Below are 72,089 nucleotides of genomic sequence, written 5' to 3' on the forward strand. Positions count from 1 at the left end.
CATTTTGTTATATTAGTCTTTTGTGTTGTGTTTATTATGTTTTAGGCTTTAGTTGTTAATTGTGAATGTTTATACTGACTATAACTTTGCAGATCTCTTTACCAAAACTTTTAGTCGTGCCCGATTTTTGTTTCTCGTTGAGTCATTGGGCATGATCTCCTTTGAGTAAATTTTATCTTTTAGGTTTTAAAATGGTAAATATTTTTCAAATATGTCACAATTTTAGAGGGAGAAAATGAGTTAACCTTAACTTACTAAAAAGATTTTAAATTTACTTTTAGTAAAACAAAATCAAGTCATTTGACTTAACAAAAAGATTTTAATTTTTTATATATAATATTAATTTCATTTTACTCTTATTTAAGAAAATCTTAAGAAAACTCTAAAAGCATTGTCCCGTTAAGAGGGAGCTCCTTCGTAGAGGGAGTCGGACATTTAAAATTTTCACTTAAGAACTTGATCCGACCATGTGGAAAGTGATAGTACATTGGTATATATTGATCCTAGCAAGTCAAAAGAATAGAACAAAAGGTTACAAAGTCATTCATTGATGTGTAGATAGGCATGACAAACAAGTAAGTGGTGGGTGATATAAACTTAAATTTCTGTCGTTGCTAGTGACTACACGTTTAAGAAGCGGTTGCATGATTCCATTTAAGTCATATCAATTTAATTACACATGTCATACTCAAGCCTCTCTTTACCTGATCACAGTGGTCTTATGAAATAAGTGTCAATTTTTAATCTTTATTTGAGTCAAGAAAAACCTCATAGAAAGGCAAGAAAAAGAAAAACAAAAGAGTCAAGAAAAGAAAAAGAAAAACAGAAAAACAAAAGAAAAATCAAGAAAAAGAGTCAGAAAAAGAGTCAGTCCTAGGAATGTTAACTTCTGCTTTATTTCTTCATTTATTTTCGACTCAAGCCTTGGACTTTCTACGTTTGTAGTCATACAAGATCTGATCGTTAAGGCCCTGAGTCTTCTGCTATGTTTTATTTTCTTTCTTTTGTTCAAGCCTTGGACTTTCTCTGCGCGATAATAAGGTATTATCCGACCTGATTGTTATTGCCTGAACTTCTGCTTTACTTTAATCTTTCTAGATCGAGTCAAGTGTACAAAGAGTCGTATGTACAAGGACAAAGTGTCTAGTGTGTTAATAATGTAACATCCGCTTTTCTGAGAATTATAAATAACAGAAAGTTCTATAATTAACTGTGTATCGTTAACTTAATTGAATGTGTTAATGTTTGGATAATAAATGGAATTAGAAGTGTGAGTGGGTTGTGGGGCTCATAGTCCCCTATATAAACCCAACCCCTCCTTCCTTTCACCACTTTCTTCCCTTCCACCACACACACACACACTCAAGAACACACACATTTTCTCTCAAGATCCGAATCCGAATCCGGGCTAAAGCAAGGAAGATCTTGGTGTTCGAGTATCTCAAACATCAAGAAAACGTCCAGATCTTCGGGGTTGTCTAGATCTGAACCGAACCCGGAGCAAAAAGGTAAGCTTCGGCCAAAGGGTTAAGTTTTATGGTTAGAATCGACATGCAAACCGATGTAATGATAGATCGAGGTTGTGAAATGTAAGCAAAACATGAACTTGGTGAGTTTTAGCCTCACGGGTGTATTATAGAACAAAAAATGGTGACGTCTGGACTATGAGAAACACGGGTATACAAAGTTGGTACAACCCAAAACCCATAAAAAAAGTAGAATCAGGTCCTAAGGAGGAAACAAGGAGAAAAATGGCTTTAAAATGGTAAAAACGATAAAAGGCAGAAATTTCGCATCGCACAGCCATGCGAAGCGAAATCAATAATTTCGCATCGCACAGCCCTGCGAAGCGAAATCAATATTTTCGCATCGCATTGTAACATCCCGAAATTTCTAAAGTAATATTTAATATATTATTTTGTCGGGTGAAATAAACGAGTTAGTGGAACGATAATAATAATAGCAAAATATGAAGACTTAGTAGGATAATTAGATGGGATTAGATATGGACCAAAAGGAAATATGGGCCTTCGGTCAATGGGCTTAAAGGGGTATAAATACCCCCTTAAACCCCAATCATTTCCATTCCATCCATTTATCCATCCTAATCTCTACACACTCAAAAACACACACATACTTCCTACACCATATACGGCCGCGAGCTAAGGAGCAATCCGAGACCAAACCGAGCCTATAACTTAATAGATCTTGAGCGTGAAAGCAAGATACAAGATTTTAGTTCATCACCAAGCTAACCGTAACCTTAAAAACACGTAAAGGTATGTCCTTTATCCTTAAAGTTTACGTTTTTATGAACGGTTATCCGTGAAACTCGAACCTAGCAAAGATCGGGTATAAACGAGTATTAAAGTAGCAAACTTGACGTTAAAACAAACCTAACGAACCTATAAACATGTACGGTTCGTTTAAAATAAACCTTAGATCTAGTATTGAACGTTTTTAGCTTAAAGGTCCCAACTTTATACTTTTCCGGGCCGAGTTTTACCTGGAATCGATCATGGGAATGTTCACGGGGTTGGTTAAAATCATATCAAGGGGTTACACGTTAAAATGAAGATGATCACGGGGGTTAAGGACGAACAGTAGCCGATGCTGGGCAACTTCGCCTGCGGCTAAGTTCGCCTGCAGCCAAGTTCGCCAAGATAACTTCGCCTTAACCCAATTTAAGTTCGCTTGCAGCCAAGTTTGCCTAGGTAACTTCGCCTGCAGTTGAGTTTGTCCGCAGATAAGTTCGCCATGCTAAGTTCGCTTAATATAATAAGTTCGCTTAATATATAAGTTCGCTTAATATGATAAGTTCGCTTAATATATATAAGTTCGCTTAATATAATAAGTTCGCTTAATATATAAGTTCGCTTAATATGACAAGTTCGCTTAATATATATAAGTTCGCTTTATATAATAAGTTCGCTTATGTCCAAGTTCGCTTATACCGGGATACATGGTGACTTGTATATGTAGACTTATATGTGTACACACGTGAGGGTATGCATTGTAAGGACTAAGAGAGATGAAACACATTAAAGTTAAGATAAAGAGGAAAACCATAAAAACGATAAGTAAAAGTAAGCTAATACTAGGCCACCAGATTAGATCAGGCGAGTATTGATACGTGTAACTTATACAGTCAGCCGAGCTCAGTTAAAGAAGGGATTTACAACTATCGGAGGAAGAAGCAGAGTTCAGGTGAGTTTCTAGCCCCATTCCTTGTTATGTTTTCGGGGCTGTGTGCATACTCGATGTGTTGTTAATACATTTATCCTAAGTGATAAGTGTATGCCATATGTGATATATGTGATGGATATGAATGATTGCTTGTCGGTACGCGAACGATCTTCGGATATTGCGCGTACTGTCAGGTTAAAAATAAAGGTACGAATATTATATATCGAAGATGTATGAACATTACAAATGAATACTTGTCGGGGCGTGAACGATCTTCGGATATTGCACGTATCGACAAGGGGTATGGTTGTTAAATGAATGATGTAAAGAACGCCTAGAGTGTTCTTATGCTATAATGTAATTATTGTATATGTGAAGTATGTGTATACAGGTACACGAATGGTATGAGAGTTCTACGTTCGACATAGTAAGTTAGGATGGCAAATCCCTCTAGCTTCTGTCGGACATAGACTCGGCTGGTGATGGCGTAGTTAAGGACTGCGGGCCTTATACGTAATGTAGATGATAGATGTAAACGTAGATAGGGACGGTGGGCCTTATACGTGTTACAGATAATAGACGACAACGTAGTTAAGGACTGCGGACCTTATACGTATTATAGATAGGCATCAGCATAGGAAATGACTGTGGACCTTATACGTGCTGTATTTGTATTGTGGTAGCATAGGGGAGGACTGCGGACTTCGTACGTGCTATGGTTTAGGTTGCAACATAGGGAAGGACTGTGGACCTTGTACGTGTTGTGGATGTAGGATGGTATAGGGAAGGACTGCAGACCTTGCACGTACCATAAATGGTGAACATAGGTAAGGACTGCGGACCTTTTACGTGTTCACGATCTTGAGTACAGGTATAGACGGCGGACTATGAACGTACTCTCGGTAGACTGAGGTTAGTGATTGTAGATATGTATGTATGTATGGTAGTAGGGTAACAGATTAAGTATGGATATGTATCTTCGGACATGTATGTATGTGTATGTATTGTATGGCATCCTATTAACTAGAACTCACTTAGCGTAGCTGACTTTTAGTATGCACGCAGGTGAGTAGAATGAGACAGCTAGCTTGAGCGGGCACATGGTGAGCGAATAGGAGACTGGCATCTGAAGACTCAAGATGTTTTAATGTAATTGACGTTTATTTTGAAAGACAAGAATGTTTAATTAAGGCAAGTTTTGGATTGCTGTAACGTTTCATGAAAGTTTTTATATTCCGCGAAAGTTTTAATGAACTCTGATTTGTAAGAACTGTGTTTATGAGTAAATCCAACGCTAAAGTAGGGCTACCGGGTTCGGGGCCTTACACGCACAGTCATGCGAAGCAAAATTTTTCCATGCGAAATTTCATGAAATTCATTTTCTGATGTATTTTTGTTAAAGAACTGTTACTGAAAATAAAATTTTTACAAGCTGACCTGGCAGCCCGACCCCAGCCAGGGGCTTTGCCCCTTGGACCCTGCTAGGGGCTGCCACCTTTAGACCCCGCTACCAGGGCGCTGCCCCCGGACCCCCATTAGTTGTGGGTTTCACTAACTTAGATGTAGGAAGTAGTAGTAATGGATAATTGACACATGTTATATGTTGTACAGTTAGCCGTGCGCAACTAAGGAAGGGCATTACCATTAACAGCGAGAGAAACCGACTCCAGGTGAGTTCTAGCCCCTATATCTGTTATGTTTCCGGGGCTGTGTGCATACTCCTATGTAGTAGATAATACCCTTACTTGATTGGTAAGTGTATGATACGTGTATGCTTGTGTATTGAATGTATTGTTACATAATGATTGTATGAACGGGTACGTATATATATTTATAACTAGAAGATATGTAAAGTATGCACGCATGATAAAGGTATGGTTATTCGAGACAGAATGGACCAGACCCTTATAATATCTGTGATGTTAGGGACCAGACCCTTATAATATCTGTGATGTTAGGAACCAGACCCTTATAATATCTGTGATATTTAAGATAGAATAGCTTATGGTATACCATAGGGTTTCATGAAAGAAAGTATGTAAGAACTTATGCATATATGTAAAGTATGTACGAAAGAAGTGATAGTAAATAAGGTATAAATACGTATCTCCGGACACATATGAGTATGATATGAATGTAATGTATGTTAATTGATTAACTAGAACTCACTCAGCATAGCTGCCTTTTAGTATGCACGCAGGTGAGTAGGATGAGACATGTTGCTTGAGGTGGGACATGTGGCAAATGGATGGAGACTGGCATCGAAGACGGAAGATTCACGTGTCGTTTATGTTATTGTTTAAGACTTAATGTATTTTGTTAAAACAAGTACTTATGTTATGTAAGAATGTTTAATATTAAGTATTCCGCGAAAAGTTTTTAATTAACTCTGATTTTAGAACTGTGTTTATGAGTAAATCTAACACCAAAGCAGGGTTACCGGGGACGGGACCTTACAAATAAAAATATTGTGATCAACTAAGAAAGGTTTAAGTCAAGTTGAGGTGATATGTTAACACAAAGTAAACCCGAGATATGATGGAATCAGTAACATGTATTATTAAGTGGGGACCACATAAGCACCGTGCCTAATTGAACTTCAAAATTATCACTTTGACATCAAAACACTTGTCAAGTTAAAAATGTGGACAATATCTACAGTCAATGATGAGTTTGTGTCACAATAACTTCAAAATGGAGACGTGATCTAAGGCTTTGCAAATCAATATGATTCCATGTCAAGATCGTTCTTTGTAAATTAAATAAAGAAAAGATCTATGTAAATTAATTTAATATTATCTTCATCTAAAGTTTTGTTCATTTTGTTTTGTTTTTGTTTTTTTAAAAATTTTAAGTACTTGTATAGTTAAATATTTTAATTTTAATTTTTATCTTTTTATTTTATTATATTTTATTTTTATTTTTAATTTTATTAGTATTTTATTTAATTTTATTTTACTTTTATGCTTATGCTTAAGAGATCGTTAGTGCAAAGATTAACAGTAACGGACCGACAAAAGAAAATTATAAAAATTAAACGAGTGTTTGGATTCGGTGAGTAAACGTTTTTCGGGTTTGAAAATGCAAATATTTTTAAAGATCAAGGATTGAGAGTGTATTTTCGGTGAATACTCGCGATGTTTTGACCTTATCGCGAGATAGGCTGACCCTATATAAATGGGAAAACTAAAATATCTTTCACTATTCACCAAACACTTTTACTTTTCACTCTCTCTCTTCTCTCTCATCTTCAAAACTTCAAATCATCAACGATCCGACCCTTCATTATCAAATATGCATTTGAATCCAGATCACGCTCCTTCGGTATAACAACATAAACATCTAATTTCATCCTTTCATCTGTGTTTTTGGGTTCTCTTGGATCAAGACGGCGTTTCTTATGAACCGTCGGTGCTAGATCTAAGACAGATCTCATGATCATAACATGTCCTTAGGACCTTAGATTTATGTTTATCATCATTATTTGTTAGTTTTAGACTTGATTTTGTACAGTTTGTAGTTATAGGGTTTGTTCATGGGTTCTAAGGTTCAATTGACCAAGTAAACCAAAGTGTTTCAGGTTCAAACTTTCCAGAAACCCAATTCGGGTCTTGGCGACACACGCGAAATGAACAAAAGATCAAAAAGGGCAAAGTGAAACTTTTTCGCATGAAAAGGGTTTTTCGCTTCGCTTGAGATCATGCGAAGCGAAACAAATCTGCTTCGCTTCGCTTGGGATCATGCAAAGCGAAACATATCTGTTTCGCTTCGCTTGGGCTCATGCGAAGCGAAATAAGTCCATGCGAAAAACTCTAACTTGGCATTTATTTTGGTTTTTCAGACTAATATCCACTGGACTATATTGAACTAATAAAATGTTTGAACTCACAGACCGTTTTGGACTAGAACCTTATATATATTAGACTTAGTAGATTATTAACTAACTTATAAAATCTAAAATGTGCATTTTAACTAAGTTAAGTACTATGTGAATGCTTAAGGCATATGTATATAACTTATCTTGTTTTGCTTTTATCTAATGATGATTCTCATAATCTTGTGGTATTAATTTCAGGGACATAATCAGTTTTGTGCTCTTGAGCTTCCAAAGTCTTGAAAGGATAAAGCGTTCACATCTATGGTCAAGAGACTTAAGCAAACACCCCTTGCACACGCTATATCTGCTGATCCAACTATTTACTACAAGTGGATCCTGGATTTCTGGGCTTTTGCTCATATAGCTGATGATTCTCTATCCTTCACTACTAAGGTTGCCGGGAAGGAGTTAACGATTACTGACGCAGACATTAGATGGGTGTTGAAGATTGCTGACGAGCCAAATTATACATATGAGAAGGGAGATAAGAAGAAGCTCGTTGATTTTGTTACTCAGATGGGATATGACACATAATGGAAGAGCCTTGAGAAGAAACATCTCCCACCATACTGGAGATTTCTATTCCACATAGTCACTCATTGCTTTGTGGATATTCGTGGAGGATTTGATAGCATGAGTGTGGACTGGGTCAGGATCATGTTTGCTTTAACGACTCGAGAGAAGTTCAATTACTCTCGAAGAATATTCCTGTGCATGTTGGGGAACATCAGGAGTGGAGCCACATGGCTTATGTACCCGAGATTCGTACAGATGCTCCTGGATGATTTGTTCCCAGATGTTCCAAGGCCGGGGTCAAAGAAAGCTAATGACAAGAAGTCACTTCCCGAGCCCTATCATGTGAATGAGATCAAGATTTCACTCTTTGGTGTGTTGCTGAGCACCAAAGGAAGGGGACATCAGTATGAAGGACCAAGGCCGGGTCCTAAGTTCGGTTTGTTTGAGGAGACTGAACTGCGGGTGATGAAGATGTTGAAAGTGAAGAGATTGAGGAGTTGGATGTTGAGATTGAGGCTGATTCTAGTGATGAGCCGGCCGAGGAGCGCACTAAAGCCAAGCATGATTTAAAAAGGAAGGATGCTGAGAAGGGCAAGTTTATTGAGCTAGAGAAGGAAGAGGAAGACCAGCCGCCCTTGAAGCGTCTGAGGAAACTTGGGGACTCCCAGAAGTCATCCAAGTTTCTTGTCAAGATTCCCTCACAAGACAAACCATCTGACCAACCCAAAATCACCAAAGAAGCCCTAGCCCAAGCCCTCAAAGCATTAGATGTAACAAAAATCCAAATCCCTACCTACAAGAAGCCAAAGACCATAAAGAAATCCAAATCCAAGAAAACCAAAACCTTACTCCACGACTCACCTGAATCCTCACCTAATCCCACTCCAACAGACCAACCAATATCAACCTTCCTACCCCAAATACCACCCTCACCACCTCAAACCGAACCCGAACCCTCCCAAATCACAACACCACCCACTCAACCATTCACCGAAACAACAACTTCCTCTATTTTCACATCATCCGTCTTCAGCTAACCAATCCAAACAACAAGCTTATGGAGCCAAACCGTTATTACTTCCCCAACCCAAACCATAACACCACTTGTGACACAACCAACACCACCCATCACTACAACTTCACCAATCCATACCCAACCCATCACCCTACCTTTGCAAACAACCTCACCACCCATATTGTCCTTCACATCACCATCCACTATCATTTCACCCAAACCCATTGCCCGAGGGAAATCGTCGACACCTCCAGTATACGCCGATCCTATCCTCGATAGGATCGTCGCACTGGAGGAATCCAACGCAAAAAGGGCGGAACGAGAGACAGGTCTTCTTCGTTTTATCAAGGATTTGAAAGTAAAGGAGGTTGCAGATGAGAATGAGAAGGCGGAGTTGAAGGAGAGGGTTCAGGTTCTTGAGGAAGTGAAAGCGGTGAGGCTTAATTGGAAAACCAAAGATTGTTGATTAACACGCTTCACACCAGAGTCCAGAATCAACAACTGCTACTGAACAACGAAGCATCTCAAAATGACAATCTACGAGCAGATCATTCCAGGCTTGCTGACAGACTGGCTACTCTTGAGAAAAGCCTTCCAAGTGCAAGTGCTCTCAAAACTAGTCTCAACAAGAAGATTGAGGATGCCTCTCGAAGATGGGATGTTGAAAATGAAGCTACAAACTCCAGAGTTACAAACTTAGAAAATCAGCTCGCTTCATCCACTTCCCTCGATACACTCAGAGCTGAAATGGAGGCTATTCAAGAAAAGGTGGTGGAACATGATCGTCTTAATGAGCTACAACTGAAGACAAACGAAGAGTTGGTGAGCAAATATCAGGCTGCCTCAGACCTTATGGGTATTCATGAAGATGACTTTCATGGTCTGGAGGATCGACTTGATAAAGTCTTCAAGAGTTGGAGAAGGTCGGGAGAGACTTCTCAGGCTGGCGGTTCGCAACCTACCGCAGATCCAAGTGTGGCCTTGCGAGGAGTTAGATTCGTGGCATCTGAAGGAGAGGCAACTGTTGGTCGTGTGGTACAACAGGGTGGCCAAGCTGCTAGTGGAGTCAGTACAAGCTTGGGTCCTAAACAAAAAGCACAACCTCAGGACCAAGCCGGTGATGATGGTGATGACGAAGAAGAGAATGAGGATGAGGATGATGATGATGATGATGATGAAGAAGATGATGACAATGATGACGTTTATGATAGCTATGATGAGGATGATGATGGTGATGATGATGGTGGGAATGGAGGAGATGGAGGAGCCAGATCAGTAGGAGGTGGAGGTGGAGTTAACACTCAATCACCTCCACACGCTCAATATGAAGTTCAAGACCCTGCTGATCACGACTCAGCCGGCAAAGTCAGGCAGCATGACACGGAGATTACTGATATGTATAAAGATTTATTTCCTGATGACTTTGCAGGTGTTATGGATGACTTTATTGAAGCAGGAAAGAACTTGGAGCAACTTATTGAACAAAATACAGAGGAAGGGGTTGAAGATGACTACATCAACTGCTCCCCTAATCCAGACACTCCTCATGCTCAAGTTCAAGCTCCAGAGACTCATGCTGCTGATCCCGTCTCCAATCAAACTGCCGACTTGACACAGGAACCACCAAAGAAGAAGAGGAAGAATCATATTGTGTCAAGTCGTGCATGCGCACGCAAGCTCATCTACCCTTACCACGACGATTCGCTGATTGTCTATGCGAAATATAATAAGGAGAACGCGTGTTGGGCTATCAGACGATATAGTGGTGATCTGATCTATCTCAACCACCGTGAGCTCAAGTCGTTACCAGAGCTTGACATTAATTATCTTCGAAAGGCTCTAGGCCATGGTGCAGTTGGGAGTACGTTAGAGAGTTGGATCCCGGACTATCTTCATCGTCAATCGAAAGTCGACTACAAAGATTTTGAGCCGAATAAGGGTCGGAAGTACAAGAACCCAAGGGAGATAGACCCAGCCACCGGAGAGCCGCGAACAATGTGGAGATACAGGGCAACAAAGAACTGTCATATCATCTACCATAGTGAACCATTTATTCCTAACATTCTCCGAGACTTCATTGGCTGGGATTTCGACAACACGACCGGGGAGGCCGTAATACGCTGCAAAGATCTGCCTGAGATTCGCGTATTTGACGAGCACGAGCTAATGGGGCTGCATATAGAAGATATCAAGAAGCTCTACAACTCTCCCCTGGGAACCGTCGAGGATATCGGTCGTCAGAACACAGACCGGATAGTTGAAGCCTTCAACAAGTTTGTTAAAAGAGTTGTTGAACTTCCACTACCCGAGGACGGCTAGCTGGATTACGACACCGACGGGTTCCAATACTAAATACTAGAGGGAGATTGTTAGTCCCATTTTGTTATATTAGTCTTTTGTATTGTGTTTATTATGTTTTAGGCTTTAGTTGTTAGTTATGAATGTTTAGGCCCAAGGGAAATAATATTGTAAAGCCCATTGGGCATTTAATGTAACTTACTTCTCATGCATGCTTCCCTATAAATAGGAAGCATGCCATGAGAGTAATGGTTGTTCATTGTAAATCAAAGGAAACCTTTTGCAAAATTCTCTAAACACACATATCTTTCTTTCTCTCTCTCTATCTCTAAAACCCGAAAATAACATCTCAAGATCCGAGACCGCTTAGGTGGCTTAGTGTGATTTCCGCTAACACTAAGCTCGGTTGATCCAAGATCATTGTTAGATCCACCCGTCTTGGGATCTACATATATCCACTTATCCCATGGTCTAATACATCCAATTATCCAAACACCATATTAATATATTTCAATTAGGTTTAGATACAATTATTGGTGTTGATCACATAAAAGGCTGCACACTTTGCGTTGTCATTTGGCACTCGTGGTGGCGTGATGTCAAGCCACAAACATGCATGATTCCCCCCTGATCTTAACTCTCAACCCCACAACTAATTAAAGAGTTAATTTGGTTAGTATAGTAAGTTTAGACATGTATACATAGTTTATTTTAATACCAAGTTTATTAACTAACTAAATATATTAAATTTTTATTTGGTTAAGACTAATGAAGTGTTGTACACAAATTACTGAAACAAGATGGGTACAACGTATATAGAAACAGCCAAAAGAGGGTATGCGTTAATTTGATAGATGATCTAGTTAAGAAATTTCTATGGGTCATGATATGTTGTAACACCCTTATTTCGTAGAAAAAGATAACCACATATTTCTATAGTGAACTATAATATATATAAACGAAAACACTAAAATCCTATGTGTCGCGATATGATCGCTCCCTCTTTTTATAGAAGCCACCAGATTGCTTAATTTTTAAATGGAGGTCTCTCATTGATTTAACCCAAATTCATGGGTATGGGTAAATAGCTCTTAAACGGGTTATAATATCTCATTAAATTAAAAATTAATCTTACAAATTATTTGATATGAAAATCCTATAAAATAGGGATACACTAAAATTTAATATCCAAAATTTAAAAAGAAAATGATATTATTTATAATTAATAAACAATTTTATAGTAAAAAACATAAGCGGCGGGTCATGGGTCACCAAATCTAGATAGCTTTTAAACGGGTTATAACATATCATTTATTTATGAAACTCTTTCATTATCAAACCCTAAATATATTATTAACTTTCTTACAATAAAAAAAATTAAAATCCAAAAAATAAATATTAAAAAACAAAAATGTAAAAAAACCATTCTCTCAAGCCATCAGATTGCTTTATTTGTAAATGAATGTTTCTCAAGCATTTAACCCGAATTCACGGGTAAAGGTCTCACCAAACCCAGATAACTCTAAAACGGGTTATAACATCTCATTATATTAAAAATTAATCTCATAAAATATTTGATATGAAAATCGTATAAAATAGGGATATACTAAAAATTAATATCCTATTTTATTTAAAAAAAAGATATTATTTATAATTAATAAACAATTTTATAATAAAGAAAATAAACGGGTAATGGGTATCACCAAACCCACATAGCTTTTAAACTGGATTATAAGATATCATTTATTTGTAAAACCATTTTATCATCAAACCTCAAGAATTAATTATTAACTTTTTTACAATAAATAAAATTAAAATCCAAATATACATATATAAAAAATAGAAACGAAAAATGTAAAACAACCCCCGTAATACGGGGGATAAAATCTAGTTATATATATTCGCCAATTAAATTTATACATGATGGCATTATATTTTCTAAAGTAAATTATGGTTTTCGTCCATGTGGTTTGTCCAAATATACAATTTTAGTCCAATAGTTTCAAATTTGTGACTTTCGTCCATGTGGTTTCATTCACTTACAATTAAACTCGTATTCACTAATCACATTAAGTCTGGTCGTTAAGCCCATCAGTCTCCTTCACATGAGGGACAATTTTTTCTTTTTTCTTTCCAAATAAACCCCAGTATTAATTCGCAAGCCCCCTTACGTGAGGGGATGAGGTGTATTTTGAGAAATACAAAAGGACAAAACTGCCCCTCACGTGAAGGACACTCTGATGGGTTTAACGGGATTAGTGAATTCGGGTTTAATTGCAAGTGAAACGAAACCACATGAACGAAAATCGCAAATTTGAAACTACTGGACTAAAACTGTAGATTTAGACAAAACATATGAATAAAAACCGCAGTTCACTCTACTTTCTATTTAAACCGTAGTTTGGGGTTTCCACCTGCGCTATGTGTACGTCTCGTGTCGCTGGAATGGGTTTTCACTTTTCACCATAGCTAGCTATGGCCTATGGGTACGTCTCTTGTATTGCCCACGCATCTATGTAACTTTATTGTATCACCAACCAGATTTAATATAATGATTGATCATCTCCAATATTTAATTGACAGCCATCTATAATCTTCATCATTAATGGGTTCGTTTGAATTACTTTAGTTTTCATTTATTGAAAAATGTATGTTTCAAGATACTGCTGTGTAAGCGTGGGTAAAGATTTTTAACCGCGTGACCCATGCTTTAAACAATTTAATTGAATCTACATGTTTTGCGCTTGTAACTCTTCACTAGTTAGGAGTTCTAAGGCAAATGACTAGGTTAATCCTTTTATAAGAATTCAAGTAAATATTATAAGATTTTGCCAAAATACAATATTATGTTTATTATTTAAATTGATCTTGTCACATACACACATATATATGTAATGGATTCATTGAGTTTATACTAGATTGTTGCCATGTTGGGATTCTGGGAAATCTTGTGGCAAGATCTTTTACAACTCGATTGAAATTGAAGGCTTGGACATTATTTTCATATGCCAGCCCATATATTCCCTATGTTTCTACATCTCAATGACAATTGACAAGTAAAAGTAATATATTTTTGATGTTTTGTATTTAATTAAAAATGGGGTTGTAGCGTAGCTTGTTGTCAGTTTACCTGTCATTTTATTTTGATCGTTTGACAAGCTATTATAATTCAAACTGAAAATGAAAAAAGAAACTGATTAGCTAGTTCTTTATTTTATATTATAGCGAAAATTAATCTATTATAGATTGGCAAAAAAAATATTTCAAAATCAAGGAACACATAATCCAATAAGCCATCAATTGCACGCCACAATTAGAGTATTCGACCTAGTAGAGTACTAGAGTTGACCCGGCTCTAAGATTTGTGGATTTTATATTAGAGACCAACATTGATTATGTTTACCCATGACCTAATGGTCTAGTGGTATGGTGTCCACCTTTTAAAGTGGAGGTGGTGGGTTCAAATCCTTGCAAGTGCAAGGTTAGAGGGATTTTAGGTGAAAAAATTTGTTGTTTCAAAAAAAACATTGATTATGTTTAAATGAAAATCAAAAAGGCGATTGTGTGGACCAATATATAAATAGGTGCATGCCCTCAACTGAAAACGAAAAGGGTTTCTTGGTCATGTTGCTCACTTAATTATAGGGAAGTATCTGTATTATGGAAGGGGATGCCTTCTCAAAGGTCGAGTCTAGATAATCTAAATCTAGTTACATCAAGTTGTCTTAGATTCATCACGCTATAGGTAAATCAAGCTCATTAGACGGTTTACTTAGATGATGATTCAGTCAAACTAATTAAGTAGCACATTTTTATTTGAAAAGTTAACTAGTTATGTTTTAAAATCAAATCATGTGATGATGAATTGTATGTGACAGTTAAGGGACCCGGATTTACGGCCGGGCTTCTCCATAATATAGCATGGCTGAATTTTCATGTTATATTATAGTTTTTAATCAGTCTATTAGATTATTAGTTTGTGTTTAGTAGTAAATCAAGTTCACCAAGCAACATGCTTAGATTGATGACCCAATAAATGCGCATAATAAAACATTAGATGGAACCCAAGTCACTCCCTAAATCAGCCATTTTCGAAACCAACTCGACTATGATGTAAGGGACAAATTGTGCACAAAAATATACAAAATCTGTAAATTGATATTTTTATAGATCTTGTATAGGTATAAAATGTTATAAACTAATAGTGTCTGGAATATCATGTATTATTAGTTAATTATACGAAGACATTATTTATGTACCCCAAGATGAAGCTACTTGTAAGTTTGCAACATTCAAAGTACCTATTCCGGGCCTCCTGGGTACGAGTCGTTTACTTTGACTTAAAAGCCCACCTACATTGAAGCCCATGACTTCAATTATATAATACATTTACCAACCAACCAAAAGAATTTTCTTTAATTTTTTATTAAAAGAAAAAAAAAACAATCAGAAATGTCTAAATTAATGTTATGATTTAAGAGAATATTAATCTAAAGATGTAGATTTGTTTAGCTTTGCGTTTGTTTGATTGTTAAAGAATTAATATCGAATATTTGTCATTTATTGATTTAAATATTTGTTAATTAATATAAGTTAAAATTTTGAGTTAAGTATCTGTAGGATTTATTAGTTTACGTAATATGTGTTATTGGTCTTCACTTGCAACAACCAAGATGCACATCCTCTTTAGCTTATATAAAAACGAAAAGCATCGGAACATTGAAAAATACTAAAATCGTGTCTAATCATATAACAGCTTTACAATAGTTTTAAACTTTCTTCGAACGATCCATCTTTTTAAAACACATTCTTAAATTTATTAAAATTCTTCTAGGAAAAGCCTTAACTTATATAAAGTTTATACAAATTTGGGATTGTATTAGAACTTCAAAAATGTTTTAAGTTCATTGAACATAACTCAGCTATTATATATAATGAAAACGATCAAAATTAATTCAATCGCGAGGTCACAAATTGGTCCTTTGTCAACTCATGCCCACAAACGTGTTTGTAAAAATAACCATGAACGAATACAAGCAATAAGAGCATTTGTGCCTGCAGCTTGGCTATGCAATGTGAATGGAGTACATACAACTCGAAAATAGTTAAAACCCACAAGGTTCAAGCTTGAACTCGATAATGAGGCTCGGCTCATTCATACCCCTAGTCCACGTCACATTGCTGTCTCCCCATCTCGAAAGACACCCATCGTGGATGCCATGAAATATAATAAAAATTTACATAAAGTTCATGAGCATTGTTGAAACTAAAATACGAAAGACTTAGGAGTTTGGTATGATGTGGGCTATGTGCATTATCGTATCAACTATCAAGGCGTTCTCAAAAGAAAAGAACATTTTGATTTTGAGGTCCTACAATTCTTTTTAAGTAAGTCAAAGTTAATATTTTTAACCCAATATCTATATCCAAACAATTAAACCTTAGATATGTCTTTTAAGTAAGTCAAAGTTAATATTTTTAACTCAAGAGGCATAATGGCGACGTTAGGGCGGGATGAGCTACACCTAAAGTGACAAGCAAAAATCGTGACAACAAGTAGGGTTATCAGCAAACCAATTTCTTGTATGACGACGTAAGAAAAACCGAAACAGCCTAGCTTATACATGTTGTGAATCATAAATCGGAATTTTCTTTTAGGGTCTTTTTTCATATGTTTTAAAGAAATAAAATAAATGGATAATCAACAAAATAAGTGAAGAGACGTGGATCGACTCACTGGTAGACGATCTACTTTCCTCGGGTGTGATTATGCTATTCCACCGATGGTTTTCTTGGATCTGGGTTCTTCCACCTACAAAATGAACAGCACCGTCAACTTACCCCTCAGAAAGGGACAGAGGGGTCCTCTTTGGGGTAACCCTCCGGTGTGAGAATAAGTATTTGTAGGAGAAGATAATAATATGAGAGTAAGGAAATCTGGAGAGTATTGCTTAATGTAGCTGAATACTGTGTGATTGAGTGTGTTACTGGATAACTGAGTGTAATTGAGTGTCCTTCCTTGTGGAGTTGATGTGGTATTTATAATGCTAGGGTTTCCACTGATTGGGCTCAGCCTTGTTGGCCTCCTCCAATTGACTTGCGCCACGTGTCCTTGGGGACACCTGGTGCTTTTTCATTGGTTATAATCACGTGGTAGCACATGGGTTTTGCTGAGTTGTCCACCTTTCATTGGCAGCTGTCAACATCAGCATATTCTTATTCCTTAAAAAGATACATTCTGGAAGGTTGTCTGACGCGCACAATCAAGGTTGCCCTAATCCTGATTTGGATAAGGACGAGGTTGATTATGTGCATGTGTGATATGCGCCTATCCTGAGGATGCGCGAGGTCTTCTCTTTATTCTCACGCGCAGATGTTTCATGCGCAGATGTGATATGCACAAGCATGTGATATGCGCCACGCGCGGATGCGCCACGCGCAGGTGTGATATGCGTGAGCATGTGATACGCGTGAGCATATGTGATGCGTGAGCATATGTGATGCCTGAGCATATGTGATGCATGAGTATATGTGGTGCCTGAGCATGTGATGCCTGAGCATGTGATGCATGAGCATATGTGATATGCGTGAGCATATGTTATATGCGCCATGCGCATAGGTTCTGGCTTTGTGCCTTCATAATGTCTTGATTTCAAGACTCTTGCCTATATCTTGTGGGTTGACCCGCCTCGCTCGGTGTTGAGGCGGGTACATACCTCTTCAATAAGCAACTTGGCAAAAAAATAAATAACAAAGCAACGACTTTTAACATTTCAAATATAGACATATCTAAATTCAACAAATCGAAAAACACCATATAAGAAAAGCCGGCTACAAAGGCTGGAATTTAGCTAGCGCATAAAACATTTAAAAATATAACGGGTCCACAAAATAGTCATTCTAATAATAATACACGTCTAAAGTGCCTACTAGAGTGTCTTCTTAGCCAGTGTTGCTTCTTTATCCTTCTTTGTTTGAATAGTTCTTGACACTTGTATTTTTAAAATGCTAAAAGCAAATGTGTATTTTGTTAATTTCTCGAGTCAAGTCACCTATTTTAGTTTTTTCTCTTTCAAAAAATCTATAAATTACGGTTATAAAAGAAATAATAAATAAATATACTCTATGGGCCAAAATACTTCATACTAATCATGATTTACGAGTTTGAGGTAAAGATTTATAAAACTGAGGCTTTGGTCGTGATACTACAGTTGCTTGATGTGATGGCGAATGCAGTATTGGTCGTTAGCGGCTGATGGTGACCGTTAGCGGCGTTTGAAATGGTAATAAAATAATATAAACCACGGGCTTTCACAATGTTATTGACTTAGTAAATACAATATTTTGGATATGACATCTTATTCGAGTTGAAATCGGTCGGCAATTTCGTTAACTAAACCACAGAAATATTCAATTATTTTGAATGCTTGACGATTTCCGAATATTTACTCATTAAAATAAAAATTATTAATAATCCTTTATCTAAGTTTTATCAAGACATAACATATGTGATATGTAACCTACATACAAGTAAAAGTAACGAAAGAATAAATGAATCATGTTATTTAATGTTAATGTAAGATGTATCAACAGGAGAAAAAATGTCATAACTATGAACAATGTAAATTAATAATCAGATCGATTTTGCTGATAATATTCGTAACGAAAGAAGTACAAATATTATAAGCAAAACCGACTCAACTGAACTATCATCACGCTAGCATCATCAATGGATCCTCGAGAAGCCGAAAGTTCAACCAGTTTCTTGCAAGCGGAAACGGGTTCCAACTTATTATCACCAACACTTAACAGTCTAACTAAATCGACCGCTTCTTGATTGCTCACTTTGTCCCACAACCTTTCGGAAGCTAAGATCAAGAACTCAAATTCGTGCCCGATTTTGACTACCCTTGTCTCGGGCTCGGCTGTTACCCATTGCTTAAGGCTTCGGTCCCCTAACCCTCTTGAAACCGCTAGTGACCCGAGAACTCGTGAAACACCACGGCTAGAATCAACATACCCGCCCTACAAAACGGAACATAACAAGTTCATAATTGATTAGCAAACGAAACAAACCACATTGTGTTATGGATTTACGATCTAAATGAAATTGCTTACGAGTGATTTGATTCTAAGCTTCTCGTCTTGTCGGGAGGGGCGATGGTCGGAGGTGAGGGGTGTAGCGGTGCCGCCAATGCTCACCACCGCGCGACAGTCACCTGCGTTTGATACAACGAGGTTGTTGTCTCGGATAATGGCGGTTACGCAACAAGATCCACCGCGCTGATCTTGTTTTAGAAACTGTGAATCGGTGTTCATGTAACCTTGCTTGATTGCTTCAGTAATATTATTTTCACCCATTTCTTCTATTTGTTTTAAAATGTTCTTATCAAGATTCTCTGCTACAAAATCAGCGGCTTTTGATCCACCGTGTCCGTCATAAACACCAAAAAACGCCTGAAAATGAATCAAACAAATTAAAATTCTTTCAAATCTCATCAAAATAAAAAAAAGCCACAAATCTGGCGAGACTCTCTAATTCGGTTATTTACTTATCCTCGACCGTCACGGGAATCGTGAAAACAGCCTCTTGCATTGGGCCATGTGTACGTGTCCAAGTGGCCTAGTGTCACAGGACTCGGACTCTCAGAGTCTTGTGCCAGTTGTGCGTGATGTGCATATGACCCGATGCAAGAAGCTGTTTCCACGATTCCCATAAACGGAACTAAGCGAAAAGTACTATGATTTCATTTTGGTGTGTGGCACAACCGAAACAAATCCGCCATCAAAATCCGAGGCTCAAAACCGAACCGAATGTAACCGAACAGAACAATAAGTTATACCTGTTTGTGTTGTCCATTAAGCTCAATAACAGCTTTAAACCGATCTTCCATAGCTTCTCTCTTCCCCTTCTTACAATAAACCGAAAACCCATCTCCCTCAACCACCACCTCCTTCCACCGGCGGCTTGCCGGAGAAACAAACCGAAGCCACCGGAATAGCCAATTTAGCGGGTCTTTTCCGTTTGGAAAGCGTAGGATTAGTGGGTCGTCCGTCGTTAGAAACCTTAACTGGGTTCTGAAGCTTAAACTTGAAGGCCGGCGACGGAGAAGAAGAATCCGGCGATGATTTGCAGTAAAGTGATGAAGATGGGGAGAATACTGGGGAGTTTGGGATTGCAACGGTTATCATATTGAAATGAGATTATTTGTTTGATTTTGGTTACAACGTTCGGATTTTGTGAATTTGTGAGATCAGATGAATCCGTGTTGTGGGTGTATTTTATAGGCGGTGGTCAAATTCGGGATATGACGGTCGTACGTGTTCACAAACTGTTTTGTTACTTTTCGATGCCTTTTTTATTTGATTTGAGCCGCTCTACTTGCTTCCTTCTCTATTTCCATAGGTACAGGTAACAACTTATAAAATACTTTGTCATGGTTATTTTATAAGTAAGTTTTATCTCGGTTATTTTATATTTTTGTTTTTAATATTTATTTTTTGGATTTTAATTTTTTTTATTGTAAAAAAGTTGTAATATACTTAAAGTTTGATTATTAAAGGGTTTCACAAATAAATTATATGTTATAACCCGTTTAAAAGATATCTGGATTTTGTGACCCATGACCCGCTTATTTTTTTATTATAAATTTTTTTTCTTAATTATAAATAATATCGTTTTTTTTAATCGGATATTTGATAGGATTTTGATATCAAATATTTGGTAAGATTAATTTTAATCTAATGAGATGTTATAACCCGTTTAAGAGCTATATGGGTTTGGTGAGACCCATATCCGTGAATTCGGGTCAGATGCATGAGAAGTCTCCATTTACAAATAAAGCAATCTGATGGCTTGAGAGAATATAAGGAGCAACCAAAAAACTTTTAAAGGTTTCATTTATATATATTTAAGATTTTTGTTAATGTAATAACTCAAAGCATTTCATTTTCTTTTCCCTATGTGATTAGTGGTAGTAAGCTTGAGTTTTTAATGAAGATCCAAGTTCAATCCTCATACATAACATTTTTGAGGGGGGAAATGTGGCTCAATGAAGGACGAAAGAGATCTTTGTGATTTGCAGTTCGATCCTAAAGACGTCTAAGGTTTACCACCAGTGGACCTTCGGATGGGTGGGTTTTCCCAGAAACCAAAGACAATTTGGAGGCGCTTAAAGGCTCCGTACGGCTGGTTAGGCCAGCTAGTGGTGGCCTTTTGCCAGTAGGTCACCCCGTACGAAGTACCTTGACAATTTTTTATTTGTTGACCGTTAAAACAAATTGTTTCGTTTTCACATTTTTTTTTTCTTAACCTAATTGATTTCATATGAACTGTACTATGTGCAATGTTCCTTAAAGACTTGTTTATTGGCCTCTTTCAACTAAGGTTATCTTCGACCTACTTGTTGTTAGAACATGATTACATCATTGCCAAATTGCTATCATCGACCACTTTCTCTTCCTCGTCTTTCTCTCTTTTTTGTGTAAGTTTGAATGTGTGATTACTTAAATCTACAACAATTATTTGTGATTTTAGTGGTCATTAAGCTATCTTTTGTGATTAGGATTTACTTAGTGACAAAAGGAGGGATCATGACCATTGATCAAATAAGTTTGGATGATGAGGAGTGCACACTTCGATAGTTTAAGGGGGCGAAGCCTACTGAACAATGGAAGTGAGGAAGTAGTGCCTCCAGACACAGGGTCTCAAAGCAACAACCCTGGTTTGGATCTAATGGGTAATTTTGTTATGCATTGGAAGATTGGAAGTTACTTCGAAATCGAAAAGTTGCTAATAAATTACAAAGTTGCTAAAGAATTACAATTTGAAACATATCTATACTCTCTCCAAAAAGTCGATAATTAATATGACATTTCAAAGAAATCTTATCATCAACCATATCATAGAAAGATACATACATGTCTAACAAATCATGTCTAATCCGCTTATCAATGTTAATTAGGATCCACCACCATTCCAATGCCCCTCTATGTGAGGTTTTTCACGATTCTTATTGGCGCTTTCATATGTCTTCTCTTCACATTCTAAAACTATCTCAATCATTTCTCCCTTATTTTATCCAATATGTATGCACCCCAAATTTTGGCCAAAAAATCATTTCTTATTTGGTTCATTCTTGGTATGTTCACACATCCATTTCGGCATTCTTATAACGGCTACCTTCAACTTTTTCGTTTGTGTAACTTAACCAAATTTCGATTTCTAGACTTGGTATTTTTTGTATTTTATGTTTTATCCGCTTTCGTTTATCTTGAACAGTTTAGACTTTAATTTCTTAGATCTAAAAAGTGAAGATACATGTACACATATTACGTTAGTCAATTTTTGGGTTATGGTTTGTATTTAGGGATTGAAATCATTGAATTTACTTAATTAAACATGCTTTTTTTTTCTTTTTCTTTTTTTTGTATAGTAGGCTCTCCGGTTGAGATTAAACTCAAAACACCTTTGTTAAACATTAATAATCCTTTCAGGTTCAAATAATGCAGGCATCCAACTTAATATTGAAAGAATTCATATTTTATAATGCTGTCTTCTGTTACAAACTCGCAAATCGAATAATAAGATTTAGGTTTAATGATTGGTGGTGATGTATAGAAAAACATTAATATATTGAAAGCCCACATGGACGAACACTTTACAGATTCATACGATCTTCGACAACATTTATAAAAATGGTATAAAAACTTTAATATTAAAATTGCAACTAAATTGATAAATGAACATCTAAAGATATATTTTATCAAAACGATAAACTATATATAATTAATAATACCATAACTCAAAATTTACGATTACTTGTTAATTATAATTGATAATGTTTTGACTAGCATTTAACGTTAGACATGCATGCATTCAAGTTTTTTTTTAGTTATATTTGTTGATAAATAAACATTTAGTTATCCAATATTGTTTGTTAATTCATTTTTGTTCTTTGATACCGATTCATCACTTGATCGTTGCATTCTTTTACCTTCAGTTACCACTTAACGAGATGCACCAAAACACTAAAAGCATACTTAGTCCTTTCCACGCTATACATGTATGGGTACCGTATGATTTTCCTAAGAGGAAGCACATTCCATAGAAAGTCTTCGCTATACATGTATGGGTAACGTATGATTTTCCTAAGAGGAAGCACATTCCATAGAAAGTCTTCGTAAACTTTATACCTTGTTCTGTGTCAGCATTTGAAATTTGTTTATTCCAGTAATTTTGTTTATAGATACTCGCTTGATCATTTGCATCGCATCCAACATCTTTCAAACATGAAATCCTTTGACATCTCCCTTTAATTTTCTTCTTCGTCTTCTTCGTCGACCCTCCTCGTTGTTGGATTAATTTCTATTCCGGGTCACAAGTCGGTGAACCTGGTCTAAGAGATTTTAACAAGCCGGTTAAAGTCTAAGGAGTATTATGAAACATTCTTCCATTTGCTTGGTGACCAAGTTCACCTTGTTGGCCAAGTTGACCTTGTTGCCCAAGTTCATCTTGGTGGCCAAGTTGAGTGGTGGACACATATTATGCTTGGTGACCAAGTTGGGCTATTAGTATAAATGCATGTACAAAGTTAGTGTTAGAGACAACATCACAACACAACAACAAACACAACAATCACCACCATCACTATCAAAGATATTGTAATCAGTTTTTTGAGCTATATTTTCTGGTTATAATATAAGTCGGTTATTTCTAAGTTGTTCGTTAATTATCGTTTATCATTCTTGAATTGGTATTAGAGCCCGGTTCAAGAACGCGATAATTAATGGCCAACAAAGAAGGTGTTTCGATCGAACAAGTTGGTTTGATCTCCCGAAGAAGTTGTTGCCGTGGTTGATCGAACAAGTTGGTTTGATCTACCGAATAAGTTATTGTCATTGTCGATTGGATAGTTCGTTCAATTGTTGCTTTGTTCAAACAAGTTGGGTTTGAATAGCCATGGGTGACACGACTCCACCGCCACCGCCAAAGGGGAAAGAGAACGGGCCGTCTTCCGTTCATTGTCCAATGTTAACTACAACGAACTATACCGTGTGGGCCATGAGGATGAAAGTAGTCTTAAGAGTTTACAAAGTTTGGGACACCATCAACTCGGTTGTTTCCGATGAAGACAAAAATGACATGGCTATGGCCTTGTTGTTTCAATCCATACCCGAAACCTTGATCATGCAAATTGGAGATCAAGAAACTGCTAATGCCATGTGGGATTTGATTAAAACCCGACACTTAGGTGCCGAACGGGTTAGAGAAGCACGTCTCCAAACCTTGTCAATGGAATTTGATAATATGAAGATGAACGAGTCAGATTCCATAGATAACTTTGCGGGCAAGTTATCGAGCGTTGCCTCGAAATCCGCGGCTCTCCGCGAAGTTATAGATGAAGCAAGGTTGGTAAAGAAGTTTCTCAAAAGTCTCCCAAGATCGAAGTATATTCAGATGGTTGCTTCGCTTGAGCAACTGTTGGATCTCAATAAAACGGGATTTGAAGATGTTGTAGGCCGACTCCGAGCCTATGAGGAGCGAATCCGAGAAGAAGAAATTCAAGTGGGTGACCAAGGTAAACTTTTATTAGGTAAATATGATTCATCAAGTCAAATAAGTTTTGAATCTAATAGGGGACGAGGACGAGGAGGTCGAGGTCACGGTCGAGGCCGATTTAATGGCCAATACCGAACCCCTAGTACCGAACAAGGGTCATCAAATAGAGGGAAAATAAAGATCGATCAAAGATTGTATGTTACCGATGTGACCAATTTGGTCACTTTGCATCCGGTTGCCCTGACCAAGTTTAAAAGGGTCAAGAAGCAAACAAAACCGAAGCCCGTGAAAATTTTGATGATGCGGCGTATATGCATCAAGTTGTGTTCTTAAATGAACAGAACCTAATACCAAAGAAATATGAGACCGAGCAGGTCGAAGATGATGTGTGGTATTTGGATAATGGGCCAAGTAATCATATGACAGGAAACCGGTCATATTTTTTAGAATTAAACGAGAACATAACCGGGAGGGAGTCATTTGTTCAAATCAAGGGAAAATGCTCAATTCTTTTCCAAGGAAAATCAGGTGACCAAGACTTGCTAACCGAGGTTTATTACATTCTGGAGTTAAAAAATAATATAAGTCTCGGTCAAGCAACGGAGTCCGGATGCGACATCCGGATGAAGCACGATCTTTTGATCACGTACGATGAGAACGAGAGGTTACTCATGAAGGTCATAAGATCCGCAAACCGACTCTATAAACTACGAATGAAGATTGGAGCTTCCGTGTGTTTGCACTCAAAGATCCAAGATGATGCATAGCTTGGGCACATCAATTTCGAGTTAATAAAAGTGATGGCTAAGAAGGATCTTGTACGAGGTTTACCTCATGTTGAACATGAAAATCAGTTGTGTGAATCGTGTTTGGTGGGTAAACAAACGAGGCGTTTGTTTCCGGCCACATCCTCGTTTAGAGCATCCCAACCTTTGGAGTTAGTTCAAGGTGATTTGTGCGGTCCAATAACCCCATCCACTATCTCGGGTAATAGGTATGTCTTTGTTGTTATAGACGATTACTCACGATATATGTGGACGTTTTTATTGAAAGAAAAGGGTGAAGTGTTTGAAAGTTTTAAGAGGTTTAAAGCCCTAATTGAGATGGAGGCGGGTTTACCAATGAAAACTCTCCGAACCGATAGGGGAGGAGAATTCACTTCACGTGATTTCAATCGATTATGCGATGAAAGTGGAATTATTCGGCATTTAACCGCCCCGTACACGCCACAACAAAATGGTGTGGTAGAAAGGTGAAACCGAACTTTAATGGGGATGGTGCGGAGTATTCTACAGGCGATGCATGTACCGAATTATATGTGGGGAGAAGCGGTCCGACATTCAACCTTTTTAATCAATCGGGTCCCAACCCGGGCCTTGGTTGATCAAACTCCATATGAACGGTTCAAGAAAAAGAAACCGATTATTGAACACGTTCGAGTATTTGGATACGTGGCGTATACTAAAGTTGATAGTGTACATCTAAAGAAACTTGATGACAGGTCAAGACACCTCGTTTATCTCAGGTCAGAGATGGGTTCAAAAGCATACCGTCTCTTCGATCCGAACACCCGAAAAATAGTTGTTAGCTGGGACGTTGTGTTTGACTAAAACAAAGGGTGGAATTGGGTAAAGAAAGTCGAGAAGAATGACTACGAGCCGGGTATGTTTTCTATTGTTTGGGGGGTGCGGTTGATAATGGAACTGGTCAAATCGAGCCCACTATTGAAGAAACTTCGGGAAGCGACCCGGGTAGCCCAACCTTTGAACCTGCATCATCAGTTCAACCTGAGTCCAACGACTCAACCGAACAGAGTCATATCAGGCCTAATTCCTCAGCCCACACTCAAGTTCAGTCGATGAGTAATGGGTCACAGGTCCATTCGGGTGAAAATGAGACCCAAACGGGTCTAAGACGTTCAACCCAAGTCTCGGTTTTACCAAGAAGATTACAAGAAGATTATGTGTTACACATAATCTTGAGGAATGACTTCTTACAACAAAGTGGTGAACCGAGTAGCTATTTTGAGGCTAAGGCGAACCAAGAATGGGTTCGTGCTATGAATACCGAGATCGATTTGATAAACAAGAATAATACATGGAAGTTAGTTGAACTTCCAAAGGGTGCAAAATGTATCGGGTTGAAGTGGGTGTTCAAAATCAAACGAAATGCGGATGGAACGATAAACAAGTATAAAGCTCGGTTGGTTGCAAAGGGTTACGTGCAACAACCCGGGATCGACTTTGATGATGTTTTCACTCCGGTAGCCCGAATTGAGACTGTTCGGCTACTAATCGCATTAGCCGCATCTAACGGGTGAGAAATCCACCATCTTGATGTAAAAACGGCTTTCTTGCATGGTGAATTGAAAGAAGTCGTGTTTGTTTCACAACCCGAAGGATATGAGAAAAAAGGCGAGGAGGCAAAAGTTTACAAGTTGTCAAAGGCCTTGTACGGGTTAAGGCAAGCTCCCCGAGCTTGGAATACAAAGCTTGATAACATCCTACGAGACATGAAGTTTCAAAAATGTTCCAAGGAACAATCGGTTTACCGAAAGACGGATGGGAAACATTGTTTGATCGTAGCCGTGTATGTGGATGATTTATTTGTGACAAGTACAAGCTCGAGTATAATTTCCGATTTCAAGAAGAGTATGGCGACCAAGTTTGAGATGTCGGATATCGGGAAGTTAACCTACTATCTTGGAATCGAAGTATTTCAACGAGAGGACGGGATAGTAATTACACAAGAAGGATACGCTAAACGAATTCTGAAGGAGACCGGTATGCAAAACTGTAATCCATCTCAAGTCCCGATGGATCATGGTGTGAAATACTCGAAAGCCGAGAACGAAGTAGAACTCGATGCAACCGAGTATCGAAAGGCGGTAGGTTGCTTACGGTATTTATTACTAGGGGTGAGCAGAAAACCGAATTAACCGAATTGAAACCGAACAAACCGAAAAGACCAAACCGAAAAAAAACCGAACCGAAGCATTAACCGATGGTTAATTTTTTAGTTTTTTGAAAAACCGATTTTTCTGTTTAGGTTCGGTTATCCATTTTAAAAAAACCGAAAAAAACCAAACCGAACCGATTAACCCGACACGATATGAATTAACGGTTTTACAAGATTCTAATGTGTATGGTTAACAATTACAGACTTTGACTGAAAAGTTGGAGAACATATAAATTGGTAATAATGTTTATTTACGACGTGTTTTGACTTTTCAATATTTACTTAAATATTAATACAATTGTACGCGTTTTTTTTAGATGTTATGACCGGAAACAAAACTCCAAAAGACACTACCATTGACGGTGATGAAGATTATGAAGATGATGACGATTGAGTCTAAACACTTTGAAGATGACTAAGATAATGAATGAAGATTCAAACCAAACTTTTAGTGTTTTTTTATTAAGAACTTTGTTTATTTTGTTTAATTTTAAATTCTACTACTCAAGAAACTTTATATTTGTTTGGTTCCACATAACACGTGCCTATTTTTGTATTTTGAATTCAATATATATGTGATACTCTATTTTTGTGATTTTTTTTGCAATGTCTACATGCAATACAAAAACCAAAAATAACCGAAACCGAAACTGAAAATAACCAAATAACCGAAGAACCGAAAACTGATTGGTTGGTATTATAAAATAACTGATGGCTGATGTGCTAAAAGTAGTTTAATATTTATTAACTAAATTAACTAAAAATAAACACTAAGTAATACTCTAGACTCTCTAAAACTCGACTAAACTACTAACCGGCAAGTGAACCGATCGACTATAGTAAAACTAAGTAAGTCCGGATATCGAACCCACGAGACTCTCTAAATTACGTTTATTAGCTAATTAGACTTGACTACAAAACACGACTAATTAATTATATTTATTTGAGGGGTTTTTATTAAAAAACTAATTTAATACTATAATTAAAAACTAATTAAGAAAATAAGTAATTTAAACGAAAAAAAAAAAGTTAGTTATAAATAAGATGGTGATGAGAAAACTACCTAGGCTATAATCCCCTAAATTTCAGTTATGACTTAACCCGGGAAAATATTTAGTTATGGACTGGGATCGTAAAATAGACACTTAAAAGAAAACCCGAACAGGACCCCTGACCCTTCTCAATAAGACACCTATGGGTTTCTAATAAATTTTAACGCACACCAGTATTAAAAATCAAGTTTCCTTACGGTCACCTAATTAATTATGATCTGGTTCCTTTATAATGAAATCCTATCTTACAGCGCGGAAATCAAAGGCAATTTAAAATATTTAATTGATTCAATAGACAATAATAAATAATCAACCATAAACGGACTCCTTAAGAAGAACTAAATCTAGCAAAATTAAATAATAAAGATCTATTAATAACGTAGCATTTTACAGATTTTAGGTTAGCAGCACACTTAGGTTTATTTGACAATATTATTCCTATGATCTTGTCATGAAATCAACCATAAAATAATCAAAACATGAAGTAATTGACCTAATAGCAATCCTATCATATGACAAACAATAATCAAGGAAAACTATGGAACAAAACTCATCAAACAATCCTAAACAACCATATGTATCAATTTAATATAAATAAATTTTTTACTAAAACATAAAAACCATAACAATAAATAATCCCAAGTCAAATCAAAACATCAAAGTATGTTTATCATAAGCCTAGGCGGTCTAAGGGTTTAGCCAACAACCATACTCAAGACCAAAAGATAATAAATAGGTTCAAATAATAAATTCATGACGAAAGTAATAAATTCAAACCGACTAATAAGAATCCTTAGATGAATGGGTATTGAACTCGGACACTATTTGCTTGAACCAATTGTTTAATCTCTCTCTTTCTTGTTCGTAGCCGGCTCTGCCAATCTGCCTTCGATGGATCAAAGAGAAAATAACAATGATATTCGATGTCCAGATCCTCTATTTCGTCTTTCACTTCTGTTGACTTCTGCACTATGAAATAACAATAATGATGTTTTCTCTGGCGGCCGAATTCTTTTTTTTTTCAAACCCACTTGACCTCCTGGAATATATATATTGGCTTCTATCTTTTTTTCCAAGTTTGTTGTCAATACCCACTAATTCAAGACCTAACCGACTTATTTTTCTTATGGGTTCAAAGTCCATGATTTCTTTTTGATCCTTGTGGGCCCATGACCATAATTGTAAGCTGCAACACGAATAAATTCATGTAAACTTGAATTCTCCATTCACATTAATTTATTATAACATAATAATATTAGTATGTGCATTTTAAAAAACATGTAATAATAAACCTTAACGTTTACAAAAATAACCCAACAACAATACTTATATTATTAATTTATCATTATAGTTTGAAAATCACTCGGTCTAATAACTTTAGTAAAAATTCTATATTTTAGCTCGTTGTCTTTTGAAATCTTAAAAACCAACATATGAACCAACAAATAATAATATTCAATAAAACCTTGGCTCAAAAGTACTTAAAATGTAGGAAATATTTATATAAAAGTATATATAATTTAGACCATATCAATGGCTTTGGTTTCGGTTTGGGTTTCACCCAATAACTGAACCGAACCGAACCGAGCCTTCTCACCCCTATTTATTACACACTCGTCCGGATATGGCGTACTCCGTGGGTATTGTTAGTCGATACATGAAAAGTCCACGAGAATCTCATGGTATGGCAATACGACACCTATTGAGATATTTGAAGAAAACGACGAGTTACGGGATTAAGTATGGAAAGAACGGGTCTAAACAACTTGTCGGTTATAGTGATAGTAGTCACAGCATAGATGAGGATGATGGTAGAAGTACCACTGGCCACGTGTTTTATTACGGGTAATCTCAAATTACATGGTGCTCACAAAAGCAAGCGACAGTTGCACTCTCATCATGTGAAGCCGAGTACATGGCGGCGTCAGCAGCCGCATGTCAAGCTGTATGGCTCCGAGAGTTGTTGAGCGAGTTGACTGAAGAAGCATTGCAGAAAGTTGTGTTGAAAGTTGATAACATGTCCGCAATAGCCCTTGTGAAAAATCTGGTTTTTCACAATCGAACAAAGCACATAAAATCTCGTTTTCATTTCATCCGAGATTGCTACAACGACGGCGAGGTTGATGTTAAACACATTAGCGGGAAAGAGCAATGAGTCGATATCCTCACTAAAGCACTCGCAAGAATCAAGTTCGCGGAGATGCGCGAGTTACTTGGAGTTGAAGACCTTTCTAATCCGAATAAGAAATTAGGGGGGTGAATGTTGGATTAATTTCTATTCCGGGTCACAAGTTGGTGAACCGGGCCTAAGAGATTTTAACAAGCCGGTTAAAGTCTAAGGGGTATTATGAAACATTCTTCCATTTGCTTGGTGGTCAAGTTCACCTTGTTGACCAAGTTGACCTTGTTGCCCAAGTTCACCTTAGTGGGCAAGTTGAGTGGTGGACACATATTATGCTTGGTGACCAAGTTGGGTTACTAGTATAAATGCATGTACAAAGTTAATGTTAGAGACAACATCACAACACAACAACAAACACAACAATCACCACCATCACTATCAAAGATATTGTAATCAGTTTTTTAAGCTATATTTTCTGGTTATAATATAAGTCGGTTATTTCTAAGTTGTTCGTTAATTATCGTTTATCATTCTTGACTCGTATGGCTCAAGAACACATGATTTTATTCGTAGGTATGCGAATATAAAAAACTTCGATTGACTAGCTTAAAGCTTATAATCTTTAATTCAACATAAAAAATTCTTTAAACAATATACTTAATTGCCCTGTTATCTGTGACATCGGCTGTTGTGATCAGTTTATGTTTTCGGTTTCTTTTTTAGCTTTGTTTATTTTAGTACATGAGAGATTTGAGTATTTGACTATAAACAATTAAACATGCATAAACTTTTATTAAAATCACGAGAAGCACGTGTTAATTTATTGTCATCATAAAAATATGTATAGTATTCTAGATAATGAATTCATTTTAATTCACTTTTAGAAAACGTGAAAGAATAAACAATAAAAAAAACGCGTAAGAATACATACAATACATGAACGATTGATGTGATAAAATGTTTGTTTTGAAATCACCTCGTATTTCTATTACATAGGGAATCGTCAAAAAGTCAACGCTGTCAAGTTGTAAATTATATTTATTTCTGTTATTTACCTGTATTTTACGCCTATAGTGGATAAAATACTTCTTAATCACAAGAGGGGTTTTTCTAAAATATTGAGTTTCCTTCTGAATTGGTGGTTTGGTAGTGGATATGATCGCGTGGTACCACTGGTGGCACGATGATACTCCAGTGATCCGTGAGTGATCCAAATTAGTCGTTCAAAAAAAAAAATACCCGATGTATTTATATGGACAACGTACCCAGGTCATGCGATTATTTTAAATTTTTAATAGTACTGTATTTTTTATAAAATAATACCCGAAAAAAAAAACACACCACTTAAGTTGTTTTATATGGACAACGTACCCAAGTCATGCGATTATTTTAAATTTTTAATAGTACTGTATTTTTTATAACAAAATACCCGAAAAAAAAACACACCAGTTAAGTTGTTTTACAAAACATTGTAGAAATAAATATGACGAGTATGGTAGTTTTTATTTTATTATGTGATGCTATCATAGAAATCAATTTCCATAATATGAAAACCAGAAACATGATTAAATACATTTTATTCTTAACATGAAAACAGTGAGAACCAATTTACTTTTGTTATTATGTTTATTTTATAGATGTTTGCTATTATTTTTTTGTTCATGTTTGCTAATTTTCGATTATGAGTCATTATAAGTGTTTGCTGATTTATATTTTGTTGTTATTATTAGATTTTTTTCTTTTGCTATTATAAGTATTTATTAGTATTTGCTGTTTTTATTTTGTTCTTGATTTTGATTCTTTTGTTGTAACTTTTAGTTTTTTTCTTTGTTATTATAAATCATTGTTTATATAAATTGGTATTGCGGTTGGTATTGTTTCTTACGTTCTCATTTTTTAATAAATTCGTATTATTTCCTATGTTCTCATGTTAAGATTAAAATGCACATGAATCTTCCACATGAAAACCAACCCAAGGAAAAATTTCTATATTTTTGTTTCCATTTTGTGCAGTAACTAATTTTCATCATTTACATGCTTCTAAGTATTGCATTGATTTGTTAGTTTTAAACCGAAATATGTTTTTATAGACTAGCAATCAGGGCCAGCATGTGCAACCTAAAGTCGATAAATTTGTTGTCTGGTGTAATGGAAAGAGTGCTTATAACTAATATTTTAGGTTCAATTCTTAGGAATGATATTCTCATAGATGGCCTTGCCATCAACGACTGAAATATGTATCGAGGAACTAAACAAAAAAGGTGGTTTACAAGAATGTGCATAGGGTGTAAAGTGTAAACGATTGTAAGCTACTTAAAATTGGTTTGTTAAAACTCAAATGGGTTGAGATTAAAATTGCTTGAGCATAGTTTGGATCTCATTCAATATATAGGCTTGAACTTTTGCATATGGAGCTTGATTACGCTCGTGAGACGTGAGTCTAAAAAAGCCTATTAACTATATATATATTAAATAAATATCTATACATATTAATGCTGTTAAAAAAGGGGTGTGTGTGTGCGCGCGCGCATAATATATATGGGAAGGTTCATGTACATTTTAATCTTAACATGAGAACGTAGGAAATTATACCAATTTATAAAAAAAAATGAGAACTTAAGAAACAATACCAACTACAATATCAATCTACATAAACAATGATTTATAATAACAAAGAAAAAAATCTAAAATTACAACAAAAAAATCAAAAGCAAGAACAAAATAATAATAACATATACCAGCAAATACTTATAACAGCAAAAGAAAAAAAATTAATGATAACAACAAAATATAAATTAGCAAATACTTATAGCGTCTCATAATCGAAAATTAGCAAATACGAACAGAAAATAATAGTAAATACCTATAAAAAAAACCTAATAATAACAGCAAACTCTAATAATAACAGCAAACTGGTTCTCACTGTTTTTATATTAAGAATAAAATGTATTTGATCATGTTTCTCCCTCCCTCACTTTCTCTCTCTCTCTCTCTCTCTCTCTCTCTCTATATATATATATATATATATATATATATATATATATATATATATATATATATATATATATACAGTAAATACCTATAAAAAAAACCTAATAATAACAGCAAACTGGTTCTCACTGTTTTTATATTAAGAATAAAATGTATTTGATCATGTTTCTCCCTCCCTCCCTCTCTCTCTCTCTCTCTCTATATATATATATATATATATCTATGATAAGTAGCATAGTTTTGTTATATATGTATAAATTTGTAGTTATATACGCATAAATAGTTTTTGTTTTGTATTGAGTAAAGTGTTAAAATCGTCCTCGATGTTTGATCAAATATGCGATTTTTGTCCAAATAGTTTATTTTTACAACTGGACCATCGAGGTTTGTCATTTCTTGTCGATTACGTCTGGGTCGCTAACTCCGTTATATTTTATTGTTAACTAGAAGGACACTTATGTAATTTTACCAATTTATTTATTTATTTTAACTCAAAACACTATTTGAACCCTTTCTTCCCACCCAACCCTCACCCTTCATGTTCATCATCTAACCCTCGCACTCAATAGGCTGTATGCTATGGTATCGGAGCCATTCCAAAGTGCCACGTCAGCGCCATGTGGGCACCGGGGGCTTCGAAGCCCTTCTCCATAGCGCCCCGCTATGGTTAAAGCCCCCTGGTCGTCTGATGGCCGCCCCCCCCGGCGGTGTTCTCCCCTCGTCGGCGCCCTTTTCCCCCTCCAAGGCGCCCCATAGCGGGCAGCCTTATGGGGTATTTTATAAAGTTTTTTTTGAACAGCTTGTATTTTATAAAGTTAATAATTATGTTGGTTACTGTTAATGTGTGTGGTAAGGTAACAAAGGTTGATTAAGTTGGTCAAACACGTCATGGCTGGAAGTATTGTGGCCTTTCTTCAATCATTTGTATTATTTCTATTTGTTGGCGCGTACTATCACATCGAAGTTTACGTACAACTTCTTCATGGCCATCGAAATATTCCATTCCTATTAAATAAACTCGTTTCTTTTTGTATTCCCCTTTATTTTATAACTAGCTTTAGAGCCCGTGTAATACAAGAGTTAATCAAAATAATAAAGTTATAAATAAAGTAATTAAGTACATATTGTATATCGAAAAATTATTACATCTATGATTATATCTATACTATGTATACATAAATTGATTTTATTCATAAAATGATTTTTTTTAAATGAACTTAATATAATAATAATAACGCAGGTGCAAAAATATACATGAGAACGGTTCATCTATTGGAAATTTTATTCTCACTATCATATATATATATATATATATATACATATATATAAAAGACTTTTCATATAATAATGGTTCTGAGCTAAATTATGAAAATAATTTTTAAAATTTTGAGATTGCTTTTTGACTTTGCCATAATGATAACACATAATAATAACGCGTTAACCTGTTCAATTTTGTTGATGTTTTGCTTCACTTGAGCATAATTTTGTATGACATGTTTCACACACTATATTTTAATCGCCATTAAAGAAAAAGTCAATGCTGACACAAATGTTTCAAATTTAATAAAAGTTAGAAGCTATGATAGGATTGGAGGTAGCATATCGAAAGTGTTCGCCGTATTTTCTTAAATTTTAATAGTTGTGAGAAAAATAGTCAATTAGCCACATCCCGAATCTTTTCATTATTTTCAAAAATGTCATTGAAAATAACTTTGAAACCTAAATCACGTTTAAAATTCTAACTTTCATTTTTTTTACATTTTCTAGTCAAAACTTTGAACCCGTAACAAATTTAATGATAATCTACTTACATTCTCAAACTTTTAAAAATACTCATATTACCCCTTTTTGACCCGTAATAAATTTTGAGCTAAATGTAATTAACTTGTACCACACAATCTATTTACCAACTTTTGACCCGTAACAATTTAATTTAAGTCACACAAAAAACCTGAAACAATCAATGATAAAAAACAGCCGAGAAATTGACTATGATAAACTTTAATATATATGAAAGTGAATGTTATATATTATTATATTTTAACATATATATAGTTTTGTAAATTAATTGAAAAAAATAAATGGATAGATTTAAAATATATATTTATAATTTATAAGAATATTTATTTTTATAAAAATGTATAGTATATATAATAAAATAGAGTTTAAAGGAAAATAAATAATTTAATCATGTTATAGATATAATATAAATGAAGTGTAAAAAGAAAGTGAATAATTATTGATATATGACATAATTATTAGTTTAAAGGGAAAAAATTTTGAGGTTTAATTACAAACTGACACGGTCCACAGTTATTTTACTTTATTAGAATAGTTAGATTAGATTAGATTAGATTAAATATTATATCACTTTATTATTTAGCAATAATAATGTTTACGATATTTATTATTTATTCATATCACTCGTATTATCACTTTATTTTCCATTCCTATTTGTTTTTTTTTTCTATTCTCTTTATCCCTTATATTATTTAGCAATAATAATGTTTACGATATTTATATTGTTCTAACTTCTAAATATATCTTTTACGTGTTCTCTTTTGATCATTTGCACATAAAATATTACCCAAATCTAAAGCAGTTAGTCCAAGGTTAAAACTAATCATTTATAAATGTAATTATCATATTAAGTGGTAATGGGTCGTAAAAGAGAGGGTAAAATGGAATGTTTAACGAAATGGATAAATATTAAAAAAAAGTTCTATGTGAACACAAGGCTATTTGTTAATATGGGACTGTGCTCGGTTGTCTTATGGTTACCACACACCTTGTTTTCTAAATCCCTTTACAAAGATAGATAAAAGTACGTAAGAGACATTTTGAGAATCTTTTAACACGTTTAACTCATTTCACGGGTTCAATCTTCAACGGCGCTTTTAAGTTTTACCAATTTGATATTTTGATATGAATATAGATTGAATTGTCATTTTTATACCAATATATAAAAGTGTTGTAAAGAACAGTTACTGTGCATAATATGCTATATTAATTGACTTGAGAGTTTGCGCAACGAGATATAGATGATGACAATCACATAGGTGTTACTCTTTAACATGATCGGGTAATTTTTAATACTACCGGTAATATAGATTTAAGTACCGTATACCATCCCAACCTAGTAACTTTAACATATCTTTTTATAAATATCTTTTAGGAATAACATATATCTTCACAAATATTTTTTTTTAGAATAACATAGATCTTTATAAATATCTTTTTAGAAGGTAGCTTGATCATTAAAAAATCAAAACCCCACAAAACTATGGAAGCATGACAATAGGGTCACAACGAAGTTGACTTCATGTAACCAAATTTGTATAAACGACCAAAAATGCCTCTACTAATAAAATATGTTGTAATAAGGTACAATAGATATTTGGTGGTCCATATTTTGGAACCTACATGAAGATATATGCTTAGGGGTTGGGGATGAGGTGTTGTCGAAGTGTGCTCGAGCAGGGAGTGTTATTTTTTAACGGTTGTTTGTAATATGAGGCTAATCCACTTAATAGAGACATACGTTTTTTAAATATGGAGTCACATAGTCAAACCTAAATAAATGGGGTTAATCCATTTAATAGAGACATGTGTTTTTTAAATATGGAGTCATATAGTCAAACCTAAATAAATGCGTGTATATTTAATGGTGTGAAGTACGAGTAAAAAGTTTGCCGTTTTAAAAAAAAAGAGTTTTTAACTGTTATGAAGTTTTTTTAATTTTATTGATCTCGCTTATTAAATACAGTTGGCTTTTTTTAACGGTTATACAATTAGTACATGTGATTTGTCTAATTACGCAACTTTAGTACCGTTTTTGAATTTATTGCAAATTGTTACCCCGCTTTTCTAAAACTTGTAATTTTAGCCCTTTTTTCTAACCCCGTCTATTTTGTCTGTTAAATCAGGGGCAAATTAGTAATTTTGATTATTTTATTTATTTTCTCTTTAGAGCTAAGTGCCATATTCATACATGTGGTTTGTTCAATTACGCAACTTTAGTAACTTTATTTATTTATTTATTGCAACTGAATACTTTGATTAATTTTTGATAGATAGGTAAGCCAACAGAGAAATTACATATTACAATTAAAAGATAATCTCTAATCCTAAATGAACAGATCTCCCCCACCCCCCACCCCATGCGTGCTCGTGCTCATTGATTCTTCAGTGTATTACGATATGGTGTTTTGCCCATGTGATTCGTCAACCGTCGTTCATCTACAAGTTCAATTGATGTTATACTAAGAGGTGTGAAATTGTGTGATTGTAATCGATGTGTTAAAGTGCAATTGTTATCATACCCGAACTTTTGAAAAAAAAAATCAATGCACGTAAAGAAAACGCAAAAAATGGTTAAGATGAACTAGTATCTTGAGCTACTAGAAGTAAATTGGCAATCAAGAACAAAATGCTAATAAATATGTTATACATTTCATGGTTGTTTCATCTTCTATCATGTATTTTAGTTACCTTTTAATTGTAAATTGTAATATGTAACATGCAACGTCTCTTTTTAGTTTACCTATCTATCCAAAACTATTCAAAGTATAGAGCAGCAATAAATTCAAAAACTGGTACTAAAGTTGTATAATTGAACAAACCACAGCTATCAAAATGTCAGTTAGCTCAAAAGAGAAAATTAATAAAATAATCAAAATTACTAATTTTCCCCTGAATAAGCGGACATAATAGACGGGGTTAGAAAAAATTACTAAAATTGTAAGTTTTAAAAAAAGTGAGGTGGCCATTTTTAATAAATTCAAAAACGGTACTAAAGTTGCGTAATTGGACAAATCACATGTACTAAAATGGCACTTAACTCCATTGTGTTATCTTGTCGTCTGAAATCAAGTACGTTTGAAAAGTTTCACTTCTGTTTATTCGTATGAGTCCCTTATTGTAACATCTCGGATTTTTCGTATTTGTTTAAACCAATTCGGGAACGTAATTCGGATCTTTCAAACTATTTAAAACTTTTATTTATTGGTATTTAACTTGGATTAACTTATTTTATAATTTCATAACTTTCAATTATGTTAAATAGCCCTTAGAAACCTTTAAAATCGCTTAAAATGGCTAAAAATCGCATTTTCGGGAACTACGGGGACTAGTTTTGCCAATTCTTTCCTATTTTCGAATAAATTAACGAAAATTAAACTCCAATAAATGTTATAGCTGGTCCAATTTCGTTTTCTTGGTGTCCAAGCCAAATTTTGTTAGTTATTGTACTAGATTTTCTCATTAAATAACTTATTTTGTTTCCTAATCGAGCGAATTACTTCATAAACAAGTTATAACCTATTATATTTCATCAAAACACATATATCAACCCTAATAACTACTGATTTCCAGCCATCAAACCTATATCCCACGAAATTTCCATTCCATATATCAATTTCATAAAGTTTGTTCTAGTTCTTTCATCTACGGTTTGACTTTCAAGCTTCAAGACCCTTTAACTTTGATTATCTCTTGTTCCATTCATCGTTAGGGTAAGTTGTCTTCTTCAATATTGTAGATTTTTATCTATAGAACAAAAGCCCACAATCAATTTTTCCGATTGAGGGAGTCTCGGTGGTCAATTGGACTCAAACCCGTTTAAGGGCATAATAGTCAACAACTTTGACCAATCAGTTTCTCATGATTCTGGTCAGAACCAACATTCGGTCCAGAATACTTTTATTTTCATAACGAAATTTTAAGACTACTTACCAAAACCCGACTTCCGAATCGCTGTTCGGATTCTGGTCAGTACCAGCTCGCTTAAACGTTTAATTCAACATAACTAGAGTTTTACTCACCCGTTTGGATTGATTCCAGCGACATTAAGTTCGTTTTTATTTATAGTTTCTTATCACAAAGTTTCAGGTTGTGATCATTAATCTCGTTTGACGCGTATTGGACGACTCGCTTATTCGTTGACTGGTTTATTCTTAATTATACTCGCTTGCCTTTAAACTAAGGTGAGTTTTATCATTCCCCTATTTTACTCGATTTCCATAAACTTTTTGGGGACATATGCGTATATAATACTATATATACATATCTATATATACATACATATCAAAAATAGCAAGCGTGTAATTGCGTGTGATTAATCAAATCTACTTGTTATGCGCTTATGTGTTATTGTATTCATTCGTTTGATATATCCCCTTGGAGAGGGTTCTCATTCTATTGACCACTACCCGATTCGCTTGGCAACGGTCTTATTCTTATATGCTTATGGTTGATTTACCGGCACCCGATTCGCTTGGCAATGGTTTAATTGACAACTTACATGCTTATGGTTTGATTTCATTGCCGCATTTATTACGTTTTGCTTATTTATCATATTAACATTATTTTGGTGTCAAAACTTGGTGGTAAACTCACTCAATATATTTGTTGACAAAAACTCCATTTTCTACGCATATGCGGGTTGCCTGAAGATTGAAGTTGGAAACTTAGACAATACCTTAGGATATAATCTAGATAATGGTTATATGAACTCATATTTGGGTATTTGAATTGCGTTGTATATTTGGATAATGTGTGTAATATTTGTAAATAATTAATTAGATATTGTCATTTATATTTATGATAGTATCTTCGAGCTGTGAGCAATCGGATCACGCCCCGACATTTCCGCCTTAGGTTGGGCTGTGACTCTTATTATATATATATATATATATATATATATATATATATATATATATATATATATATATATATATATATATATATTACACTTTGAGGTTTTCATTTGTTCGTTTAGGCTTTCTTTTATTTGTTTGAAAAGCGTTCTTTTAGTGTTCACTGAATGAGGCTAGTAGCTGCTGTTGGGCTTTTGTATTTCACTAAACAGGGCAGTCAAGGACACGTGGGATGATTAAGGAGGTGATTCCCTCATTTTAGTATTCATTTACTTGTGGAGTCTCTATTTGTTCAATGGAGCTTTCATTTGTTCGTTTGAAAACTATTGCTTCAATTTTCACTGAATGAGGCTAGCAGGGACTGTTAGGCTTTTGTTTTTCACTGAACGGGACATTCAGGGACTCATGGGATGATTAAGAATGTGATTCCCTCATTCTAGTCTTATTTTACTCGTTGCGGTCTCCATTTGTTCTTTTGGGTTTTCATTGGTTCGTTTAAAAACTGTCGCTTCTGTTTTCATTGAACGAGGCTAGCAGCGACTGTCGGGATTTTGGTTTTCACTGAATGAGGCATTCTGGGACTCTATGAGATGATTACGGATGTGATTCCCTCATTCTAGTCTTTTTATACCGGTTGTGGTCTCCATTTGTTTGTTTGGGATTTCATTTGTTCGTTTGAAAACCTTTGCTTCTGTTTTCACTGAACGAGGCTAGCAACGACTGTTGGGCTTTTGTACTAACTTAACAGAGTCATTAGAGACTCTAGGGGTAGTTAAGGATGTGATTCCCTCATTCTTGTTATTTTTACTCGTTGTGGTCTCCATTAGTTCGTTTGGGATTTCATTCGTTCGTTTGAAAACCGTCGCTTCTGTTTTCACTGAATGAGGCTAGCAACGACTTCTGGGCTTTTGTATTATCTGAATGGGTCATTAGATACTCGAGGGGTGGTTAAGGATGTGATTCCCTCGTTATAGTGTTCTTTTACTCGTAGCGGCTTCCATTTGTTCGTTTGGGCTTTCATTTGTTCGTTTGAAAACTATTGCTTATGTTTTCACTGAACGAGGCTAGCAGGGACTGTTAGGCTTTTGTTTTTCACTGAACGGGACATTCAGGGACTCATGGGATGATTAAGGAGGTGATTCTCGCATACTAGTCTTATTTTACTCGTTGCATTCTCCATTTATTCTTTGGGGCTTTCATTGGTTTGTATGAAAGCTATCGCTTCTGTTTTCACTGAAGGAGGCTAGCAGCGATTGTTGGGATTTTGGTTTTCACTAAACGAGGCATTCAGGGACTCATGAGATGATTCATGATTACGGATGTGATCCCCCCATTCTAGTCTTTTTTACCGGTTGTGGTCTCCATTTGTTCGTTTGGGATTTCATTTGTTCGTTTGAATACCGCCGCTTCTGTTTTCATTGAATGAGGCTAGCGGCGACTGTCGGGATTTTGTATTAACTGAACGGGGTGATTAGAGATTCATGGGATGATTAAAGGATGTGATTCCGCCATTCTTGTCTTTTTTTACTCGTTGTGGTCTCCATTTGTTCGGTTGGGGTTTTATTTGTTCGTTTGAAAACCGTCGCTTCTGTTTTCACTAAACAAGACTAGCAACGACTGTCGGGCCTTCATATTAACTGAACAAAGTCATTAGAGACTCGTGGGGTGGTTAAGGATGTGGTTCCCTTATTCTAGTCTTATTTTAGTCGTTGCGGTCTCTATTTGTTCTTTTGGGTTTTCACTGGTTCGCTTGAAAACTGTCGCTTCTGTTCTCACTAAACGAGGCTAACAACGACTTTCGAACATTTGATTTTTACTTAACAAGGCATTCAGGGACTCGTGGGATTATTAAGGAGGTGAGTCCTTTATTATAGACTTCTTTTACTCTTTGTGATTTCTATTAGTTCGTTTGGGGTTCCTTTTTTTTTCACTGAACGAAGCTATCATTAACCAATGCGCCAATCATTTAAACCGACACAGGTGTCCACAACCACAGCTTGTATGAACGACCGTGAAGATGGAACTAAAGAAGCAAGACATTAGTGATAACAAAAACAAGATACCTATCAACGCATTGTCTGATCTTATGAACCAGTTTGAGCCAAGAACTATAAAGAACCGCATAAAAAGCTATGTTTTTGTTAGGCATTCCTCGGGCCATACCTCGTCATCGCTACGAGGTTGGGTGGTGGGGGGGGGGGGTTCATGTGAGTTAGCGACGTGCGAGGTACTTTCTTGTGTTGGGTTTGTAGGCCTTGTTTGATTCTGGTTTATTATTTGAAATCTAACGAAGAGAGTGATGGATGCGGGGTTGTTGTAGAGGAGGCAGAAGCCCCTCATTATGAGAGACAGTAAAATTTGTCGAACTCGATTTTCTTGTAAAATTACATCGAAATGTGGGTAAAATAATATATCATAACGACAGTTTTTATTCATAGAGTTAAGTGTCATATTAGTATTTGCGGTTTGTCCAATTACGCAGCTTTAATACCGTCTTTGAATTTATTGTAAATGGTTACCTCACTTTTTTAAAACTTGCAATTTTAGTACTTTTTTCAAATCACGTCTATTTTGTCCGCTAAGTCAGGGGCAAATTAGTAATTTTGATTATTTTATTAATTTTCTCTTTTGAGCTAATTGACATTTTCATATATATGGTTTGTTCAATTATGCAATTTTAGTACCATTATTTGAATTTATTGCAATTTGCAACTGGATACTTTGATTAGTTTTAGATTAGACAAACCAAGAGAGACATTACATATTATATATTGCGATTAAAAGGTAACTAAAGTACATGATCGAAGATGAAAACAACCATGAAATGTATAACATATTTATTAGCCTTTTGTTTTTTATTGCTAATTTACTTCTAGTAGCTCAAGATCTGAGTTCATCTTAGCATTTTTCTTGAATTTTCTTTATGTGCATTGATTTGTTTTTTCAAAAGTTTGGGTATGATAATAGTTGCGTTTTAATACATCGATTACAATCACACAACTTCGCACCTCTTAGTATAACATCAGTTGAACTTGTAGATGAACAACGGTTGACGAATCACATGGGCAAAACATCGTATCGTAATTCATTGAACTTGCAGATGAACAATGGTTATGATTTGACGGATCAATGAGCACGCGGGGGGGGGGGGGGGGGGATCTATTCATTTAGGGTTAGAGATGATATTTTAATTGTAATATGTAATGTCTCTCTTGGTTGCCTATCTATTATCAAAAACTAATCAGAGTATTCAGTTGCAATAAATTCAAAAATGGTACTAAAGTTGCGTAATTGAACAAACCACATATATGAAACCGGCACTTTGCTCAAAAGAGAAAATAAATAAAATAATTGAAATTACTAATTTCCCCTAATTTAACGAACAAAATAGACGGGGTTAGAAAAAATACTAACATTTCAAGTTTTAGAAAAGTGAGGTAGCCATTTGCAATAAATTCAAAAGCGGTACTAAAGTTGCGTAATTGGATAAACCACGGGTATTAAAATTACAGTTAACTCTTAAATACAATTTTAAAGTTTATTACTATTATATACATAGGTTACCATAGAGTGAGATTTAAAACTGGTCGTCCGATAAAAATCCAAGATTGATTCTCAGTGTCACACCCCGACCAAAGGCGGCGGAACATGTCGAGGTGTAGCGATTGTCCATAAGCACATGACACTAATTAAAGTGGCAGTATTTAATAAACTCATTTCATTTCACAACATCGAAAATGTCACATAACAATTATCCATAAAATAACCATAAACAAGATATCACAAAATATGGCAAATTGATATTGTTCATTTTTACTTTTATCCTAAGGTCTTTGATGTCGTTTTCTTCACAATCATAAATCAACCAAGATGCAAACCTGCAACATTTCATAAAATAAAATTTTTCAACACAAAGGTCGGTGAGCAATTCATAAGTTTAATCATATTAGTCTATAATAAAGATAGCCACAAAACTTGCATACGAAACGATAAATAAAAGTGGTAATTTGGATAAATAGATATCGCTAAACACATTAGCGACACCTAGCTATAAGGGGATGCCAAATAGTCTAGGATTTTATAGTTATCGTTAATTGCATTACGTTAACGACACCTTGCTATAAGGGGATGCCAAATAGTCTAGGATTTTATAGTTCCACCAACCAAAAGCGATAAACACATAGGCATATAAGCATAGAACACCAAATCGAGCAATTATTTAGGTAAAGTATACAACTACGTTTGTGGTTTAAGATTCAAATATAAAGCATTTTGTTGAATAAGTATGAAATGTCACCCCCAAAATAAAAGATGGAAAATGGGGTATGAAGTACTCACCTTCAAGTAGTAAACTTGAAAAATGATAATTTGGAGATTTGTCGGAACGACGAGTTTAACGCACAATGCCTAAAAAGAAAAGAAGTCTTGAATTTAGAAAGGTTGTCTTGAAGGTCTTTAAACAAAATAAATGTTAAGAAATGTAAATAACTAAAGTTCAAGGTTTAAAATGTGACTATTTAAGAATTTATAATAATAACCCTTTAAAAATGTAAGTTTGCTCGAAACCGGGTTGAAGTATCTAACCTTAATATTTACTCAACCTATGTTAAGTAATAAGGTGGGTAAAATGCAAGAATGCAAATCCCTTTGGAATAAAGATACTAAAACGGGTTTTTTTTATCGAGTGTTCCGGTTGTCGGTTCGGGTCTTGATAATTGGTCAAACCCAAAGTCAACTTTCCAAAATATCGAATGTTATGAGATAACTCAATAAAATTTAATAAGACTTAACCAAGTATGTAGTTCCATTGTTTTAGAACTAACAACGCACGTTAAGCGAGTGTTCGGTTTTGTCGGTCCAAACTTTGTTATGAGATCAAGTTGGATCCAACATTTCCAAGTACTTAAGAAAATATTTAAAAATCAATTTGTAACTATTTTTAAAGAAATATACAAGTCTTGATGGCTAAAAAAAACACACTTGTGTGTCTTAAGCGAGCAAGAATCGGTTTGGTTCGGTTTCCATCTTACAACAAGTTCATAGATGGTTTCCACATATCCAAACACTAAATAACTTGTATAATAATGTACAAATAAAAAAATACCAAAAGTTAACTATAAAGTCTTTAAACAAAAGTTCAGTTTTCGGTTCGGATCGTGTTTCGGGTTTAGACCGAGGTAAGATTCTACAAACCCATAACCATAGAATTTGTAAAAATGATTTTAGAAACTTAGATCTAACAATAAGTATGTTTAAACAAACAAAACTAGTAACAAAGTTCGGTTTACGGTTTAGAGCTATTTACGGTTAAACCGAAGCATAGACTCATAAAAACCCATAACCATGGAACTTGTAAACATGACCAACAAACTAAAATAAGCAAGATTAATATGTATGAACAAGTTATATAGATGTATATATATCAAGGACACGAAGTCCTCCATGAAGCCTTGCCTTATGGGGTCCGAAACCTCACCGACCGGAATTGGAGAAGTAACTACCAAAGGTAAACAAGGGGTGTATATTATATATATGTTGCACAACCTTAAACAAGTATTAATAAGGCTACATAAACTAATTAAGATGAAAGACCAAAATCCTTCAAGAAAAGAAGATAACCTTGAATCTTTGATGTTTGAGAGAGAGTTTTTTTTTTTTTGGAGTTGTAGCAAGGAAAAATGAAGAGGAAAGATGGTGTATATATAGGGTAATGTTGGTGGTCAAATATGGGTGTGAGACACAAGAGTTTTCATGCAAAATGGATCAAGACAAAAATACAAAACAAAAAAAAAATAATAAATAATAAATAAATAAAAATAAAAATAGGATGTTTTCAAGACCCAACAAGTGTGAAACAATATTGTAACATAAATCCATCATTATGATTATAACATAAGCTTCGGTTTACAAATCGGGTCGGTTTACATAATAAACAAATACAAAAACGAATACAAACAAGACCTGAAATTGACGAATGTCACACTCAGCCCTCCGATAAAATAAAAAGAAATTTGATTTGAGCTGTCCGATAAGAACCAAGATATCTCAGCCCTCCGATAAGAAACAGTTATTTCTTTTTTCTACTGGGAGGTTGCCGGCGGTTTCCATCCTCCCACGTCGGCCTCTTTCATCGAATTTGTTAATAACATCATCGATTGCATCATGTATTCTCCACTCCCCGCCACCACCAATATTTTATCAAATCGATCGAACACATCAGACCTTGAGACAATGATGAATCTCTTTACCATGAAGCTTCTGGAGAACTCCTCCTGATTTTAGGGTTTGAAGAGGTTAAATTGACAATCATCGTCAGGTAATCTCTTTATTTCTGCTATCTATAATTCCCTTCCACTATTGCCTGACTGATTTGAACTTCAGTATGGTACTATTTTGATTGATTAATCGATATTGCTCATCGATCATACACAATCAATCTCCATTTTTCCAATTGAGTATCAATTTCCAGGTTAAAGTGTCATTTTATTATTATTATTATTATTATTATTATTATTATTATTATTATTATTATTATTATTATTATTATTATTATTATTATTGTGATTCTCACCTTCTATGATATTTTGTGATCATGATTTAAAGTTTTATTTGACTTTTCAAGGTTTGTAATATCAATTTCCAAGTAATAGTGTTTTATGATTGTGATTATCTCCTTCTTTGTTTTTTTCTGTTGTTGATTTGATGTTCTAATTCAACCGTAAGCTTTATACTTAGAAGTTGGTGCTGATAGATAACTTTGGTTTAGGTTATTGTTGCTTGCTTCTATTGTGTCGAAGAATTGAAGCAGTGTTTGTTAGTTGGGTGATTATAATGTGATACGTTTGCTTAAGGTGTTTCTTGATTAAGATTTGGTTTGGGTCATAAATGTGTTTGTAGGCTGATGTATTTCCATATCTATATAGATAGTGTTTTGTCTGTATGTGTATATGTATTATATATAGGTTACATAAGAGTGTAACCATCCTTTGATTTAATCTTGGCCCTCTAAATTCACCAAGGTTTAATCTTGGCCATATAAAGTCATAAAAATAAACGTGTTAACTTGGCGGTTAAGAGTAGTTCCTTACCTACGGTTTTTGTTTTGTTTTCTTCCTCAGTGAAGCGTCAATCGATTATCGGTTATTATTTTGGTGCTATTGATATTGAGAGAGCTCTCTGGTAGGACTGCATCTCTTTCGCTTCTGATGGTGGTTCTTGATAGAGCTCTCTGGATGTGGATGCTTAGGTCTTTTGATCAAATAGAAGACGACTTCACAGATAATTAAATCACAAGAAAAGGGGTGTGTTGTTCAATTTTATACATACTTATATTGCTACATACATAATGTTGGTAACTAATCTATTAGGATCTTCCCTTCGACCTAATCGGAGAGATTGATAAATTTCAAAAATTTGGTGCATCATATGCTGATTTTTTTTTATGTGGATTGACATTTTCATGTATTGGAATCTTCATAATGATTTTTGTTAAATTCCTTTAAAACCTTTTATCACCCTTTAAACCCACTGTCTAATTTTTTTCTAGCTTGCCATGGTATAGAGAGCAAGGGTGAATTCACATATGAAACTAGATGAGGATGGCATAAAAGTAGATGGTGATGTAAGAGCCAAAGCTTGGGAGCTCTTGCTTAACCCGCATGTTGCCCAAACATATAGTGTAGGTTAGAATAAATGGTAAATCATTCCACCGTATTATATTTAAGTTATTACGATGTATATATGCATTCAGATTGTATATTTTGATTTCATCTAATTGTGAATTCGGTTTACTCATGACCAAAAGGCGAATCAACCATCGGTGGTAGGGGATACAGTCGAATACATAAACGAGCTCAAAGAAAACTGATGCCTATCTGTTTCATAGAGATGATTCAGTAATGCATTGACAACATGGAATACAAAGTGCCATTTTGCACTGCATGAAATTGCAAGTCTGGCAAAACGGGCGAGTCGGGTCGGGTGACGCGTCAAAACAGGTTCATCTCAGACTTGGTTTGGTCAAATGGGTTCGTGTGAAAATGAGTTCATGTTAAAACGGGCCACTTTTTAAAAAAATCAATTTAGTTCACGTCAAGACGTTCCATTAAAAAAAATTAGGTTCAAGTTAAAGCAGGCAGGTTGGATTGGATGTCGGGCCAATACGGGTTCGAGTGAAATGAGTTCGTATGAAACGGGCCACTTTAAAAAGATTAAATCAGTTCGGGTCAAGACGGGCCACCTAAATAAACCAACTTGGTTCGGGCCAAAATTGGCTACCTAAATAATCAATTTGGTTTGGGTTAAATTGAGCCGCTTAAAAAGTCATTTGGTTTGGATCAAAACGGGCCACTTAAAAAACACAATTTGTTTTGGATCAAAGCAAGCCGCTTTGATTTGAAATCGTTACAGGGATTTGAAAAAAAAAAACAATAATGGTAACTTTGTAACATGATGATGAAGTGCATAATTTGTAGAAATGACATAATTTGCAGGTTTATTGTGGCAAATAAATAATGGTAACTTTGTAGCACGATGATAAATCATCAGATGGCTAAGCAGTGTGCACTTATCTATACTACTGTATATGAAGAATGCGTGTCTCCATTTTATCATTGCCGTGCACAACTATGGTCAACAATCTTTTTTGATCCATTGATTTAGACACCCAGTTTTCATGTTTTCTAAAGCAATGTAATCATATATGGTTTTCCAACTTATTTGCTGATTATTGTGACTTGAAATCAGTTTTTAATGTTGCAATGAATATTTTTATAGGTAAATACTATAATGACTAATTAGTCTTCTTTATGTCGCAGCTGCAAATGGAATACCTTCTATCCCGTTAATGCAAGTGAGTTATTGTGTGATAAATATTTGCATTAGTATTCTTTTTTCTTATCGAAAATTTTATGCGATGGTTTTGTCATCTGGATAGCTTATTCTTATTTTATGCAATGGTTTTGTCATATGGATCGCTTCTTCTTAATTTCTTCCTGAGGCACTCAAGTTGCAGCCTTTATATCGTATGTTTTTTTTTTCTTTCAATAAAGAGCTTTTGAATGCACAGTTATGATTTCACCTCGCAAGAAAAGACAACAGAAAGAGGGGTAATATGGTAATTTTAGAAGCTTTCATGCCATCATGTTACCATTTTTAGTTAACGGGTCAGAATGAGCTAACTTAATAAACGGGTCAAACTCATCATTTGTAGTAAACGTGTCACACTCATCATTTTTAGTAAATAAGTCAAAAATATCATTTTTTGTAAATGGTTCAAAATTATAATTTGAGTAAAAGGGCCAAAAAATCATTAATTTTAACTATTTTTGTCAAAATTTGTTTTAGGAGATGGGTCGACTTTTTCTTTGAATTTTGACTTTTGGTTAGTCAGGTGGCTTAAATTACAATGGTTTTTAACTTGATCTTTTTGTAAAACGTGTAACTATTTTGTTGTAACACATAAATATATAAACATGATATATGAAGTAATAACTTCTATTTAATTGCTATTCTTGTGAGCCAGTACCTCCCAGAACGTATTGGACCGTATATGTTATTAATTTAATTGAGTTGTCACATTCTTGTGTTGATATTTCCATCCACCGAACGGGTAAACCACTAGTTTAATGATGTTTTTAAATCTTTGATTGTTTAAAAATATAATTATCTTATGCTAGACTGCTAGACATTAAAAAACGGTATTAACTGATTTTAGTTGTTCAAAAAGGAAACATTTCAACTTTAATGAAAAACAATAACAAAATCTGATTAGTAAAATGCATACTATCAATTTGGTTAATGAAATTCGTAATTTTTAATTTGATCAATGAAATTCATAACTTTTATTTTAAAAGCTTAAAGCAATCACAATAACATAACTATCATATATTTACTTTTAATTTGCACTCAGTCGTGTTTGTAACTGTTCTTATTTTGCTCATAATCATCATTATGAGCAAAATCAAATAACATAACTATCATATGTTTACTTTTAATTTGCACTCAGTCACGTTTGTAACTGTTCTCATTTCGCTCATAATCATCGTTATGAGCAAAATCAAATGACAATTAAGCTTTGAGTAGGACGATTGATGTAATTTTATATTTTAAGCTCTTAATCTTTTTTATCATGTGTATCTTTGGCTTCTAGCTATTTTTTCTATAATAATATTTGCCTTTAGAAAAAGTAAGATAATTATAATTTGAAAAGCGAGTGTGAGCTCGGTTAAGACAGCATTGTCTGGCCAGAGTAGGACAACAAGGTTCTCCAAATTGAAAAGTGCGGTGGCATAACAAACATGAAAGTCGCCGTTCCATAATAATAATAATAATAATTAATATATGATTAATTAAAATTGTATTTTCTACAAAATGCAAATTTTATTTTATAAATTCTAACTTCTTGATTATAATTTTAACAAATAAATTTATTTATTTGGTTGGATAAAACAAGTAAACAATCATGACTTATTTGGGCTTGTTTTTACTAAATGGTTCGAGCTCATGTGGACGTGGGATTAGAGGGGCATACAGAAACGGTTAACCGGTTTTTAACCGGTTCGTACCCGAAAGTCTAACCGGTTTCTAACCGGTCCAATATTAACTGGTTACTAACTGATTCTAACCGCCGGTTATTAACCGGTTTATATTATTGATTTCAAACGGTTAACCGATTTTTTTATTATTACTTTATTAAAAACCGGTTTTAACCGATTATTCGTCGACCGGTTAACCGATTTTTTTTAATTATTTTATCAAAACCGGTTAGTAACTGACCCTATTAACTGGTCTAATTGATTATTTCCCGCAAAAAAAAAAAAACCCCGGTTAGAAACCGGTTATTGGCCAGAAACACCACATGACTCTTCAGATTGTGTAAGGCTACTTTGTTGTCAACCTTATCCAAGAATAAGTGATCCATCCAAACTTGTTCAAATTCCCAAAAATAGTGAAATGGATTCACGAGAGCCCATATCTACTTAGTGCTTGAACCAGTAAGCACTCAGCCACCCCATTACATAATTTATTTGGTAAAACCCAAATCTTTTGCTAAAAAGTGTAAGCCCAATCATATATGCTAGTTAATACTATTCAGTGGGACCCACAATTTTTCATGCTTGGGCGAAAATTTTTTATGTTCAAATGTCAATCACTCGATTATAGATTTTTCAGTACGGAACGACCAGTGGCGGACCTACACCTTAGTGCTTTAAGAGGGGGAGCAGCCGTCCACCTTAATTTTCTTTTTTTAATATTATTCATATATGGAAATCCCAATTGCTCCTCTTAAAAAGAATTTGTGATAGTTAAAAGATTTGATGATTATTTTAATACAGTTGGACCGATAAATGCATAGACCAAACGAGCTATAATCGTTTTGGCATAGTTGTAAATTCAACCAAAGCATGTATATAGAACTATGATGTACGATTATGATGTTAGAACGTACAAATTTGTGTCCACATGCAAACATAAACTAAACTCGTTATGACCATGTGTAATGGTCATGTGAATGAAAATAAATATGAGTGATTTCATTCCTCACCCCCATTGAGATTTTTAATGATTATGTAAATGTGTGCCATATTTAGGGCTGTTCACGACACGAGCCGAATCGAGCGAAGGCTTGCTTGTTGCTCGGCTCGTTTATAACCGAACCGGACCAAATGGCTGAAATTCGAACCGAGCGAAAAACAAGACGAGCCAAAATCGAATCGAGCATTTTTTGATCGAACATCGAGCGATTTCCAGCATTATTTATTTCTTTCTCATTTTAAAATTTTCAATAAGAAACAAGTTTGAAGGTTAGACCATCCCCATTGGTAAACTAGTTTGGGTTTGAAACCCTCTTTAAAAAAATTTATAAAATTCACCATAAATGACTGAACCACTTGCTCCCACAATCTAGGTTGCCATCTCCGCATGTCATTCATGCATTTATTCAAATTTTAATTTATTCTTCCTTTTCTTTACATACTAATTAATTTTAACACTAAATTTGTTTTTCCTTAATAACTTTTAATAAATAAGTTTTTAAAAAAATCTAAAAGCAGAGTATTGCTTAGTTTTTTTTTTGTGAACACACAGATATAAATTTTTTATTAAAAATATAAGATTGAAAAAAATATATTTTTATAATAAACTAAATATTAATCATTCTTGATATCCATTATCCGACACTTGCCAACAAAATAAGATTGCAACGAAGAAGCTCAAATGAAGATGATGAACAACCTTTTCAATACTCTACTCAACGAATTGGAAGCTTATCCAATTATATGACCAATAGGGAACAGCTTCGAAATAGAGAAGCTCATATCGTTTTAAAAAACGATTTGATTGAGCATGTTTGGTAAAAATTTGGCGATGACAGATAATTACGCAGCTTTTGTCATTTCTAAGTGTAATGTTATATTTAATGCTAGGATTGTAATTATGTTTTCTATTTTATTAAGTGTGTTTAGTGAATATAAATATTTTTTAAAATATTTTTAAATTAAATATATATTGGTTATTTTTAAATAAAGAAATTATTTTTATATTTATAAACATTTTTAATAAAAAAAACAACAAGTATTAATAAAAAACAATTACAAATTATATTTATTTAATAAAAAATATTGAAGTTTGGGTTGTTAAGAGCATCTCCACCGGTGTGTTTGTAGAGGTTTTTGTTGACATGGAATGGTGCAAACAAAGTTTACGGGTGAAGACAAAAGTTTGTGTAGGTTTTTGTTTGTGTTCTTAAACGTTTGAAAGATGGGTTTGTAGTGGCCCCACCACAACCACTACACACAAATCATATATATATATATACATATATATATATATATATATATTTATTATATTCTAATGTTATGTGAAAGATGAGGTGGATGTTTTTATTGGTTTATGGTTTGAGTAAAAAGTGGGGTTTTTTAAAGAAATGGTTAGAGTATGATATGGCGATGAGGTAAAGGTTTGAATTGGTTTACAGGTGTGATGCTCTAATAAGTGTGAAAGGTTTGGGTTTGGTTGGGTTGGGTTGGGTTGGGTAAGTGAAAGAGAGAGAAATTAATTTTATAATAAAGTTTGGGTTGGGGAGGTTTATGAATGGGAATGGTCTAAATAATATATTTTGTAAACAAAAGTAGTGTTTAGACAAACGTATAATAGGCTGTAAATATTTAGGAGAATGAAGTTTGAAGTAGGGGTGTGTTTTTTTAACCGTACCCGAATAACAAACCCGACCCGAATTGACCCGCGACCCGAATAACCCGACTCGAATTCACCCGAACCGATTAAACTCCTAACCCGAACCCAAGATAAAATATTCGGGTAGGCATTTGGGTTGAAATACCCAAATTCAGGTTGACCCCGATAACCAGAAGTATAATACATCGATGCATGTATCCCTAATTTTTATAGGATAGTTTAGCAGTGAAGTAGCACGGTGATCTTATGATCTTGTTCGGTTGTTCTCAAGACTCCAATTAATATTGGATCTATCACATCCCAATGTATTAATTACGATAAAGCATATTGAGAATGTTTCTTCAATTCAAAAACTTAAATAATATAGTATTTAAACTAATATCTATTGGGCATGTTTCTTCAATCTATACAAGTATTGATCCACGGGCTACAACATTCCTTCATCCCGTCTAATGCATGCTTTTACGATAAATTTCATGTTTTGCTAAATAATATATGTTATTATTGAATATGGCTGTATATAATGTTTTATAACAGCGTGGAATATAGTTTTCTAATTTATGATATTATTAAAGGTGGATAATTTTTTTAATTTGTTAAACCCGAAACCCCACCCAATTTTACCTGACCCATTCAACCTGAAACCGAACAAACCGAACTTATTTGGGTCGGTTCTTGGGTCCATTTGTTTTGAGCTCAAATCCGAACAACCCGACCCAAACAACCCGAAACCCGAATAAATAGCCCGAAGAACACCCCTAGTTTGAAGTGAGAAATACTGAACATGTAAACAAACTTTTAGTATTTGAATCAAACTAATAAAACTATGAAATTAACAGATTAGGAAAAATTTTAAAGGGTTTAAAAATTGTATACTTATATTTCATGTTTGTTGTCTATATATTTATATATTTGTTCATATATAATTATATATAAAATAAATTAAAAATATTCGGGGCCGAACCGAACCGAGCAGACCTTTACTCGTTGCTTGGCTCGTTTACAAACCCAACTAAGCAAAGTGGCTCGTTTATAATTGAGCAAAAAAACGAGCGAGCATTTTTCGAGCGAGCGACGGGCGAGTTCGAACGGCGAGCGATTTGGACGGTCTTAACCATATTTGTAATTATTATTAATTTATTGTATTTAGGCAGTTAGGTATTTTTATACATAACTTTCTTTTAAAAAATATCAAGTTTGGGTTGTTCTTTAGAAACACTCGTGTTAGGAATCGGGTTGTATTTCATGAATAATATCGGGGTTAGGTTGTGTCAAAACCACTTATGGGACCATGTGCCTCTATCAAATCGGGTATTTCTTCATGGATTTAGTTGGCATACTCTCATTGATTGGTAATTCTCCATGGATCTCAATGTGCCGCTTTTACCTTTAGTTGGAGTTGTAAGGGCATCTGGGGCGTCTCTCGGCTTCGGAAACGGGTTTGTCGTTTTGGCCGAGTACACCTGTGCCGGCTTCGGAAACGGGTTTGTCGGTTTGGCCGGGACACCTCTGCGGACCCCTTTCACCATGAATCCAAACATCGGGTACGGAAGACCAACCGTTGATTATGTGATGCCTTGTGAATTGGCTTCCATTTTTAAAATCAGGTAGTTTTTCAAATCCTATAATTTGAGTATTTTTTTTTAAAGAAAATAAGGTGATTGGTTGATTTTTTTTCAGGTAGTTCTAAATATCCGAGAACACCCTCACTACCCTAAGTTATAGTTGTCACTTGTCACTTGTCACTTGTCACTTGTCACTTGTCACTTACTCAACTATATATAAAAAATATACATATATCGTTTGGGAAAATTTTTGTTCTGATATTTTAATAGAACTCGCTCCTTGATAAATTTTAATGCATCATATACTTTAATAAAAGATCAGAAAAACTTCTACAAGTTCACCAAACAACAATTAAACAATTAAGTTACAATAGTATTTAATTCTTTATATTTGGATAAGGGCTTGAAAGTTCAAAGACCATTGCATATTTTCACTTGGTCTAACATTTCATTTTCACGACATTACATGAACTACATTAAACTTTACCTAAAATATATAAAAAAAAAACAAAAGTCCGTTTGCCATCTCGTACGTGTTACTTAAATCAATATGCTTCATATACGAAAAATGGTCATTTTATTTTGTACTTAATATTATCATATCACCATCGCCACATCATTTTTGTTGTCACATACAACATGCTTTATTTTTCACAAAGTAAATTGATTACGATTGTTTGTTTGAATTAATTTTGCTCTCCTTCAAGAAAAGTGACAGTAATTTATTTTTTTCTTTTTCTTAAATAATTCGTTCATTTTCATTTAAACGAGTAGTGTTTATATCAAAATAGATAAAACTGAAGTGCTTTAATAAAGTAAAATTGACGAGTAATGAGTTGAGTTGAGTTGAGCTCGAGCATGACTTGTTTCAAGATGTACATACGAAAATCAAACTCACCACTCTTCGCTTGTGAAGAAGTTCTTATTCGACTAGCACCGCCCACCACACCCCAACCCCAACCATGGGCACCACAAGTGGTGGCTATGTGTTCTGCATGTTAAGATTGTCCAAATCAGCTCTACAAACTAGAAGTCTAGAATTGAACTTTTTATATAACTAGACTTGGAATTTTATAAGCATGCTTATTTATTTAATTTATAAATATATATCGTAATTAAGGTGATTAATTAAGAAAGAAAAAGGTGTGCGATTTGACAAAAATAAAGGGAAAAATAAATAAAAAATGGCAGCGTCATGATGTTTACTTACAATAAAATAAATTAAACCAGCAACCACACACATGTTTGGAGGTCAAGGAAAAACACTATTGAAATGAATATTAAAGAAACACACTTTACGTAAGATACCGATATTTCTTTCGATAAAAATGCCTATTTGAAAGACGCGCATAGTCATACAAATGCGTGATTTTTTTGTTTATTTTCTTTTCTTTTGGTTTTGTTTGTTTTTGGCCTCAATATATCTAGAAAACACCAAAATCAGGCAGAATTCCGCAGAAATACCTACTAAGAAAAATACTACTTATGGCTGAATAAATCAAATCCCGATGTTATTTACAAGAAAGTTTAAAGATAGTGTCTTGATTCACTAAGGACATCTCAATATTTTTATAGATCGAAAGGTCTATAGGAGATTTTTTAATTAGTAATAAAAATGCTATACTACTCTATGGAGGATTTAGTCATCAATTCAGGGGTAACGTTCTATTTTTTATTACCGTAGTTGACACGATGTGAACGAAATAAAGACAAAAACACAATAATAAATAAATTTAAACACATGTGATACAGATTTCTCCTCTTCGGTTTTTGAAAGCTTGAAATTGAGCCGTTACATCCTCTTCTTTTACTTTATCCAACGTTTCTCTTTCGACCGCACAAATTAAAGCATTGTTCAAATACTCATCACCCATCTGATTGCGCAAATCTGTTTTGATAAACTTCATTTTAGAATAACATCTTTCGACGGTTGCGGTTGCAACCGGTAAAACCAACGCTAATTTCAATATTCGATAAACCAAAGGAAAAGTGGTGTGCTTTTTGGTTCCCACCATTACACGAGAAAGGTCACACATGCCACCCACTTTTACAAATGTATCTTCATTTAAAGTGTGATAAAAGGAAGCATCAGCTTGATGCTCGACCTAAACCAACAAGTAACGAGCTAATTTTTTGAAAAGGGTTAAAACATTGGGTTTAAATTGGTTTGGGTTTTAAATTTTAGTTGTGCTTTAATTGATTTAAACTTTTATATTAGTTAGACTTTAAACATACAAGGTCGACGTTATTTTTTTTTTCAAAAATAACGAAATACAAAACCAAAATAATATATATATTTTATGAAAAATTGAGTGGTAGCCTAACAATAAGACAGGTCCACCCCTGACACACTTTTCCTTACCTTTTTATGTAATGCTCATAAATCATAATACGCAGTGTCCATTTTCCACAATCCTTGTTGGCGTTCCTATCTTTTCATGGAGTTACGTCATCGTACCTATTCGACATATTCAATTCAATGCTGTCTTATTGTTAGGTAAATATTGAGTTAGTCATAAACTACAAGTGAAAATATTATAATATGCAAAAATTCTATACTCTTAAGGGTTATAGAGTTAGTTGCTTAATTGTTACTTGTTAGCTAGGGTTTGTTAAATTAAACGTTTGTGACGTAGGCTTCTAGAATGAAAATTAAAAAGTGAAAATATTGTATGTATGAGGATGATGTGTAGAAGTACTTTATAATTTTGGCTATCATGTGTTTCGCTTGTGTACATACGTATATAAAACTAGTGATTTATTTGGCGCGCCGAGCAAATCAGTAAAACACAAGCGGTAAGAGTTGTTAGTACGTTGAGACGGTGAGTCGATGCGAATTCAGACATTATCGGTTACGCTCGTTATGGTATAGATGCTGTTGGTAAACCTTTGCATTAAAACAAAAAAAAAAATCGTCTAAGTAACAGATAAAAAGACTAACATATAAACAAATAACAATTCGACATTTATTTGGTCTGTTGACGTAGGCTGTCGCGGTCTACTAAAAAACAATTAATTAAAGACTTAAATACCTATAAACCAGTACGGGTAAGTAAGGTCGTCTCCATAGAAACTCAAGAAAAGTGCTAATTTAATATTACTAAATTAATTATTAAACTAAAGACGGACAGATAATGTCAAACAATTTTTATAAAAGATTAATTAAAACTAAATGATTACTTAAAAAGACTTTGTAAACAATATTAATAAAAAACATTTATTCTAGGTTCGGGTTATATATTCCATACATTAATCACAGATTCTCTCATTGTCAGAAAACATGAATCTCTTATTATTCAACAATAAGCCTCCAAGGCACCAATATCAAACAAATTCTTCAATCACATTTAAACAGATTGAAGATATTAACTATCAAGAACAGGTTCAGTTAATCATTGTGATGAACTGATTACAATAATACTATCTGAAAAAGAATAGGAAACTGAAACCCTAAAAGATCGTAACAGAGGACTCAAGAGAGAAAATATGAAAAAGTATCTAGAATGGTTAAGTGACCCCTTTCCGTTCTTGGTGGTGCAGATCAACTGATTGCAAACATAATGGGCTTTCAGGTCTTTAATTAGCTCCAGCCCAACATCTTTTAACGGAGCCCATCCAACAAATAAACCTCAAACAAAAAATAATAATAACAAACTGATTAAATATTGAATTGAAAGATATCAAACAAACTTTTTAACACTCATCTTTGGTTTTACAATAATTGCTAATCCTATGGTTTGATTTATGATGACAAAAGATAACTCAACCGAATTGTTGACACAAATGAACTCGGACTCCACAATTGCCAAATCTATATCTAGGACAACTAATTCAATGATAAGGTCTGATGATTCTAGTTCAATGACACAAGAGATTAAACCCTAAATGTTGATGAACAACCAAACAAACGTTACACAAATCAATAATTGCAAACACAACCTTTAATCAACCAAATAACTAATTAAGCAAGACAGATTCATATAAAATCAATCAAGCTCTATTCATTAAGCAAAAGAATCTGATTTCAACAGTATTTCACACAAAACCTTGGCCTAGAAAGAACACACACAATTAGCCGGACATTGACATAATCGTTAAGGTACTTATCTTGATGAACATACGATTAATGATGGAACCGGAAACTTCGGGATGGCTGAAAGTCGTCTTGGAACACCTCCTCTGCCTCTGGAAGTCGTAATAATCCGAATAGGGTCGAAAAATCGTTTATATAGTGCAAACCCTAATTTTTGCCGACTTTAAGCATCTTCGCGTATCGCGAAGATGATATGCCTTGATTCTTCGCGTATCGCGAAGATGCACAAATTCAGAATTTATTATTTTCTTCTCTCTACTGTCTCGTAATGCGTGCACTTCCAATCTCTCACTTCTAGATCTTCATTCCAAGCTCGTAAATATCCTCGATAAGCTCCATAACTTCCAAGTTCCTGAAAACATATAACAACTCTTGAAGTACCAATGTTCGTTCATTTATTTAACTAAAATAAACTACTTAATATATAAAATTAACTAACTTTTACCCAACCATCATCTGTAAACCTGGGCGGTGGTAAAACCCAAGAGTTGTCGGTCCCAGGCATTGAGATGGTAACTTGACACGAGTTCGGTCGGTTTCGGTTAGTTTCGTTATGGCACTGAAGCTAAAAAACGGAAAAAATATAAAAAATGAGGTGTGCTGATGGGGTGGCATCGGTTGGTAAACTCGGGCGTTAATAAATCCCTAAGCATTGTCAGTCCCGAACGTTGAAGTTGTGAGTCTACGAGAATTCGATCTGTTTCCGTTATATTCGTTATGGTTCCAGAATTAAAAAAATGATAATAAAAAAACAAATTGACAAGAACAAATGCGGTGCCACCAAGTGGCCCAATTGGGACTTAGCGGCACCAAATTTGTAAATTGTTATATATAATAATTATGAAGGTGTAATACATCAATGCATTTTATAAAATCTTTTCTAAATACATAGATATAATATACTCGATTAATGTGAAGAATTTTTTTTTATTGTGTAATATAGTTACAAACTTTTTTTTAGGTTAATAGTTCGATCAGATATGTTACATGATACATATTGTCGGGTCATCAAGCGTACCTATAAATAATAGAGATGAGAATGTCGTTCAAAACAAAAAGTCAAATATCATAAGGGAGGACACATTAAGATGGTTTGGATATTTGAAGAGGATGTGAATGATAATGCCAGTTAGAACATTGAAAACTCTAGCTCTCTTTCACCAAAACTCCATTTGCAACCCAATTCCCATTTGATTTTCGGAATTAAATGGGAAAACAGATCCATGCATGTTATCATGAAACCGTAAAATCCATAGTTTCATGTTTCATACAATGACGATTCCCAAATCATTAGTTTGATTATGATGAACGATAATCACATCACGGGGAATTAAAAGAGAAGTTGAGAACAACGATTATAAATAAGTTGTTTCTTATATACTCTCTATAGTGACCTCCATGAACACTTCATGTTTACTAATTCACATTTAGAAATGGTGTTCATGTTTATAGGATATGACCTTCATAACACATATTTTTGTACGATAATTTTATTTTTTTAATTTAGAGTGTGTACTAGCATATATCAAACACCATCTAGACACGCAACTAGTATATATAGACATTTTCTCATCAATTATTTGCTTGAGTTGCCATTAATTTAGACTTTTGGTATATTTCTCTCAATCTAATGCATATTCGTATAAATACGGTAATTTTCCTGACGGTGGCGATTTGTTTTGGAATTATGAACTCCTATAACATCAATGAATTATCATGTCCAAACACCTCCATCCGCATGAGATGGTTTATAGAGGCACCAAAACAATAGACGCCATATAAGTCATGTTGTACTTTTAAAGATGTAAAATGTATATTGTACCTTCTAGAAAAAATATATAATTTGTAACAGCACAGTTACCACCGTATCATAATATTGTCCGCTTTGGCCGGGACGTACCACTATCGCCTCACGGATTTGCTTTTGGTTGCACGGGTGGAGACTTCCCAGGAGGTCACCCATTCTGATACTATTTCCACCAGAGCACGCTTAACTGTGGAGTTATCCTCTCATCCACTACCGTTAAGCGCCCAAAACGCGTTATGATGGGGAAGGTATCCACCTCCTTACAAAGAAGACTTAGTTCTCCTCCCCAACCGATGTGGGATGTAACATAATTCCATCTTCTGTCATTAGTTTTTATTTCTTAAATGATTTGTTAAGTAGTTAAGTTTTAAATTTATTAGAATAAATTACAATTTGGTCCATGTGGGTTGCATTCTTTAATCGTTTCAGTCCAAAATTGAATGTTTTAGCAAATTAGGTCATGAGGTTTTAATTCTATTACCATTTTCTTCTCTTTTCTTAACTCATTTACATTTTTCAGTTAAATATGACAATGAGTCACTCATATGAGGGGTATTTTAATGTTGGATTACAAATGCCTTTTTTTTAAACACATTGTAAATTGGCCAAAGTGAAAAATATAATTCGGTTAGGGTCATGGGCCAAAATGATTGCAGAAATGTAAACCACTGACCTAATCTATTAAAAGTTTTTTTTTCTTTTGTTTGTTTGTTTTTTTTTGGAAGGAAATGGTTAAAGAAAGCAGATTAACCAAAACCATAATTTACTATATTATTTATATTGAAGTAAGTTGCCATCACTCATGACTCATGTTTGGTTCAAAGGTATTTTAGTCTTTTACTAAAAAAAAGTTGACATAAAATTTTGAGTGTTAGTAAATTGGACTTTAGTTTATACGAAAACAAAACTGATGGATTAAAAAAATCAAAATTAAATTAATGGACTAAAAGGTTATCTTGGTGAACCGTATGGACTAAAATGGTATTAAATCTATATTATATGTAGCTTTATGCATAATCGGTTCGGTTATTTGTTATGCCACACATCAAAATCAAAACCAAACCATGGTTTTTGGTTAATCGGTAATGACTTACTCGAAACATCAATTAATTATTCAATTAAACTTTTTCGATTATTTGCACACCATTAACGATGAACTCACGTGCTCACCTCCTATAAAACCCTATAACTTACAAATATTTATCTGATTGAAATTTAGGATACATGCAGATTGCCACATAATCCACAAACAAGTTTACCAATGTTTTTGACATACCATTTTATCTATGAATAGTGATATCTTATCTTGTCTTCGCTTGTGTGGATAATGAAACTTCCTTTCCCTTTGTACGAATTCTGTTTATGCATATACTTATCACTCGGTAGTACGACGTATCTTTTTCTGTCCAATTAATCATTACCTGCTTAGAGTGCTTGGGGGCGTAAACTAAAAATCCAAAATATTTCACGTGCCACCTAACCAATTTCACAAACCGAATGCTCTACCCGAATGCACCGGGGAGCAAGCCAATCAAGCCGATCTCCATCATCCTCCAGTTCAATTCGTTTTCACCAAAACCAATTTCACAAGCCGGATCCCTACACCAAGGACGTTGTTTTTGAGTAAACCAACCAAACCAATTGCCTATGCCAAAGATGCCCCGAACACCCTTGAGCTATGCTAATATTTTAAAACTCAAATATAATTAACACATATATGTATATCTTAAGAAGTACACTTTTATGTGTTCACATTCATTAAGTGCAATTGATCCTTCTAAGTTCTAGCACATGCCTCAAGAATAACCTTCACTATTTTAGTATTTTCGTCTTAAGTAGTTAGATGTGAAACAATACTTTATATTTAGTAGGAACCAATTATTAACCATTGGAATAAACTTCATTTTTTTATATGTCAAAACAATAATAAAAGTTTTAAAAGAACCACGTGTTTAACTCTGTAAGCATACGAGGTACGTAACGTACAATTATTGCTGCACAACATGCATGCCATCACGATTCATCTTTATCCAAAACATAAATAAAAAAGAACAAAAACCGAAGAATATTCGCCACTAAAAATGAGAAAATAATAAACCTTTGCTGGAAGTGTCTATAAATACGCGGCGAACAATACGGTTAAAACCAACATAACATAACAATAATAATAATAATAATAATAATAATAATAATAATAATAATAATAATAATAATAATAATAATAATAATAATAATAATAATAATATCCATTATTATTAATCTCAGCGTCCACATTCATTTTGACGTACCCATTCCGGTCGGTCATCTTCGCATCAACAACTTGTAATCTCTGCATCGCTAGTTGTACGTTCGTACGGTAGCCATATGTGGAATACTTGCTCTGTTGGGTTGCTCCGACGATTCTCAGGCCAAACGGGTTCGCGTCCTCGAGCTTTCTCGCAGGCATGCATTAATATCTATTAATAATATTAATTGTTTAACCTATATACACACACACACACACACATTAATGTTTTAATAATGTGAATTTAAGGTTGAAGCACCGTGGGCCGGACTGGAGTGGGTTATATCAGCACGGGGATAATTATTTATCGCATCAACGTCTCGCAATTATTGATCCTGCTTCCGGTGATCAACTGCTTTTTAACGAAGATGAAACCATCGTTGTCACGGTACATACGTAAATATGTTACTGATATTAATAAATTGTTATTTTGGCCTATGTGGTTTAACACATTAGGTACAAAATGAAAATTTTGGACCACGTTTGATTTCGCTAGGGGTTACAATGTCAATATATGTTGGGATTTTGTATTTTTGTAGGTTAACGGCGAAATATACAACCACGAGGAGCTACGGAAGAATTTGACCGGTCATAAGTTTAAAACCGGCAGCGATTGTGACGTCATCGCGCATTTAGTAAGTAACTTGTGGTACGATTAATGGAGTCGGTTTTGGGCTCATACCGTTAAAGAATATGAGAATTTGGTTTTTGAGTGTTTGAAGACTCGTTTTTTGGTTTGGGCATAGTTTAATTTCGGTTTTACCATTTAGGCTTGGTTGAAAAAAATTTGGTCTGAAATAATGAATTTGGGTTTAAATATATTTGCTACTTAATAATTACTTTATTTGGGTTACTGTATTTATTAAATTATTTTTAGATTTGATTTAGGTGTTTTGGTAATTTTAAACTTTTATTACATGCAAAACTGAACCGAAATTTTGATATTTATCAAAAATATAAATCAAACCGACGGTTTTTATTTCAGTTTTGGTTACTAATTCCCGTTTTATGCACAGCATTATTATTTTATTGTAATTGTACTTAAAAATATTTGTAGTATGAAGAACATGGAGAGAATTTTGTGGACATGTTGGACGGAATGTTTTCGTTTGTGTTGTTAGATACACGCAATAATACTTACATGGCTGCTCGTGATGCGATCGGGATCACATCGTTGTACATTGGGTGGGGACTCGATGGTTCGGTTTGGATTTCATCGGAATTAAAAGGTTTAAACGATGCTTGTGAGCATTTTGAGGTGTTTCCATCGGGACATTTGTATTCCAGCAAAACCGGCGGGTTTAGGCGATGGTACAACCCTCCGTGGTTCTCGGAGACTATCCCGTCGACACCTTATGATCCTCTTGTTCTAAGGCGGGCGTTTGAAAATGTGAGATTTCTTTTGTTGTGTTTATTTGATTGATGTTGTTTTAAGACTTTAAGGTCAAGTGTTAAAATGTGTTTACGGGATGTGTAGGCGGTGATTAAAAGGTTAATGACGGATGTGCCCTTTGGTGTCTTGTTGTCGGGCGGGCTAGATTCATCGTTGGTTGAGTCTGTTACAGCCCGTCACATGGCAGAAACAAAAGCTGCTAAGCAATGGGGAGCCCAGCTTCATTCTTTCTGTGTGGGCCTTGAGGTATGTGCTAGCCTGTTAGGTTTGAGCCCATTAGTGTTGAGCCCGTTATGGTTTGGTGGGCCTTAGTTACAGTATTTACGAATATGTTGTCTTAACTTGGAATCAAAATGAACATTAACAAAGAAATAGTGACTAAACTTGTCGTATAAACAGGGTTCGCCCGATCTCAAGGCTGCGAGAGAGGTAGCCGATTATCTAGGAACCGTTCATCATGAATTCCACTTCACCGTACAGGTACCTTCCGAAGTTTTCTGTTTGGGCCGGGCCCGGGTCAGGCCCGGCCCAATTCAATGCGGGTTGCATGCTTGTAAACTACAAGTTACTTTATTATCTTGGTATGCTGTAGGATGGTATCGATGCAATCGAAGATGTGATTTACCATATCGAGACATACAATGTGACCACAATCCGGGCCAGCATGCCTATGTTCTTAATGTCCCGTAAGATCAAATCTCTCGGTGTGAAAATGGTCATCTCGGGTGAAGGCTCGGACGAGATATTTGGCGGGTATTTGTACTTCCACAAGGCACCCAACAAGGAAGAATTCCATCAAGAAACTTGTCGCAAGATCAAAGCCCTTCATCAATATGATTGCTTGAGAGCCAATAAGTCCACATCCGCATGGGGTTTGGAAGCCCGGGTCCCGTTTTTGGACAAAGAATTCATCAATGTTGCAATGAGCATCGACCCGGAAGCAAAAATGGTAAGATATTATGACCCGCTTTGGTTATGGTTTGGATTCAAAGTACCAAAAGGTTAATAAGGTTATATGCAGATCAATATGGATCAAAAACGAATCGAGAAGTGGGTTCTTAGACGGGCTTTTGATGATGAAAAACAACCCTACTTGCCAAAGGTACTAAAAACAGTAAATTGCGGTGTCCCTTAATTCAGTTATTTGCTCACCCCTAGTTTAGCAGGTTTGTATACACCCTGCAGCATATCTTGTACCGACAGAAAGAACAGTTTAGTGATGGAGTCGGGTATAGCTGGATCGATGGGCTTAAATCTCATGCTGAAAAACATGTATGCGTATGGACCGGGCCCAGGCCCAGCCCGCTTGTTCATCTTGTTTTTAAGTTCACAAACTCAACTTGTCGATGTGTGTAGGTAACGAGCAAGATGATGCTTCATGCCGAGCACATTTTCCCTCGCAACACACCCGTCACGAAGGAAGCTTATTATTACCGAATGATATTCGAGCGGTTTTTCCCTCAGGCAAGTTCTCATCAGTATTAACTTGTATGTTATGCAATGAATCAAGTAACTCGGGTTTTTGAAAGTCAACATTTTTGTTGCAGAATTCGGCTAAGTTGACTGTCCCGGGTGGAGCAAGTGTGGCTTGCAGTACTGCAAAAGCAATCGAGTGGGATGCTTCTTGGTCAAACAATCTTGACTCGTCCGGAAGGGCAGCACTTGGGGTCCATAATTCTGCATATAAGAAGGGCCCGGGTGTGGTTGTTTCAGTAAACTTAGGGCCGAGCATCAATGATAACGTGCCACTGATGATGGATGTTACGGGTTCTGAGCTCGTGATTCAGAGTTAGGGGTTTGTTGTTTAATAAATTAAGTCGAGTTGCAACGTGTTTTTATGATGTGCTGGCTGTTAGCTCATTTGTTGGTTTTAATTTGTGTGTAATGGTAACTATATGTAAATCTTTGTTTCACGAAGAATGTTGTTATTCCATTAGTTTGTTATGTGCATCAATAATAGGCAAATTTATATCCAAAGAAAATATTTTGTGAACAACTATATTTTAGTTATGTAACATAATTTTGGTCTAGAGACATAAAAGAACTGGGCTCACTCTGTCAAGTGAAAACAAGAAACTATCTAATCCCATTGGTCCTACTAGCCGAGCTTGAGTATGAAGCCCAATAACAGATAAGCTCATAAGCATAATACTAGTAGTTAATAATCTAACACTTTACATCTAGCTAAATGTTCGATAGTAAAGTTTTGTAGTCCGGTAGTATCAAGGTATAACCAAAAGGTATCCGTTGGCGTGTTAGTGTGTGAGTTAGCCATTCTTAAAGGCGCATATCATGTTAATGGGATTTTAGTGCCCGCCCTTGTAAAAACTAAAAATATATTGGGAGAATGATCACACCGTTAGAAAAACTTTTGGATTCGTCACTGACTATAATCATAATAGGACATTTGTAACCAACTAAATGCATTTTATCTAGGGAAAAGATATGGTGACATGATGTTTGAAGAACATGCAGAAAATGAGTTCTACAAAAACAAGGATGCGACCAAAGTAGCCCATTTAAAAGTCCCCTTTGACCCTGAATCTTGACAGCCCAACCTTAAGGCCCAGTGTCTTAACATCATGCTGGACTTGGGCCCTAAAGTCCGGATACGTAAAGGGCTTGTAGTTTGGGCTCCGGATCACACAGTCATCGCTCGGGAACACGAAGTAGCCGATCGAAAAACGCTCCTTTTCTCTATTCACCAACACTCTATGCTTCACACTCATGTACTTATCATTACTTATTGCCTGAAACCAATTTATTAAAAAATGTAACTAAAAGGGTTATTTTTGTATTTAACCTAGGTTGGAGGGGGATAAGTGTAAAAAAAGAAACCTGCATCATGTCACCAAGATGAACTAGAAGCGTGTTGGGAACAGGTTTAGCATCAATCCATGTGTCATCTTTGGGAGAATGTATTTGAAGCCCTCCAACTTCAAATTGGTTCAAAATTGTCACCACAGAACTATCAGTGTGCACTTCCATACCCCATACTTTTTGTGGGTTGTCAAAACAGCGCCTTGGATATCTGTACACCCTCAAGTGTCCCGTTGATGGTGACAAGTAACATTCATTGTCTTGGGACAATTCTAGATTTTGTAACATCGCACCGAATATTGACTTTGCTACCCTTTCTAGGTGGACCCTGTAACTTTCTAATAATCTCCTGTGAATTATCAAATAATAATGATGATATAATAATAATAATGAATAACAAGTTCAAATCCTCCTAGTAAAGTTGGTTTGAGTCAAAATGGGATTTTAGCTAAATATATTTAGATCAAAACGAGAGGTTTTAAAAATTTATTAATTTGATTTGGGTTAAAATCATCAAAATTTGGTTCAAATCAAAGCAAGTTCTGAAAAAAAAATGGGTTCAAACTAAAATGGATCCTAAGCAACATGTGTTCAGATGAAAACAAGTTGTTTTAAATTTAAAGAGTATCAATTTGATTATTGTATTAAGTTATTAACGGTTTTTGACCAAAATTAACTCGGGTTAAAATAAATCATATTCAAGATGATAGATCAACCTGGTTTTTTAATCATAACCCTAATGAGAAAATTCTAAAATTTCATCTAACACTCTACTAACAAAAAACACTCTACTAACAAAAGTAACCAGAATTTCTATTAAATGATAAAAACTGAAATTATGTGAGCAAATGAAGCATATATGATTTTTTTTAGTTATTATTTAGTGATTAACTTTCTCAATTTAACTTAAAATTTAATATTCATAAAAAAGTTATTATTTTGGTGATATTTTTTTAAATAACACTTTTTGATAATCCTACTTTTAAAAAACTTAAATATTTATAAAGTACAAATTATACATGACTTGCTATTATTTTAATTCTCATACAATTAAACTCAATGTCAACGAAAAACACTAACCTGAAGTCACGAATCAACGGGTGGTCAACGCAGTCAACCAGTGAAGGTTGACCAAACGAAATATTCAACCCTTCAACCCAATTATAACTCACTGTACCTTGATCCTTCTTCAAGGCAATACCAACTCCCGCCGGAGTAGTCGCCGGAGTACCCCAAAAGTACGACATTACAGTCGACGGAATCGATTCAAACAACGCTTGTTTATATTCAAATCCAAGCTCAAATACCCTAACAGCGTGTTCATGTAACTCCGACAACAAACTCGCCGGAATCTCATGGTTCACTAGCCGGAATATTCCCCAGTCTCTGCAGGCCTCGTTGAGTTTGTTAAGGTTGATTTGCCGGAGATCTATTGACGGAAGTGGGTCGTGTTGTTGTTCGGGTTTTTGGTCATAGGTGTTGTCGGTGAGTTGGTCGGAGAAGTGGTGTGTGTTTAGACGGAAACATGGTGGGTAGGAGTTTAAGGTTTCAGACAACTGTTGCATTGAATTTGTGTTTTAGGGTTTAGAGGTTGATGATACAAAGAAAATGGTGTTTGTCTGCTTGGCTATTATTATTATTATTATATAATTTCATGTACCGAATTTTAGTCTTTGTGTTACGTTAGAGATTTTTGCTTTTGTGGTGGCATAAAAATTGTAAAGTGACAATCGACGGTATATTTTGAACGTCCAAGTCAAACTCTGAGCCCAACGTGCGTCCCGTTTAAGACATCATAGTTTGGCCGAGTGGGAGACAGGGCTCTTAAAATTTAGAGAGTGCGATGATCTAGCACACAAAAAAAAATCGTCGTTAAAAAAAATACTAGATAAAACTATAAATATATATTGGGAAAATTAGATTGCAATCCAAACTATTAATCCATACTTACACTTTATTTAATGATAATCTTAACTTCATTTTTGTCGTAAAGAACAATCTTTGTAGCATAATCATCATATTAGTTTTCAATTTTGCTATTTCGTTTCTTCATTTCGTTTATAATAATTATTGTGAAAGAAATCAGGTGAAAATCAAGTATAAATCTATGATAATTATGCTACCGTGATTGCTCTTGGGCCTTGACAACAAAAATGATAAGTTATTTTGTTTATCATGTAATGTAATTATTCCTTGAGTAAACTAAAAAAAAATATTGTATTAACTTGCACATAATTTGTCCAAAATTTAAGATTTCCTGTAATATATTTTCTTTGTTTTGTAGTGTGATTAGTCTATCGTTTTAGTCTTTCTTTTCTTTTTTCTTTTTTTTTAGAGAGAGAGACTCTAGTGTTCGTCAAATCACGAATAATATCCTTAGGACAAGTCTCACGCCTAGCCAAATGGGCAATAGAATTGGGAGAATACGCGATAAAGTACAAGCCAAGGCCAGCCATAAAAGGCCAGGTCTTGGCCGACTTTATTGCCGAAGTCCCCGCATCGCGGGAGAAAGAGTGCCAGGACGAGGCTCAACCCTCTCCAGCACAAGACATCGATGATGTCTGGCGACTTTACACTGATGGAGCGGCCAACAACGAGGGCTCAGGTGCAGGGTTAAAACTTACCAACCCAGCCGGCCAAGAATACACTTCCGCTATTCGACTAGACTTTCCAAGTACGAATAACGAAGCTGAGTATGAAGCATTCTTGGCCGGGTTGAGGATTGCGCGTAAAATGGGAGTAAAGAACTTGGAAGCCCATGTGGATTCCATGTTAGTAGCCAATCAGATAAACGGGACGTACACGGCCGTGAACGACACAATGGCCCTGTACCTCGCTCAAGCAAAAACCCTCATGCGCGATTTTAATGATTGTAAAGTCATACACGTCAAGCGTAGCGAAAACAAATCTGCGGATGCGTTAAGAAAGCTTGCGTCATTAGCTTTCACCCACCTGGGAAAGGACATCCGCATTGAACTCCTTGGAGCACCATCAGTCCCACACAAGGAAGTCTGTGTCATCCAAACCGGCACAGAAACGTGGATGACACCAATAATAAATTACCTTGCGGCGGGTATACTACCAGAGTAAAAAACACAGGCAAGAAAACTACGCTGTAAAGCACTGAACTATCAACTCATCGATGACATCCTTTACAGACGTAACTTTCTTGGCCCCCTCCTCAGATGCGTTGACGACCAAGATGCCAACTACCTCCTAAGGGAAATACACGAAGGCATCTGTGGGATACATGCAGGTCCTCGCGCAGTTGTAGCTAAGCTAAACAACGCGGGATACTTTTAGCCGGGGATGCATACGGATGCGCTGGCGTACATCAGAAAGTGCAGGTCTTGTCAGCTCTACGCACCCAACACGCATCGCCCGAAGAATGAACTTGTTCCAGTTACCTCTGCATGGCCATTTCAGAAGTGGGCCATCGACGTGACAGGCCCATTTCCCACAGCAGCAGGGAACGTCCAGTTTCTAGTGGTCGCCATCGACTACTTCACCAAGTGGATAGAGGCAAAACCCTTAGCCCAAACGACCGTAAAACATATCAAAAAATTCATTTGGGAATTTATCATTTGTCGTTTCGGGCTTCCACAGAATTTGGTGAGCGATAACGGCACCAACTTTGCTGACAAGAAGCTACAACAGTGGCTTAAAGAACTTCAAATCACCCACACCTTTACCTCGGTGGCGCACCCGCAGGGTAATGGTGAGGTGGAAAGAGCAAATAGGAGCATCGTCGACGGCATAAAGAGAAGACTATTGGAACACAGAACCGGCTGGGTGGACGAAGTTCCACACGTACTTTGGGCACACAGAACGATGAAAAAGGCAAGTACGGGAGAAACCCTGTTCAGCCTCACTTATGGCACTGAAGCCATGGTCCCGGTCGAAATTGGTTTACCCTCACCAAGGGTCATAATTCAACCAGAGGACAATAATGCGGAAAGACGGTTAGACCTTATGCTAACTGAGGAACGCAGAGACTTAGCCGCAATGCGTGAAGAGAACTACAAACGACAAATGCAAAAGTACTACAACACGCGGGTAAAACTCTGCAACTTCAATGTAGGAGACTACATATTGCGTAACAACGAGGCTTCGAACCAAGAGCGCCCAGGAAAGCTGACCCCTGTCTGGGAAGGTCCGTACGTTATCAAACAAGTACTGGGAAAGGGCGCATACCGGCTCGAAAGGCTCGATGCCACTCCCGTCCCAAGAACATGGAACGGAGCTCAATTACGCAAGTGTTACATGTAGATCAATTCCAAATTTGTAAAGAAAAGGCCCAGAGCCACTTCTAATGGAAATGATTCTCCTTAGAACATCGACGCTGATGATTTTACATTTATACTTTTAACTTTCCGCACAGATATGCCGGTCTTCACCGCATACATAGGTGTGAAAGAAAGCCGTTGCATGGGGAAGGCGGTAAAACCCGCATAAACCCAAAAAACGGCAAACCTTCACGTAGGTCAGTCATAGGTAAACTTTGGTCATCCCACTAAATGAAAGTGCCCGTCCTAACCGCACAAATCATGAGAGGAAACCGAACCTATTGACAACCGCGCGTCGAACGGTTAACTTATCCAAAACACTGGGAAAATTGCTAAAATAAACTAAAATATGCATGCGCAAGTCATGTAACGTTTATAACGCAAGTCCCAAAGATTCAAAAGTAAGCGGGAAAAT

At 35.2% G+C, this 72,089-nt stretch overlaps 3 protein-coding genes and 1 pseudogene across 4 annotated transcripts; 2 read left to right on the forward strand and 2 right to left on the reverse strand.

The window, feature by feature from the left end:
- Positions 1 to 18,572: 18,572 nt before the first annotated feature.
- On the reverse strand, positions 18,573 to 20,084 carry LOC143602207 (putative protein phosphatase 2C 25 pseudogene; annotated as a pseudogene). Its single transcript, XR_013147790.1, has 3 exons — positions 19,736 to 20,084; positions 19,011 to 19,349; positions 18,573 to 18,917 (listed from the first exon to the last, which is right to left on the reverse strand). The product of XR_013147790.1 is annotated as a putative protein phosphatase 2C 25 pseudogene (transcript).
- Positions 20,085 to 23,853: 3,769 nt separating this feature from the next.
- LOC143602208 (uncharacterized) lies at positions 23,854 to 25,220 on the forward strand. The gene is made up of 3 exons (XM_077079402.1): positions 23,854 to 24,302; positions 24,531 to 24,711; positions 24,795 to 25,220. Exons 1-3 carry the CDS (start codon positions 23,854 to 23,856, stop codon positions 25,218 to 25,220), a joined length of 1,056 nt encoding a protein of 351 aa, XP_076935517.1.
- Positions 25,221 to 63,424: 38,204 nt separating this feature from the next.
- LOC143602206 (asparagine synthetase [glutamine-hydrolyzing]-like) lies at positions 63,425 to 66,422 on the forward strand. Its single transcript, XM_077079401.1, has 10 exons — positions 63,425 to 63,563; positions 63,715 to 63,810; positions 64,233 to 64,565; positions 64,653 to 64,814; positions 64,968 to 65,048; positions 65,161 to 65,517; positions 65,590 to 65,670; positions 65,754 to 65,840; positions 65,925 to 66,032; positions 66,116 to 66,422. Exons 3-10 carry the CDS (start codon positions 64,263 to 64,265, stop codon positions 66,359 to 66,361), a joined length of 1,425 nt encoding a protein of 474 aa, XP_076935516.1. The 5' UTR covers positions 63,425 to 63,563; positions 63,715 to 63,810; positions 64,233 to 64,262; the 3' UTR covers positions 66,362 to 66,422.
- Positions 66,423 to 67,021: 599 nt separating this feature from the next.
- Positions 67,022 to 68,953, reverse strand: LOC143602209 (gibberellin 2-beta-dioxygenase 8-like). The gene is made up of 3 exons (XM_077079403.1): positions 68,469 to 68,953; positions 67,407 to 67,737; positions 67,022 to 67,318 (listed from the first exon to the last, which is right to left on the reverse strand). The coding sequence occupies exons 1-3, from the start codon at positions 68,951 to 68,953 to the stop codon at positions 67,088 to 67,090; spliced, it is 1,047 nt and encodes a 348-aa protein (XP_076935518.1). The 3' UTR covers positions 67,022 to 67,087.
- Between the last annotated feature and the right edge of the window lie 3,136 nt (positions 68,954 to 72,089).

The sequence above is a fragment of the Bidens hawaiensis genome, unplaced genomic scaffold (assembly GCF_021521415.1).
Source record: "Bidens hawaiensis isolate Kalapana, Puna unplaced genomic scaffold, B.hawaiensis_p1.1 tig00058126_1, whole genome shotgun sequence".
NCBI lineage: Eukaryota > Viridiplantae > Streptophyta > Magnoliopsida > Asterales > Asteraceae > Bidens > Bidens hawaiensis.

Bases quoted from the DNA above. Each gene is read 5' to 3' on its own strand.
- LOC143602208 (XM_077079402.1), top strand. From the start codon at position 23,854: ATGGGTGACACGACTCCACCGCCACCGCCAAAGGGGAAAGAGAACGGG. The intron at 24,303-24,530 runs GTTGGTAAAGAA...TGAATCTAATAG, and splicing joins GAAGTTATAGATGAAGCAAG to GGGACGAGGACGAGGAGGTC. The intron at 24,712-24,794 runs GTCAAGAAGCAA...TTAAATGAACAG, and splicing joins CCCTGACCAAGTTTAAAAGG to AACCTAATACCAAAGAAATA.
- LOC143602206 (XM_077079401.1), top strand. From the start codon at position 64,263: ATGTTGGACGGAATGTTTTCGTTTGTGTTGTTAGATACACGCAATAAT. The intron at 65,671-65,753 runs GTACTAAAAACA...TACACCCTGCAG, and splicing joins AACAACCCTACTTGCCAAAG to CATATCTTGTACCGACAGAA. The intron at 65,841-65,924 runs GTATGCGTATGG...CGATGTGTGTAG, and splicing joins AATCTCATGCTGAAAAACAT to GTAACGAGCAAGATGATGCT.
- LOC143602209 (XM_077079403.1), bottom strand. From the start codon at position 68,953: ATGCAACAGTTGTCTGAAACCTTAAACTCCTACCCACCATGTTTCCGT. The intron at 67,738-68,468 runs GTTAGTGTTTTT...GATAATTCACAG, and splicing joins CCGTTGATTCGTGACTTCAG to GAGATTATTAGAAAGTTACA. The intron at 67,319-67,406 runs GTTTCTTTTTTT...AATTGGTTTCAG, and splicing joins ATCTTGGTGACATGATGCAG to GCAATAAGTAATGATAAGTA.